Raw genomic sequence first — 72,089 nt, 5'->3', positions numbered from 1 at the left:
CTCATACTAGCTTCGTATAGATATATCTTTGTATGTCTGTTATGCTGATTGCTGAAAGAGTAGTTTCTTGGAAGCAGCAGACATCAGCATTAGAATTCAATACTTGGCTCAACTCCACCTCAGCAACAATATCTGAAAAGGCCAGGGCCAAAGAAAAAGGTAAACTGACACACATCATAAAAATGGTCTTTTGACTAGTCTTCGATATGCTTTGAGAGCAAGTGGGGCAGATTTTTGAAAGCACGATGGGCTGCTCCCTCTGAAGACAAGAGGCAGCTGTGTCTAAGGCCCCTCATGAGTGACACTTCAGTCCATGTCCAGCAGTTGGACTGTATCATGAACTTCAGCAGAGATAGTCCCAGCACCTTCTGAGCTGTCCTGTCCTGCTTCCCCACACCACCGTGCTGTGAAGCTGGGTGCTTGTGGCAGCATTGCTATCCATTCCCCCCACTCTTGCAGGTTTTAACTGCTGAAATGGCCACTGCCCACATCCCCATTGCTCCCTATAAGGGTGTAATAGAGTATCTAAACTGGTAGACCCATTTTGAGCTCTGAAACCTTCCCACTTTGCTCTGTGTTGATGGACGAAGCATAAAGGGGGAGACGTCCCACTTGGATTGTGGATTTTCACAGTAAAGTGATTTTTAAGGACAAAGATCTTTTTGTGACTGGGGAGCACAGAACAACAAGCTGTGCACCTGAAAGCCAGGCTATATATTAACCTGTCTCTTGTAGCCTGGTCACACAACTTACAATCCGGCAGAAACGATAATATCAGGGAAATGTTAGCAATAAAACTTACTTCTTTCTGTTCCCTAGCCAGGTTGCGGTTTGTGCTGGGGTATCTCCGTTCCTCCAGAGGGAATCCAGCACGTCAAAGTCCAAACTGGCTTTATTGTGCCAGTCTGCCAAACTCAGGTTCTGCTCCCTCAATAAACCTCTAAGATTTGATACTTTCTTTTCTGGGGTACATGAAGGAGACTCCTAAAGCTCACCTGAAACCTAAAACAAACATGGGGCATTTCTGACAGCTAAAGGCAAGCCCAGGGTTGCTGGGATTGATGCTCTCCCACCTCCTCAGCTCTGATGAGCCAAACACTTGGCTCTCCAGCCAGCTGAACTCATCCTGTTGCACAATGTTCATTTTTTTCTCAAGGTGAACAGCAGACGAAGAACTGCTAACTGTTGGTGGGAATTAGGACACCTGTCCTGGTTTCGGCTGGTATAGAGTTAATTTTCTTCCTAGCAGCAGGCATAGTGCTGTGTTTTGGATTTAGTAGGAGAAGAATGTTGATAACACGCTGATGTTTTTAGTTGTTGCTGAGTACTGCTTATACTAGTCAAGGACTTTTTCAGCTTCCCATGCTCTGCCAGGTACACAAGAAACTGGGAGGGGGCACAGCCAGGATAGTTGATCCAAACTGACCAAAGGGCTATTCCATACCATATGACGTCATGCTCAGTATATAAACTGCGGGGGGGTGGCCAGGGAGCAGCGATCGCTGCTCGGGAACTGCCTGGGTATCGGTCAGCGGGTGGTGAGTGATTGCATTGTGCATCACTTGCTTCGTGTATCATTATTATTATCATTATTATACTGTTACTATTAGCATTACTATTTTACTTTATTTCAATTATTAAACTGTTCTTATCTTGACCCAGGAGTGTTTCTCACTCTTACTCCTCCGATTCTCTCCCCCATCCCATCGGGGTAGGGGGAGTGAGCGAGCGGCTGCGTGGTGCTTAGTTGCTGGCTGGGGCTAAACCACGACAACACCCTAAACTCAAGCTGGGATAAAGAAGCTGCAGAAGAACTCCAGAAGCCTCCTGCCAGCTGTAGTGCTCACTCCTAGCATTTCCCCAAATAAGCCATTAACACTGTGTCTTGCTTTAGTCATCTCTGAAACACAACTAGAAGGTGCTGTGAGGCATAATGAAAAACATGTATCAAAATGCCTAAGGCTGTCTGATGCACAAGTTATCTAAGTACAAAACACCCCTAGTTTTCACAATGCTACATGCAACTCAGGGACTCTCAGAGAGAGGTTATTGCAAAACTCTTTTATCGCTGACTGCCTCAATGACTGTAGAGTCAATAAGTCATTCAAAGTTAAGCATGAAATATTCAAATTGAAATATCTTGAAACAGCAGTCTCCTTAAAACATCAACAGCAAAGCAGGTCATGATAAAGACCACAGGAAGATAAATTTTCATAGAAAGGGTTGTCCTATTTGAGCACCAGACTAGCAAAAAAACAGAGGTAAGAGGGCTGGCAGAGAGGTGGAAAGAAAGATCATGCCGTTTTCTGAAGGACAAGCATAAGATATAGAAAAAAGCTCTAGGACAGCCCATAAGACTACAGTCTGACTTCTGAAGGGACTTAGATTAGAGACAATAATAAATGCATTTGCCAGCCTATTATATTCCTCAGTGTGATGATGAAAAGAGTAATTCGATTTTGGAGCCTGAGAAAATGCTGTAGATGTTTATCAAACCTTAACCATAATTGCTACTGTCCATAACTGCGGTTATTCTAAGGAAGGGTGAATAAACTACCTTGCAGGAGGAAAAGAGCTCATCACCAGTCTTTTGCAGGTGGACCAACTCAGAGAAAGGGACATTGAAATGAGGATACACTTAGCAATTCCAGCCAGGCAATACCTGGAATCAGGTTAGAGTCAAGAGCCAGAAAACATACAGAAAGAAAACAAGTAGGTAAACATCTATCCTTCAAAAGTGCCACAGGGGCATTGCCAAGACAATGTTGCCATTCCACTGCCATGGGTTTGTCCATATCTCTTTGTCCATGGCAGCCCCATGTCCCAGCCAGAGTTTGCACCTTTTTGGGTCTGATTCTTTGCTGAAATAACTCAGTTGATCATATGTCTTTGAGTTGCTGCAGAAAATAAAGCTATCGTATAATTGTAATCAGTTAAAAAAAAAATTGTCAGGATTATTACTTGCCTCTGAAGGGATAATTGGAGATCTTAAAAATCAAGGCTTGACTGGCAGGTAAAATAATGTAGAAAACAGGACTCTTATTTCCATGTGTTGAAGGGAGAGCAGTGTCTTTAAGGCAGGCTTTTTAAGAGAGGTAGGTTCACTGATACATGTATGACTCACTGTTACTGTAGGTTGTGTATGGACAGTCTGAATATCAAGGGTAGAGATTTCATGTACACACCTAGCCTACTGCATAAAAGACTCCTTGGACAGCGCAAACAAAAGGGAAGAGACAGAGTGTATAAGTGACCGCTGATCTCTATTAATTCAAGATCATTCATCATGTTGGTTTTTTCTTTGAAGAAGTGCATATGTATTTTACATGCCCAAGTATGCTGTTTCTTCCTAGCATGTTGAATGCCTGCCATTCAATCGCTTTGAGGGATTCGCCATGAAAGACCCAGCAGACATTTCTGTAGTCCGAAGAGGAAGAATGTTGCGAGAAACTTGGGATTCCAGTCCCCATTTTATAGTGGTGCTTCTGCTGTGTTTTGGAGATGAGGAAGTGCTATATTATTTTCTAATAGACCTTGAGTCACAATATTACACAAGATGACCACAAGCAGAACTCTTCTCCAAGTTTTTGTGGAGTTCCTCTCCCTGTTCTTGCTGCAAAACCAGAACAGCCACTGCCATATTTTATATCCGTTGTATATCCTCTGATTGTTCAAGTGAATTAAGTGCCATTTTGGGCAAATGGCAAATACAGCAGTCAGGAAAAAAAAAAAAAAAAAACAGCATGCATCTTTATATAAAGCTTCATTTAATGTCCTTTGAAACCAACGTAAAGCCTTGCATTGACGTCAGTGAGCTTTCAGTCAGACTCATACCACTGCAAATGTAAATTCAAGCTTTACAGTGGTAGAACTCATGTAATAAAACACATTTTTGATGTATTGAACAGTGCAATCAGACTTTCCTTTGATCATCCACAGCAATCTTCTTCTGTGGGTTTTAAAGTGTGTTACAAAGGGAGGGAAGCATCATCAGCCTCAATTTACAAGTGAGAAAGCAAAGGCAGGAGGAGACGAAATGATTAGCAAGGCTGCCTAATACGTCAGTACAGAAATGAGAATAGAGCACACGCTTCCCAACACAAGACTGGGGTCTTATTTCATCTAGTAAGTCACACTGATAGAGGATCTAGTTTGTTACTGAGATATCAAAACAATCCTTCCTCTTTATCTTCCTAGGCAGAGCTTTCAGAAGGAGTGAGCTCCAAAAGCTTCAGACACAAATTCCAATTGATACGGAGGTTAAAAAAAAAAAAACCCAACGAACCAAGCAAAAGAAACACCCCCAAAAGTCATAAACAAAACTGAAATGGTACAAAGTCCCTGTAAAAACCTCATGTGGCCTCTGCACGATTCAAAATCAGGCTCAGGTCCACAGTGAAGTTTCACACACAAGCCTTACATTTTACTAGGCAAAAGTTCCTGGGAGCTATAATTTGGGTATCTCCTGGCTCCTTTCTCCTCCTGGGGATGGGCTCCCTGACCAGACGACACTTTCCATGACATAACCACCATGTCCCTTCTTGCTGAATGGGTCATCTCCCTACCTCATCGCACGTTCTCCTAAGAGGAGGCGGCCCCCCATTCCAGCCAGCTGGCATTGTGGGCAGCCACAGCTCCAATTTCCACCCAGAGGTTAACTAGAAGACAGATAGGGCAATTGCTCTGTGCACAGCCTTAGCCCTTCCTAGCTGTGGGGTCGCCCATCCCCACGTTCAGCTCCTGCAACAGTTAGTGACTCCTCTGCGGGATTACCTGCATGATGCAAGTACCAGAAACCTGCCATTGGGCTAGTCAGCTACGGCACTTTACAGCACCCCACCCTGGGGACCACCCACAGGCTGCATGCCCTCAAAGTGGTAAAAATATACAAATTACTAAATAAAAGTTAAAAAAAAAAAATTCCAGTTTCACAGTTGAAATTTGTCATATTGCTGTGGTCAGGTATAACACCACGTGCTGACCTTACCGGTGCACAGGTGGAAAAAGGAGGAAAGTCTGATCAGTTTGTGATAGGTCAAACAATCACATAACTATTCAGTTTAGAAAAAAAAAACACCCCAGATTTGTTCAAATAAAGCACCTATCTAATATTTTACACATCATTTCCCCTGCGCAAAAACAGTCTTGCACCACCGTTAGTCATTTGCAAGTAGTTTGCTTTCCCTAAATTTCAAGGGACAGCATGAAGATAGCAGTATCAGATTGCTTGCCAGAAATCCTCATCGTTTATGCAGAGAAAAGCCTGATTAATTAATCAGTCTTTATTTAAGCACAGAATTAAAGCACAGAAGAGGAAGGGAAAGCGGAGATACAGAGCCACTCCAAAAGAGACTCTGTAAGGAAATGCTATTTTTAATATAAAAGATTGGCTCGCAGTGCAGTGTTCAAAGTCAGAAGGACTTAAAAACTGTTTGCTATTTCTGTTAGCAGAGCAGCCACAGTTAGGAAAGCTGGAGCCCACTGCTGCTTGTGCATCAGCAGCAAGCCTATTTATGTAAGCTGCCAAGTATTAATATATACAAAATCGCCATGTGCAGAGTTTGTAAACAGGCAGACAATGCCAGAGAGCCAGGGACACAAACACGCACACACACTTCATCTCCTCTCCAAGAAGAGTGGGAAACACCGTGCACTGAACTACCTGAACCTTGCATTCAGAGATGCCTCCACAAGTCAAATCTGAAGCTGCCAGATAAATGTTCCCTTGGATGCATCCGTGCACATCGGTGTGACATCCTGTGGCAGGTTCACTTAGTCTCAAGTGCTTGCTATTACCTGTGCTTCCCCCACACAGCACTACAACTTTTGTCCTTCTCCCCAGCCCTGGGAGAATGGTGGATGCAGGCAGCTGCTTCATCACAGCCTGCTGTGCTCAAGGCTGGAATGAGCGAGAGGTCTTTGTTTTAATTAGCTCCTGGGTTAATTAATATCTTTCTATCTTATCTCACTTGGTGGTCAGTGTTTCACCCCTTTGATCATCTCCCTTGCTGTGGGATGGAGGCAGCACCCTGAGCCCTGTTGTTATTTTCTCCTGCTTCCCTGCGAGAGCACAGGTTCTGCTGGGGCACACGGGGCACTGCCACACTGTTCACTGCATATCATGTCACATTTTAATATTTCACGCACGGATCCAGAAACAGCAGTGCATTTTTTTTTGTGTCACAGGACATATACCACATGGCCAAGCTACTGTTACAGCCCCCATCTCCAGCAGTCTGTGTTTCTCTAGGGTGCTCTTACGTTTAATCTTAAAATCCAGTCCCTCTCCTTAGGTATTTCCCATTCATCTAGAAGGCCACAAGCAATAGCTTTTCTCTGTATCACAGGAAAACCTTTGGTTTAGGTTTCCGAGATGAGCCTTGCCCCAGAGGAGGTCTCAGATGGCTTGAAGACCTGGCTGGCAGCTTCACTGGCATGAAATACATGAAGATCCTTTATGCAGATGTCATATAGGATAAGCCAGACAGGTTGACAAGGTCTTTCCTAAGGAGGTCAAAATCTTAAACTATTTTAGAGTCTGTTGAGATGCAGCTAGCAGACTAACAAAGTCTGGGGAGCAAGACTGTGTCCCTTTCTTGCTGGGTGGTGGTGATGGTGGTGATAGAGCCTGTTCACACCTCACCAATGAACAGTTTTTCCATTAAAAAAAAAAAAGGCATCTGTATTTATTTGCAGCAGCACTTTCATAAGAGCTGCCTGAACCAATATTAGGACTCTGTCTCCATGGAATTTACTAGTCATACATAAAATACATACATTCTTCTCCTGGGACTCGTTAACAGGGCTGGGGGCAGATGGGGCTGAGACCGCACTTCTTGATGGCTAGGTGGGAAAGGGAGCTTTGCCTACTGGAATGGCTCAAGAATCACTGCTGTAACAGGCTGTGATTTAATACTAGGAAAAACTGTATCCCCTCAGTAAGTGTACTTGGACTAGATTGTACGTAAATGCAGAAAAACCTTACTCATTCTTATGTCAGTAATCCACACACCTCATAATTTGCACGGGGTGTGGGGAGGAGAGGAAAATCAGCACACTGCTGCTTGCCAGCCAAAACATAACACTGATTTCTCACTATGCAGATTTCATTACTTTTCTATAAGACAACAGCAGAGTATTTACTAATATACACAAAACAACACATGGACCCCTGGAGGTATTTATTGCCTTTGCTCTTCAATATCTACTATGTATAACCAGATGTCTACACACAGGCAGATGTAGAGGTACAGCTTTTTTTGGGGTGCTACATTTTAATGGTCACAATGAAATGAAATTATGCCAGTGGCTGTTATTTGGGGGCATCATCCCTCTTTTCCTGTACAGCTGAAGCTCAAATATTTTACAGATTAGCACATAGTGTCAGTCTTTCTGTACATCCTTGTACATTCTCTGCTCTTGGAAAGACAGCACAGGCATTATCTCCTCCGATTTTCCATCCTTCCCTCTACCCGCAAACACTTCGGAGGCATCGAGTAATTCAGTCACTGCTTTCTCATAGCTGCCTCCTTACCTACTGCAAGAGCATACTTTTAAATAAGAGCAAATAATGAAAGAGAGCTTTTGAGGAGGTAAGGGAGCCTGAATGCACAAAGTGTAGGGTCCCTTGATTAGTAGGAATACACATGTGCTGAGCCCCACGTACCCCAACACACATCAGATCAACTGAGTCATACGCAGGGACTTGGTAAGCTTCCACTTCGTGAAGCAATGGATGTGCTTTAATAACTCATCGGCAGTACCCAAAAGAGTGTCTGCATAAGCAGAAAAAGAAAATTAATTAGTTGCTAAACCTTTCCCAGGAACCACATTACCCTCAGACTTGATGATCTCATCTGCTGGTTGCTGGCTTTGGGGTTCTTCTTAACAACTCCTGATTCTCTTGGTCCTCTTTCCCAGGAACGCTGCTTCTTTCATACACAGTCACATAATTGTCAAGGCCGAATGGTAACATCCACTCTGTTCAAAGTTATTGCTCCACAAGTACACCATGATGTTACGAAGAAGTCTCTGCACCCACAAATCTGTCTTGTTCCTCCTTAATTGGGCACTACAAGACTTTAGGACTACAGATAGAAAGAAGGAACTGAAGAAATATATTGACTAAACAAGCCAAAACAGGAGTATTTACCAAAAAGTTTCTGAACTTTCTTGCCCTTGGAAGTTTTGCTACCAAATACCTTGTGGAAGAAAAAAGATAATGTCCTGACCTTACTGCCCCATCACTTTGTGCTTGGTAGGAGACCCTCCCTGCCTCTTCAGCAAAGAGCAGCCAACCACCCAAATTTTGGTCTAGTGATCTCCCACACATGGGCCTCCCTCCCAACAGCATCTGTCTCATCCTACCCAGCAGTGGGAAACAGCCTGTACCTGATGGGTCCTATTCAGAGCAGCACTTTCACACAATACTGACATCAGCGTTCTCGTGCTGTGGAGCCAGAGGCAACCATGGCATTTCAGTTGGCAACAGCACTGCTCTACTGCCACGAACAGCAAGACCTCCTCCCTCCAAGGAAAGGGGAAGAGGAAGACGAGGACTCCTCACTTTGTGGTCATACTCCGTTGTAACCCTTCAGGAAAACACAGGATAAGCTTAGGGGAGCTTCAGCCTGCATGTTTACCTGTTTGGTCTCCACAAAGCTGGGGAAAATGCAGATTTGGGATCATGAGAACTTTCAGGTACCTAACCAGTGCTCACAGCTCTGCCTAAACACAGCCAAAAACTCATGTTTTGAAAGAGAATGAGACATTTTGGAGACCCTCCTGAGGAAGCCAGCTCACTGTTTTCTGAAAACGGGGCACTGGTGTATAATCAAACCTCCAAAACCAGACAATTCTGAGTAGCCCCCACCTTTCTGTCACATAGCTCTAAGAAAACTGTGTTTCACCACAGCTGCTGCTTTAGCCACTTCTAGCAATGCATGCATGAAAATTGACACCAAGCTTCATGAGTTTTAGCCATGCTGTAATTCACACTCTCCTGCAATTATTGTCATTTTATGATTTTTAATTGTGATTATTTTGATCCTATTACATCTAATTAGATAAGACATGATTTTATGATGAGACTGCACTTCACACTAGTTGCTAGCTATTTAGTTTTATGTGACACCCAGCATTTTATGAATTTTAATTCCCTTTTAACTTCAGCTTTACCCCAAGTTCATGCCAGATTTAAAATGAAAGGCTAGATTCCATATACCCTTGGGGCTCCCAGCCTGTAGGCTTAGGGAATGCAGCCCCCTGAGATCAGAGGCAGCGCAGGAGCCACATCTCACCACCCTTGTGTCGCTGTGGTTCAAGTCAGAAGTCTCTGCAAACTTGCCACAGGGATAGGAGGCAAAGCACATGGCAACACAGGCTTTAGTAACTCAGCATTGACACTTCATACATGCATGAAACAGTATCTCACCCTCCCCGAGCACCTCCCTTTCTCAGGGAAAGCATCGGGAACATCAGGATCGCTTGGGAAAGCTCACTGTTACCTCAGAATGAACTAGAACAGTTATCACAGTTTTTGACACTGACATTTTTGGGCAAGGTGCAGATATCCCAGACTCAAGATCATTCCCAAGTCCTTTTTAATCACTGTGTAATGATTGCACCAACCCATCACTTCCTCTGATGGAAATTCTCATTCCCAACTGCCTATTTTCATCCTTTCCAGTCAGTTAGAAAATGCTATTTCTTGTGCAAGCCCAGTCCTAACCTATGTCCTCTTAACCAAGTCCCCTCTTTCATGGTCAAGCAGGGACTGATGTGGAGAGAGGACTGTGGTTCTGCTTATTATCCAGAAAGCCACTTATTTTTAAGATGTCTTAAATTTGCTTAATTGAAAGTATTTAATTCAACCCTTTCTCACCCCAAATTTTATGCCACTCAGAAACACTATTCAGCCCTGCCTGGAGGCAATTATTACAGCCTGAGTTTGTTTCAGGATTTATGAAAAGGCTTCTATAGATTCTGGCAGCGGATTTGTTTGTTATTTTTAAGTAACATTCATAGACTGCAAGTGATCACTGAAGGCGAGAGTGCTATTGCCAAAGAACTTCATCCAGGCTGGCAGTAGCACGGTATTACTTTAAAATAAATAAAAGGAAAGGCAGCTCAGTTTCCCTGCTCATGCACACAGACCAATAACAGCAATGCCTTTAAATGAATATTATGCAAACTGATCCACCACTCTAAGTTGCTTACATAGTAAAAAAAAACCCAAAAAACCAAAAAAAACCAGAACAGGTTTTAATGGAGGACTGCAGGTTCCAACCTGCAATTGGGTTTTACTGATGCTGAAATTATAACTGATGCATTTTGCATATACCACAGATATCTCTCAGCTTTTGGAAACTACCTGGGTTTGATAAGTGACCTGACAATGCAGATGGACTTACCCCATCACCCTTCTGCCGAGCCACCTGATCACCAGAAGCTACAGACTTAACACTCAAACTCAAAGCCAAATTAGTTTCTTAAGTAGAAACTTAAAGACCATGCTGTCCATTAGGAAGGGAGATCACAGGAACATGGTGCTTCAGAAATTGAATTTGTCATGTCAGAGTAGCTTAGAAGCAAGGAATGATGTTTACTTCTTTCTGACTTAGAAGTTAAGTTATTCATTGAAATTTCAAAATCCAGTGTTGCTATCAGGATTGTAATGCAGTAAGGATATAAAAACCTCAACATAATTAAGGTAAAAAAAATGATGTAAAGAACATAATAAAATAATTACAGTAAATAATTATCCCTTTATTTGCATTCAGAAAGAAATCCTTTAAAGGATTACTGAATAAGCTTGAAATAAAATTAGTCAATCAACCAGCTAGTATGTGGTTAGGATGACAGAAACCAGGCTAGCTAATTGTTTATGGAAGGTTATTTCTGTGGCATCCAACCTTAGGGTCAGTTAAGGAGAAGATGGTGAAGGAACAAAGCTGAGCAAGAGCAAAATAAACAGTGTGAACTACCAGTAGTGGGAAAAATATGCTGTCGGTGGATTGAGGTGGGTCAAATTGTAAGCATGACTGATTATCACCACAATCCCAAAAGCTGGTGCTAAACGTGACAAAGCTTGAAAATTCGGATTTTTAAGTAGCCACTTTCAAATAGGTACACAGATTTTGGCTTGAACTGCCAAAATTAGTGAGTAATTTTAAAAGCATGGGTACAGAGAGGCAGACTTATTTTGTAATTGCTCCAGCATTGTGGTTTTGATAACTAGACTGGAATTTGAACTTTCCCTGATTTATTTTCTGGGTTAGAGTGGAGCTGATAAGGAAAAAGAAAGGACCATAATTTCTGAGAAATACTGCATTCTGTCTGGAACAGGGTAACTGAGTGTTCAAAATATAACAAGAAGGGCGGGATCTGGGGGGGGAGGAGGGAATAGATAGATATTTTTCTTTACAAATTTTCTCTAAGTTTCCATTTACAAAACACAACCAGAACCTGGGGAGAGGAGCAACAGGAACCAGGTGTGTGGAAAGAGCATCAAAGCCTCCGACTCCGTAAGAACTTTGTCTTCAGGCAATGTTTGCAGGTGTTTCAAGTTCAGCTGTTTGAGAAGGTTTCACTTCACAGGAGCTTAGAAGCTTTGGGGACTTCAGCCAAGGCAGTAAAAAGGAAAATAAGATGCTTAAAAGGAGTTTTGCAAACTCGTCAGCCACCTGGACTTTGGTAGAGGACATGGAGGTGTAAGTGTAGAAGCACCAGACTGTCTCTCTAGCTACATCACTTCCCACCACTGAGTCTCGCTGGGGTGAGACATCATCTCTCTTGGAGAGCTGAGGATGCCTGTGCTCCCTTCACTGGGTCGCCAGCCCAACAGGGGGGACACATCAGCCATATCCTCCATTTTCCTGGTTTCTGAACTTAAGTTTGCTCTGCTATGCCAGGCTGAGTATTTGGACAAGTTCTAACTGGGGCCTTGCAAGAAGCCACACACATTTTTCCTGAGGCCACTGTTCAAAAACAAAAAATGCTGTGGCACAAAGACTGTGTATCTCTCACTTTCTTAAAAATTTACTCAAACTGCTACTTGCAAGGATGCTTTTGAGGAAATAAGATTGCTCATGCTGTGATCACAGGTCTGCAAAAATTTTGCTAGCAACTTTCAAAAAAATGCTATAAACTTCTATAAAATAATTCAGAGGAGGCAATCTTAGTTTCATCCACGCAAAACCAAAACTGTGCAAACAAGACAGGAAATTCTAAAATTTACATCTTAATAGAGAAATGTTACTGGAAAATTGTTTTAAATGGTACCTTTTACCTCATCTGTGGTATTATCTATAAAACAAATTCCCCTGGTAGCTGTCCTACAAAAAACATGCAGATGCTTTTTAAAGAAATGAGGTAAATTACCAACTAAAGAATATATATCTGAATTATGAAGATACTAAAATCCCTTTTTGGCATACTTTGCTTGTTTCCAACTCAACCTTAGATGGCAGCTTCTCCACAGGACTGGTTTCACCATAATTATGAACCATTTTGTTCTTTTCAGCACATTTTCAGCTAGTTTTCTTATATTGTATTGCAGGTCTTTGTACCAACTCTTACTGCTTGTTCTCTTTTATCACAGAGAAACCAACTTCAACACGTTGCTTTCTTCCTTTCACAATTTTCTTGACTGGGCTGAACATCAAGCCTCCTTTGATTTAGCATTAATCATCCCTAGTGAATACCTAAACCCTTCTGCTGCATTCTCTGAATGACCCAGGATAATTATGCACAAAGGCATGGGGATCATATAGCTGAAAAGGCAACAGGAATGTTTTTTCCCCCGATGAATTAAATACTCTGAGTTATAAAAGGCATGTGTTCCCTTTATCTCTAGCCTGGTATTAAGGCTTACCTTGGTTTCTTACCAACATCTTGCAGTAGGAAAAATATGCTTTCACTCAAGCTCAGAACAAGCGTGGCACTTCAGGCACAAGGCTGTTGGCATGGCTGAGCACTAGGACAGCAGAGCTGAACAAGTCAATCATGGGCAACATGAGGTCCTTGGCTTTCAAGCGTATGAACTTTGATACTCCCTAACTTCTTGAATTGCTCTTTGGCAATTCAAAGCATTGTATTGACTTCAATTGCATAATATTGTTTCACAAACATATTAATGTTCCTGCTCTTGTTAATAAGCATTCCTATCCCATTACCACATGCAGCATCAAGTGCTCTTCAAGTGCTTTCAGGGTGAATCCAGAGAAATGCACTAGCATTTGCTCCTTAGGCCACAGATCCTCTTTGAGGACCTCCAACCTGACTTCTTCCATCCACATTTTCTGTGAGGAGCACTGAGCCCCAAGACGTAAGCAATTCCCTCCCCTCATTTTACAAGTGAGAATGTTGAGGATGAGAATTAAGATCACAATACAGCATCTAAATGTCTGCAGGCCTGGAAAGAGGACCAGAAACAAGGAAGCCTCCCCTGACAGAGCTTTCAGGTGAGATCCCAGATCAGGGACATCAGCCTTTTCTGTAACCCCTGCACTGGCTGCTGGCCAACCTTGGGATGTGCTCCAGGAAAGGGCTGAAGGAGCTCACATCCCTCAGAGTGGGAACACGGGATTGCTACAGCCACAGCACCACCCTTGGCAGCATAGTTTGTTCTTGGTGTTGGCTTGGAGTTGACATTTTCCAGGGGTCCCAGCTGGGCTGGACCCTTGCATGGAGATCCAACACTGAACACCCAGCTCAAACACATGTCCAGATTCAATAGTAAAGGAGCAGTTGCACTTCCCAAGACTACAACTTAAAAATCCTGTAAGGCCTTCTCCTACTACTTTCAGAATATCAAGTGAAGCCTTTTCCCAGTAAACATAGCTGAATGCTTCTAGCCTGAGTGCTCCAAAGGGGATCAGGCAAACAAACATTAGGAAGGAAGAAAAGAAATACGGGCATAGAATATGTTGTTAGAAACTGTCATCTAGAAGGAAAGCTTCACTTCCCTCTAAGTATGGCAGGCTGAAGAGACTGAAGTAGTAGCTTGGGAAAGCTTGAAACTCTGTAAGTCAATATTTTTTAAGATCCCTCATGAATGTAAGAATATGTCGTTATTTTCTATAAAGACACTTTCACCTTCACATTAAGACCCAGTTCAGGGATACATGTCTATTTGGACCCCCTTTGCAACCACGTAGTCTTGGTAGACCAAACACATTGTCAGCACCTAACCTCCAGGCAAGATGCAGCAGTCTTGCAAGTGCTGTCAGCCATTGACACGGTCATTTTCCTTTCTCAACCATAGCCCCACAAAGTCTGGTTTAGCAGTAGCATGATGGAGTCCATGCTGCAGAACAAACTACCTGAAGACAACACAAACAGGACACAGGAGCCTCTTTGTTTTCTCTCTCCCGCCAAGGCCAGGCTGGACCCTTCTCCTACCTGGCTCCAACCACAAGTGAACTCTTGTGAATGCCTGGCAGAGCAGCAGCCACATTTCAGGATGTCAGCACACCGCTCTGACATCATTGACAGATCTGGGTCACACTCATGATGCAGGCAGTGGAGGCAGGCACTGTGCACCAGCAATCCCACCAGTGACCCACACAGACCCCGCACTGGCCCCTGGGGAGGCACCTCCACAGCCTCAGGGTGCTTCAAAGTCTGTAAAACAAACAAGGCAGTCAGGAAAAGACCCTCTCTCTGCTCACATTTACTATTTAGGATTATTAGACACTGGGAAATATTGACTTTCCTTATTAGAAGAAACACCATCATTTCAAAAACTGCCTGCAGCAAGCCATTTAAAAAATGGTTCATTTACAGATGACCGAAAAGTTTTGAGAAAAGTCAAAGCACTTCTTTCCAACAGCAACTTTATTTCATTTTAGATATGCATTCAGAAGATGAAGTAGTTTTTTGGGGTGATTGAACGGTTTCATCGCTAAAAAGGTCGAAATTACATACTCTGACCTTATCAAAAGGGTTTCTTTCCAATTATTTTCTAAACAAAAACCTTGTCATAATTATGGATTCCATGCAATGCCTTGCTGTTAATTAAATGAATAATTTTCCTATTGAAAACTAAATTATTTTCATTTTCCTAATGAATAAAATCAAAATATCTTATTCTAAAAATTCTCGTCAGTTCAAGTTGAAAGAGAATAACCTAAGAACACAATGGAAATAGAGTAAATCGGCTTCACGTGAGTGCGAAGGGGTGTTTAGCCTTGACACACACCCAGCATGGAAAATTTTAGCCCCAAATAGCTCAAGTTCAGCAAAGTTATAAGGAACTGAAACCCAAGCCTTCTCACAATAAGTGCAAGGAAACCACAACAAGACTAACAGAGCCAGCAGTGTGATGACAAAGTGCCCAAGAATTTAATCTTCACAGCAAAAGGGTTGCAGGGAAGCCAAGATGTTTCTCAGGTGGGCAAAGCTGCCAACAGGCTGGACATCCAGCCTTGTCTCCCAGCATTAGGGTGCCAGTTGGACCCCACTGGCTTTCAGTCACCAGGATGCAGCTAGCCCCAAGCCCTCCCTGGAAAGCTGAAGACTCCAGGAGGATCTCAAACCTTTGGATGGACACACAATGCCTCCATTGCATTCTGCAGTTATCCTGTCTCAACCCATCTCTCCCTGCTGCCCACAGTGGGGACTAAGGCAGACTTTTGGCCATGTAGAAATTCCCTTTCTATCTGGGTCACTGTTTCCATCTCTCTGAACCAGGCCAATGATATCATAAATGCATGATACAAAATTATTGTTTTGCTCCAGCCCAGCTCCCAGGACCCATTTCTTTCCCTGGTCAGCAGCTCATCTCAAAAGGTCCAGTACTGACTGCCAGAAGTGGTGTTCCTGATTCCCCACCACTCAGCAGAGAAACAGAATTGTCCCTCAAACCCAGGTGAGGAGGGACTCTCACTTCTGCACCCAGTTTTCCCTGTGTGTGCCATCCTCTGCTTCTTAGCATCTCCCACACATGGTACTTTTCAGCAAGGTGGTTATGCTTTTTCCACCCTCCAATCATTGAAAGCCTGAATTTTTTCCACTTTAAAGGTGAAAAAGGAAGCAAAGAGAAACACCATCTCCAACTGAAACAGAAAGGGGAATTTTAATAGGCAAAACATCATTATTCTCTGGGTGTAGACCATGTGCCTGGAGTGCTACTGAAGGCATCTGGCAGACAGAAACATAGACTAGGAGATACTAGAGAAGCAAAAATACTACAGTGTATTTCCTTGGGATCTTAGGAGGATCCAGAAATCCTTTTGCCCAGTTTCTCCATACATGACCCTTACTCTGACAGAGTGCACTAAGTCATGGTTCCTCTGCTTCCTCATGTACAATGTGCGGTCATCCTAGCAAAAGCAAGGCAAAGGTAGAAGGAGTTTATTTATTTAATTCCTCAGTGGTTTATCTAGCCATATCCAGCCCAGTGATCCCAGGAATTCAGCTGGGAGGGACATTAGATCCAGCATACCCTGGATCAAATGGCTCGCAAGAATCAGCTCTTTGGCAAAGTGGTGAGTGGGAAAGGGCTCAGCTCTGCAGAAGCCTATCTTGAACCAGGCTGGTACCAATCAAGTGGCTGCAGCTGGCTGCCAGCATTCAGCTGACACACTCCCACCACATCAGGGTGTGCTATAAGATGCTGCTGTCTAGCCGTTCAGTCTCCAAAGCCAACAGGATACACACAATTAAAATGAAAAAAATAGATGAGGAAAACATTCCTAGCTTTCAACAGGCATTAGCCTGTCCCAAACCCAAATCTCCTGCCTGCACAATACTTAGTGACCCGCATACCATATGGGTGCAGAAGACTAAATCCCCACTCAGCAGCCAAAACAGTGGTACTGTCGCACCTGTGCTTGCCCTGTTGCTATGGTCCCTGCCTTTGCACAACTTTCCTCCATCCTGTAACACCAGGTAGGCAGCACCCTGCATCTCATGATACGCTACACAGCCTCTGCCCTAAACAGGAACGTTTCCCAAGTTACCATCTGACCCCAGCCTCAGCTTTCTTGTCCATGTACTACCCAACTCCAGGCTCCTACTGCAAGGATTTCAGGGTGATTGCAACAGTATTGAGTGCTATTAATGACTCATGTTCAGTTTTCAAGAGTAGCTTGCACCATCTCTTGAGAGAAAATTTCTGTAAACACACCTTAGACTGAAGTCACCGAGGACAGCAAGGAAACACAGACCTGAGGACAGCAAGGAAACACAGACTTTGCTTGTTAAAAGCACTCATTATAGCCCCAGAAAAGCTTTATGCAGGTCTCCAAGAAGAAAGGGGAAAAAGAGAAGGGCAAAGGGTGCATGCTATTGTGCTTCTCCCAACAGCTCCCTCTGAATTACGTCTGCTGGTTTTAAAGCTGAGGCTGTAGCTGTGTAAAGCCATGCCATCCATGTCCAGGGCTGGTGGGGCCAGGGAGTTCCCACCACACAGGTGCTTGTGCTGTGCAGCTGATGGTCGCTGGCACAGGCAGCAGCCCCGCCACCCCCTGAGCGATGAGAGATGATGGTTCACCACTAACTGGCATGACCACCTACGCTGCGGGACCTGCCAAACCAGCACTCTTGCTCAGCCTAAAGTCAGTGTTGTACAGACATCCGCGTGCAACCCAGTCGTCTCCCAAAATGCCACAAAGCCCCTTGCACCCTGGGTCATCTGTACTGTGGAAAGGCAGCCCGGGCAAGTGGAAGTCCCTTTGGGGCTGTGCTGGAAGCTTGTCTTTTCCAAATACGTCGAAAAGAGAAGGCCAGGGCTGGATGCAGGTTTGCTGAGATCAGGGCTATTCTGGTGCAGACAGGCTATGTGCTGCTGATAGGGAGGATTAATGAGCCAGGCTGCTCATCCGTTGCAATTAGAAACAACACTACAACTATTTTGGTGCCATTTCTCTACAGAGTACTCGAACAGCTTATCAGCCCCTTCTATATCTCCACGTAATTGTGGCTTTGTTAAATATAGGACAGTAAACTGCCATACGTATGCATTGCTCTTCACTTAGAGCTAAGGTGCAGAGGACCATTTGCTAATGCTCATACAGCAGTAGAAAGGGGTTTAGTGAATGGCACTAATAAGACTTCAGCGTCACTTGGTTGAAGCTAAAATTGCTCTGGCATTTTCAGTGCATATAGGACAGCTGGACACAATGAGGACCTAATTTGCTCTGGCTTCACGAAGAAGGGCCTCAGCATCTGACGCTGTAGCTAATCACCACCTTGTTCAGCAACCAGATGAAGTTTTAAGAAATGGTTTTGTGACATTAGCAAAGCAAGAGTTCTACCTCCTGGGCTCTGTTCCTCACCCTGCTCTGTGACCATGGACATCCCTCTCATCAGCCCCAGCTGCAAAATGGGAGGGACAACATCCATCTGAGGTCTTGCCTCCTGCTTCCACAGTGCTATTTTCAAGCATGGGTGATACTTCAGGGCAGAGAGGACTCACAAAGAAACCCAATCCTGTCTTACAGCTAACATACTATGTTTCATAGAGATCCTATAGAGCTTTAAACATTTTATCTGCCTAGATTCCCTGGCAAAGGTTACATATTCATGACTGTGCACCAAATCCTCAATATACATCAAAAATTCAGACTAGGAACTGGGCTCTCATTTCAAGCTTTCTGAGATTTTTACTGACCCTACATGGGCAGGAGTTTAGCCAGGTCAGCTGGCAGCAAGAGCCCACCCAGCACGCTTGAGTTTCCCTTTCAGGCACTGTCACAGACCCCAGCCCAGAAAAGGCAAGCCCAGAGGAGTTTCTCCATAGGTTGCACTCCAGCAGGATCAACAGCTGAAGCACAGCTGGTCTCCACACCATGGCCTGATGGTCACCACAACCCTTGGCACTCGAGGAGCGCAGCTGAAAACCAAGGAGGGTTTGAAGAAGGAGCACAAACTGTCAGTTTGCTCCTCAGCACCCATTTGCCTTCTGCTGGAAACAAATCCCTAACAGCTACTATCAATAACTGCAAAAGTTTGGTCTCAGGTGTTGGAGTATTACAAGACAGAACAAAGCAACATGAGGCAGATGCACAGCACTGCATCAAAACTGGATGCCTTGAAAAGAGCTTTCAAATGGATGCTAGTAGGGCAAAGCTTTGTTCAGGACTGTCAGACCTTGTTCAGACCTCTGAAAACATAAACAGCTCCAGGCAAGCTCCTCAGCCCAGCTGCCAATATCTCACTGTTTTTCATGCCAGTACCCTCTTCCATCACCCCAATGGATTTTAACAGATGACCAGAACATGCCCTCAGGGAAGCCACTGCCCATGCTTCTGGCTAGACATTTTGTATCTCCATGCATCCTGGACCAGAGAGGGATCTCACAAATCCAGTGGTGCTCTATTCAGGATCCAGCATCACAAACCTCTGCCCATCCTTATAGCAACTTACTACTCTGCTCTACAATGTGATCTTCTTTAAATGCTCCACTGGCATCTGCCAGAAGTGCAACCTGATACAAAACCCCCAAGTGCCAGACAGCTCCATCTCTCCATGACAAATAAATCTTCATGATAAATCCATGCTCTCCAATGTCACCTCTTATATATAGACAATCAAAGAAGCTAAGGTACAGAAGTGTGAAGATGAGGCAAATGAGTCAAATTTCATTTAACCTCTGGTTTAGTGCTTTTATCTATCAGAAAGTTTGTTACATGTTTTAACTTTACTCCCTGATTCATGTTAGGGTTTTTTTTTTTTTTTTAAAGTGTTTCTGTACTGTTTTGCTGTTTCTGTACTCTCCCTCTCCCAGATACAGCAATTCTTATCCCTAGGAATACAACTTAGGTTATTTTCCCTCATCACTAAAATGAACCCAGCCCTGTGGCAGGAGGTCACAGGCTCTGTGCTCACTCTGACAAACTCATGCCACAGCCCGGGAACACGCCAAACAGATGGGCATCTCATGGTGGATGTTAAGCCAAACTGGATTCAGCCAAATTCAACAGGAGCTCAGACAGCTGCTGAGGCAAGGGACCGTATCTCTACATACTCCAGGATACTGGCTCTGTAAAGATGCAAAGAGCAGATCAATCACTGACTCACCAGCAGGATTTCTGGCTGTACACAGGGTAAGTCCAGCTATACCTCATTGCACACCTGACAGGCCTCCCCACCCTGGCCAGCACCAACTAGAGACTGGCTGTTACTCAGCAGGTGATTGCAATATGCAATTTCATCATCCCAACAGTGTCCCTTGTTTCTAGTAATGAGGCAGTTGCAATGTTGCAAGCAGTAATTGCTGCAGGAGAAAGTCTTGGGCTCTGGCCTCCCTAGGAGAGATACTGCCTGGATAACACCCAAATCAAACTAGGAGCCCATCAGGGTGGCTGAAAATGTTCATCCCACTGCAGTACACCTTGAAAATGACTGGTTTTAAATTGCTTTCCTCTAGTCTGAGGAATGACAGGGTTAGAAAAGATGCAGAAGACAGCTAAAGCAAGACAAGAAAGGAGCCTACTCCTCCATCTTATGCTCCACTGGGACAAGAGTCCAACAGAGGGAATGGAGATTACAGAAGAAAGAAACCCCTCAGCAAAATGAGCACCCAACTGAGCAGAGAGATTAATATTGCACCCAGCAGTGGGAGGACGCCAGGGGCTGGCAGCACCTAGGACCACTCCTGGGAGCACTGCATGGCTTGAACCACCTCCTTTTGCTACCAGCAGCAGCATGCTCAGGGGGAAAACCAGTGGCTCTAATTATCAGCTACTGATGTCAGGCTGTGCTCAAAGCTGGGTTCAAATAAACCTGCTCATCAGTAACCTCCTCTGAGGTACCCTACAGGAGCAGCAGGCATACGTGACACAGGAAAGCAGATACCTGCTAATGAGACAGCCATCAACCACTTGTTATCTCTCTTTGACTACCTCCTTTAACTCAGTCAAGAGATAGCATGCTTTATTTTTGTCCTCCCTACTGAATCTGCATCTTCAGTTTCCAGAGGCTTTCCTGCTCCTGGCAATGCACATGCCAGGAGCCAGCTCCACCACAGCTGACTGGGACCGGGGGCCAAAATGCTCCCAGTCTGCTCTGCACTTTCCCACACCCCTCGTGGCTCCTGTCTTGGTCTCCTGTCTGCTCCTGTGTGTGCTTTTGAACACACCTCCCTACAACGCGTTGTTGGCAGATTGTGTGACCATAAGGTAACAATGCATTTCCTACGCGATTGCTTCATCTTGAAACACTCCTAGCCTACATCTGTCAAGTGGGTAGGAGAGGGACCTTTGATTCAACTTTCCCCAAAGGACGTTAGGCCATTTGTGAAAGGTAAAGTCATAGAAAGCCTCAGAAAATCGACTGCCAAGACAAAAAGGGGGATTCGGTTCAGTCCACGGTGTGACCCAGAAGAATAAAGTGTATTAGATACTTAGCACAGAAAGTTAAACAATTTCTTGGCTGTGAAAGTCCAACCTTAAAATTGGGATAGCTTGCAAGATCAATGAATGGAACAGTTTTAGCTTTAATAGAGATTTACAGCAGGTCTTAACGCTCTCACACACTAATCATTCACCATCCAGTAGAGTTCACCATTTGTAAAGAGAAAGTAAATTCACAACCGGAAGCAGCACTTGCTCTGAACACCCTGCCTTGCTTTGCAAGTTGGATCTTAGGGACCCACTCACAAGGCCTGGGTCTCAAGGGCAATGCGCTTAGAAACAAGCACTCAGGGGTTTACCCCAAGCTCCCGAAGGGGAGAAATGGAAAATAAAGTTATGAGGTAATCAGTTTTCCAAGACCATACCTATTTTAGCATACCTCGCACACAAGTGTGCAATGCTGATGCTGAGCTGGTAAAAGCAGGTCCTGTCCTTGCTGACACCCACATGTAGAGCAAAGGCTATTGAATGATTTTCCCTACTTGCGTTTTGTTTTAATTGTGCCCCATCTCGGAGAGGCCAGGAGTGTGTTGCAGCCAGCAGTAAGAGCAGGGGATCGGTGATCAAGCCTCAATTCTGATGCTAAAGTCAGAAATTACTTTTCTGGAAGTTTCCATGGCAAAACAACACCGATGCCTGCTTAAACTCCTTCACAGCTGTAGCCCCCACCCCTTCAGCCTTGCTTCCTCCTAGAAATGAGGGCAATTTTTTTTTTTTTTTTCTTCTGGCTATGAGCCTGTGATGCTCAGATGGGGGCTTTCTACTGATACACAGGCAAATATTTGCAGTGCATCGTATCAGGTACCAGAAAAGGAGGCATCTCCAACACACAGGCACACATGCAGGGCTCCCAGGCGGTCTAACACTCATACAAACCCTAACTGAATTTCCCCTGCCCTCAGGCATAAAAACGTCAAGCGATCATTCACTAGCTTCAGTAAGTTCTGCCAGAAAAAAAAAAAAAAAAATCAGCATTTCTCCCCAGCCTGTCCTCCAGTGAAGTGATTCCCAGGCTGCCATTTCCCAGCATTGCCTCCAGTGGGACATAACCCTCCTGAGCTCCTCTCCCCCAGGCCAGCTCCAGCCACTCCAAGGGAACAGATCCACACAAAGGAAGGGTTTGATTCAGCCCATCTCTGCTACCAACAGACCCACAGCAAACTCCGCTCACTCACAACCTCACGTTGCCCTGCCCCATCATTTCCAAGTTCATCACACTGGAGAGCAAAATCAGGCACTGCTTCTCACCATGATGAGCACAAAGGCTGATGGGGTTTCTGCAGCAGGGAGCAAGCCCTCCAAACTCCACGTTCACGCATGCAGCAGTGCTACTCAGCCTTACCAGCGCAAGAGTATTAGATGCTCTGCTGCCAGTAACTTACTCAGGGCTGCAAGGGCTATTCTTTGACTTAAATAAGAATCAAGTGCAAGAACTTACATGGCTGCAAACTTGATCCTGATCCAAGGCAGCGTGTGGCAGCTGAGGCTGAACCAGAGAGGACACTGTGAGTCACGTTGGCATGGCAGGTCCTCCCACTGCAGACATTTGCATCAGGCCATTTAGCACAGGCACAAAAAAAGAGTAGCAACAGGAGGACCAATTTTGAACTTAGTCCTCCTTCCCCTCACGCTTAGGAGGGCTGCGTCCCGGGTAGGCAGCTCCCACGCTCCCCTTGCTGAATAACCCATCATCCCTCGCAGAGCATCAGCACCATCACACACTTACGGCCACAAACACAGGCTGCAAGGACCAACATATCAGCCAGCCCTCAGCCCTGCTGCTACTTTTGCTTCTCTGGCAAGAAACGAAGATGCTTTCTAACCCCCGCCCTGCTATCAAATGACCTGCACCTGCAGTTCATGGAGAACAGCTGGAAGAGGTTGAGTCCGAATGCAAGGAAAGGGGGGAGGGAAGGAGACCATCTCTGCTAAGGGACCTCCTTCCTGCTCGAGCATGAAGGCTCCCAACCAACAAACAGTGAATTCTCTGTCCAGCCACTCTCTCCTTAGCCCCAGGAGCAGTCACAGTCCATGAGGTTTTGCCATCTGGGCAACGCTCACTGCCAGGGGCACCTCAGGGAAAGGACCAATATTGATCACAGAAAAGAAAAAAAAATTTAAAAAATCAATTCCAGTAGAAAAATAATTTAATAAAGGGATAAGTTTCAAGAAAATATCTGTATAGTAACAACATTTTAAGTAAAATGTCCACAAAAATATACATGTCTAATGTGATTATACATAAGTTTTTCAACAGGTCCTGTTTTAAACTTGGTTCAATCCATCTAAGTTTTCATCTAGGAAAAACCTTTGCTGCTACCAGACTTCCTGGGATATATCAGTTTGCACAACAGAATCATACGAGAAATATTTTCTACCTCATTTTAGGCTCATACAAATAAACTTTAGAGTTGGTAACAGTCCAGAAGAGATAAGGTTATACCATACCATTTAAAAAAAAAAAAAAGTAAATACAAACAAAGAAAGCAAAAGTCAGCCACCTAAGGGACACTGTCAGACAGAAACATCAGCCCTACAATACACACCACACTTAACACTGACACAGCTGGAAAAGGAGGGGGATGAAGGAAAGATGGACAAGAGAGAGAGGAAAATCCCAGGAGGAGGATTCCCAGGAATCATAGAACTGCTAAAGGAGCAGGCTATAGAGAGGCCAGGGAAAAGCACACAAGACCAACATATTTCTAGAAACCGGACAATTTTATAACATAGAAGATAAGCTAATTGCAGGAAGATGAAAAGGAATCAGTGGAGAATGTTTATTTCTTTTTTTTCCAAATGGCTACTGAGCTGTAGAACAACAGGTCCGACCCAAAGAGCCCTCACCAAAAGTGCTAATTTAGCTGAACAGCTCCAAAACTGATGTACTTCCAGGAGAGAAAATCCGGTTACAGAAATTGAAGGATGCAAGAGCACAGTAGAAAATAAAGAAAACATGTTCCACCAGCAGAGGACAGGAACAAAACACTGAAGAGGAGATGCCAAACAAGAGATACCAGTTTTTGTCAAAGGGAAATGTGCACTGCAACAAAAAAAAAACCCAAAACAAAAAGAACAGAACAAAACCCCAACCCATAGAAAGAAAATGGAAAATTGCTAAAGAATAAAAGGACACACATTTTCCAAAAGATTTTTTGTTTTATAATCAGATTTTTTTTACATAGACAACTGAAACACACCAGTATTTTGTGCGAAAAATATTTTTAAATAAACTTTGCTCATTCTCGATTTTTGTACATTCTGATATACATATGTAACAAGGTTTATGGCACTGTAACCAGGATCAAAATCATATAAAGGAACGAAATAATTGCTCTCACTTATCCCTTCTGAACCAAGCTGGCTGCCGTTGCACTATTAGACTTTAAAAATTATTATCTCATTATTAGTGGGCAGCCAACTCTAATTGGTTTGAACACTCAAAACAAACCCCAAATTATTATTGCACAAGAAGCCAGTGAAGGCATATGGCATAGAATGATCAAAGTCCTTTGCTGTTAAAACCTTACACCCCAAAATAGAAAAATAGAACTGGAACATGAAACACGCCAAATAAACTTTTTTTTTTTCCTTCTTTAGTTTGAGTCAGGAGTGTGAAAAGTGCCTTGCAGCCTTTTTAAGCTGCTCCGATTTCCTTTGCATCGGTGAGCATTTAGCTAGGTTATCTGTAGCAAAGCCTTTGCAGAACGAAGGCCCTTATATTTCAGGGAAGGTTTTTTTCCTGCTTTGTTTTGGCTGTTTGTGTTTCATCTTCAACTTAGGTTTCTTCAGTCTATGAACCTGCACAGACTACTTAGCCATAAACTCTACAAATAGCTGGAAAGGAGGGAAAAATAAAAAGAAAAAAAAAGCTCAGTATTTCTTCTTGTTTTGATTTTAAAAAGTATTCCTTTTGCTCCGAAGCCTCCCTGCTCTGCCGGCATCTGGGAAGGAAATCACAACACGGCAAAGTTCTTGGATCTCTTTTAAAAACCTTTCCTTACAAAAAAGGTTTTTATTCACAAAAAGTTTGCCACAAAACCCCCCTTGAAAGCTAAAAAGAAAAACCCACAACCCACCCATTACTGCCCCAAATCAGGTGAAGAATAGGTTAACCCCTTCATTGACCGCCTCCTTGCAGCTTCGCCGTCACACAACAGTCTCTACGCCGATCAACTTTGGTGTGAGGATTCGTGGTGTAACACCGTTGTTTAGATCTTCTTCGAACTCCAGTAACTGCCCCATAAAGTTAAGGTTAGGGGAAATGATTGGTCGTTTGCCTTTTACAAATTTATAGGCATCTGTCATGGTCATGCGCGTGTGCTTCATTAAGTACGCAATAACTATGGTGGCAGATCGGGAGACACCAGCCTGGCAGTGGATGAGGAGACCTTTTCCACACTGATGAGCTTCCTCTGGAAACAAGACAGACAGAAGAAAGTAAGATTTTTGCCAGTTTGTAAATTAGAAACAGCTTAGTGCAATTAAAAGTAACTTAATGTGAAAAGTCCCTTTATTCGATTACAAGCACAGCAGTGTCTCCTCCCCTTCCCCTCCAGTCCAGTCCTCCTTCCTTTTGGGTTTCAGTTACTGAACGCAAAGCACACAGGCCAGTCTAACACTGAAAATCCTGACATTCACTTTTATCTCTTTATTAAATGCACATTGAGAGACACTGCTGCGCTGCTCATGTGTGCTGCCAGGGAGCATTTATTTAGGAGGTCAAGGCCCATGACGAGGCAGCTCAGGCTCCACCTCTGTTGCAATGCTGCTGTGTTATATTAGCATCTCAACCTCCCTGTCTTTCAAAGCAGGACACCACCTTTCCAAAAAACACGTATTTTCAGATTCAATTCATAACAATACATCCATTTCAAAGCCCTATTCTTTGAGGCTTTGTCCTGGTTTCAGCTGGGATAGAGTTAATTTTCTTCCTAGTAGCAGGCACAGTGCTGTGTTTTGGATTTAGTAGAAGAATGTTGATATTTTTACAGAATGCTGATGTTTTTAGTTGTTGCTAAGTACTGCTTATGCTAGTCAAGGACTTTTCAGCTTCCCATGCTCTGCCAGGTGCACAAGAAACTGGGAGGGGGCACAGCCAGGATAGTTGATCCAAACTGGCCAAAGGGCTATTCCATATCATATGACATCATGCTCAGTATAGAAACTGGGGGGGGGGGGGTGTGGCCAGGGAGCAGCGATCGCTGCTCAGGAACCATCTGGGTATCGGTTGGCAGGTGGTGAGCAATTGCATTGTGCATCACTTGCTTTGTATATTGTTATTATCATCATTACCATTTTACTTTATTTCAATTATTAAACTGTTCTTATCTCAACCCAGGAGTGTTTCTCACTCTTATTCCTCCGATTCCCTCCCCCATCCCATCAGGGTAGGGGGAGGTGAGCGAGCAGCTCCGTGGTGCTGAGTTGCTGGCTGGGGCTAAACCATGACAGGCTTTTACAAAGCTACTCTTGAAACGAGCTTCAACGGGGCACTCTGCTGTGGTGTCTCTGCAAAAGCAGGAGCTGGATCCAGTTTATACTTCAGCGGTAAGAGACCTCAAATTCTGACTCCTCACTTCCTGCATATCAAGCTCTGTGTGTTTTGACTTGGTCACCTTCATCAGTGTCAAAAAGGGATTTGCCATCCCTGTCTCTTCATGATTTGAGCACAGCATCATGTTCTGCTGAATGCTACCCCTCCAGAGCTTCTCACTGGGAACAGTGGGGAAATGATGAGGTGGGGAGGGAAGGAAACAACAATCGGTCACACACACACTCTCCATCAAGATACATCACTTAGAGGGATGCAACCTGGGCAGGGTTTAGGGAGGACAGAGCCCCTGCAACCACATGCTAATAGGACACAAAAAAGAGGACTGTGACTACCATATCATCCTCATCTCCCACAGCTTGCTTTTAAAACAGGAGATAGAACTTTCAAGATGTGACAATTCAATCTATTTCTTCCATTTTAATCTGCAGGAGGAGCATGAATTTAGTTTACAAGTTTTGGCATGAATCCAACCCCACCAAGAGTATGGTTCATCCTACCCCACATGTTCAACTTGTATTGTGAAAGCATAAATGAAGCCAACTTCCCTCTAGTCATTTTTGCCAGTTAGTGTTTCAGAAAGCTGAAACTTTAACGCATTTTGGCACACTTTCCCAGAAAGTTTTTGATGACTTCACTTCCTATGGCTTTAGTCTTACCTAAACCTGCATTTGGTTTTGGTTTTTTCAAGACTAAATATTTAAAGAATCATAGGCCAATGATCTCCTGTTTAAACACTTCCAAATCTTCTCAAATGCAATTTAAAGTTTACCCTGAGGAAGGGAAAGCTTTGACTAGTCACTTCCCCAGCTGGCTGAATTTGCTATGGAGGAAAACTGTCAGTGGAGAAATGTTTGTTTATTAAAGACAAAGACAGACCCTCAAGCTGTAATTATTAAAAAGGAAAGTAAAATGGGTTTTGAAACACTTTCTAAACCTTTTCGGAGCAAGGCTGCTTTCTCCACCCTTGGTAAGGTTGCAAGCCAAACACTATCTTTTAGTGGTTTCGAGAGCTCTAAGCCTGCAGTTCATAGGGATGCTGGGTGCAGAAATCTCCCTCCCACCCCTAAAGGGCATCAACAGAGCTTAGCAGTTTCTTTATGTAGGCTTAGCCTATTGAATTAAGCAAGATGGGGAGATGCAAAGTTTAAGGTTTTACTGGATTTCTTGACCCAGCTTTTCTTCCCAAAGGATCAAAGCGAGGTCCCCTCTCCCCTGCCCTCAGAGAGCGCTTCCCTTCACCCAAAAAGGCATGTTCACCTTCCCATGCACATGGTAATCAGCAGTTTGGGGAGCCAACAACACTACTGGTAAAGCCAGGGTTGGGTTAGGAACAATAGGGAAGATTTGGTTTTAAGTAGAGATCCTTTGGCCCTCTACACTGTAGAGGACAAGGCCAAGGGCTCCCGGTAGAAGCTCTCAGTGGTAAGACTCCAGCTTTAATGCCACACTCCATCTGAACTGCAGTATAAGCAGCGATTCGCCTATTCAACCTTCACTGTAGCATGGCTACAGACTGCATGCATCAGCGCACAATGACCCCCTGCAACCGAAACACAACCGGACTGGGTTGATGAGCTGTCTGCTTCAGAACAGCGAGCCCTTGCCCAGGCATATGGCAGGGCAGATGGGCTCAGAAGAACATGCTGAGTTTGGACCTCCTGGCCTGGGACCCAGTCCCACAACTGGGGCCCAATGCTTGCTGAGCCCCAGGGCACCTCCACAGACCAAGTACAAGCAGGCCTCAGTTTCAGGAGCCGTGTATCCACACCCTGACTCAAGAGCCATAAACATTGATGGTTTGGGGGCAGGGAGGAAGACAGCTCTGCACCCACTTCAGCACAGGGTCAGCTAAGGACCTAAGTGTGACGCTGCACAGAAGCACAGTTCCTTTGTCTAGTCCTCCACCATCAAGCCTGAAGTATCAGTAAAGAGATTAGCCCAGCCTTAACACAAGAAAATAAAATTACCTATCAGGGTCCCCCCAGCATATTTCAGAAAACCTCTCAGGACACATACCTGTGCTGGGGAAGCACAAGTGGACATTCACTATGCTGCAAAAGCTGTGCCCACAAAGACATATAGAGGGGCAAGGGAAGGTCCTCAAAAGCTTTCCGTATCACATGCTGATGTCCTCACTGACCAGCCTTGCTTAAAGAGGCCATCTGACTTTAGCCTAGATGACCAACCAGAGCTGAACACACCCCTAAACTTGGCTGAGGGTTGTGCTGTGTGGATCATAGCAAGGTTCAGAGCAACATGGGTAAGATTGCTGGGTCATTTCTTCAGCAACCTCCCCAACAAGCTGCATGTCTGTGATTAATGCTATCACACAGCCTACAGGGTTTGGAGGCTTATTAATACAAGTTTTCATCACAATCCACTCACCAATACATACATTCTGAAGTTATAAATCTAATGGTAGAACAAGTGAAGTGTGAAAGTTTGTCAGCTGTCTCATGAAATTAAGTTAGGAAAGACTCAGCCATCATTAAGAACGGTTACTATGAAAAATTGGCTGGAAGCCACCGTGGAAACTAGGAATGCAAAGGAATCAAGAAGAAGGGATGACAAAAAGTCTGTTTTCTGGGGTTTCCTAAATTTGGAAGCCTGAAAGTAGGCATCACCATCAATGGATAAAAATTGTAGCCCTGAGCTACTTAACTGGATATGCCAGAGATGAGAATGAGTAGAAACACGAGGTGCTCAGCATTTCTGACAACCTAAACAAAAGTAAATATGGCCTTATGCAGCCTTCAGGGTAGTTAGCGAAGCATAAAATGCGCTCTAGATTCTTACAACAGGTAAAAAACCCAGGAGTATTTCCAGCCAAGGGTAATTACCAATGAACTCAAAAGCTTCTTCAAAATACTGCCTGAGATTCTGCTTGTTGCTGTCAGTGGCTGGGAGCCGCTTGTAGTTGAACATGCCTTTCTCATAATGGTACAGGGGCAGGTGGGTGGTCACATTGATTACATAGCCTATGTTCATCCTCTGCATTTTCTCCAAGTCCTGAGCATCGTGCTCGTTTCCGAGAAAGAGGAAGGGCAGGATGGGGGTTAGCTCAGCATTCTCGATGTCCGGCGTGGTGGGGATGGACTGAGGTAGCGTGGGGGGCACGGCAGACGCACCACCCCCTCCTCCCCCCTCCGGGCACTCTTGCAGCTGGAGGGAGTTATCGCAGAGGTTTTCATGATTCTGCTTGAAACCGCTGAGTCCTCCTGGGAAGAGAGACCAAGCAGATACTTTGGTTAGACACCCCAAGATTGGCAATGCTTTGGACCCACCTTTCTTCAGAGCACATGCTGGGGCCACCGGGACTGGAGCTGGCTCTGTTGTCCCCACCACCACTGTCACGGTGACTGATGCTGGGCATGGCCGCCAGCGGCAAGGGTGGCATGAATCAGTGGCACATGTTGTCCTCCCCTCCACGAGGCTGACTGTGCCAAGGAACAAGGTCACAGACAAACACACCTGTGTGCAACATCAGTGCTCTGGGGCTGCCTCACCTATGAGCCCATGGGAGGAGGCAAAAGGGGGTGGGGGAAGAGACAAGAGGTATTTTTCCAAGAAGGAAAACATCACCAAAATGACAAGCAAATGGGCTAGCAGCATGTCAAAGCAGAGCAGCAAGCCAGCTGGGACAGTCTTTTAGCTTTACCTGTCCACAACAGATTTACCTGCCAGGAGCAGCCCTACAGGGCATCCCCCCATCCAATGCCCCTGAGGAGGGGCGGGTGCAGCTCATGTATGCATTTGTGCAGCAGAACAAAAGAAAACTGCTCCTCATAACCTAACAGCAACTGAGGTGCTCACTTAACATGTGGCAAACAGTTCTCCTTTTTCTGCCCTGGTTGCCTGAAAATATCTAGCAAGAGTTATTTTTAGGACATTAATATGGATTGGGAAATGGATCCGAGGGGGGAGGGAGAAATAATTTTTTTTTTTTTTTGGCTTGCGCCTCCCCTGGCTCTACTGCACATTTTGCTGGCTTTTTCAAGCAGCTTCCCCCCCCCCCCCCCCCTTTTTTTTTTCCTCAGGAAGGCAGCTCCGCAAAACTGGAGCAAGAAAAGCAGACCTTCTTTCTACACCTCATTCGGCAATTACATCAGCCCCAGGCTCCCCACCTGCCTGGTTTCCATAGTGATTACACAAAGCACACAATGACATCAGCTGGCATGACATCAGCTCTTTGAGCGCAAACAATACAAGAAGAACTACTTTGTGTAAGGCCTTTGGTAGGAGGCGCGTTCCTGGGAGCCACTGATGTAATGCTAACAGGTGGCTCCTCCAAAAGAAAAAGGCAGAAATAGGAGAAATGCAATGATATATCCCCCCCGCCTCGCCCACAAAAGCACACGTTTATGTTGTACCAGGATACTTGGAGTCATGCACCACATTGAGACAGGCCAAGTGTTCAGACTCAATTGCACTTTGTTAAATACAAGCCAAAAAAAAAAAAACCCAGGAGGGGGGAGAGCTACGCTGAAGTTACTAGAAAGAGCTACACTAGCCAAAATAAATGCTGAATGTCACCATGCTGCTAATGTTTTTTTGTTTTTTTAAAAAGAGGTTCTTTGTCTTTTCCATGCCCTTTGACAGTGATCTGGCAAAGGAAAATTTTAAAACAGAGCAAAACACAGTCACACCGCCTCTGGATGAGATACAGCAAAGGGCTTCCATCCTGTATCTCACATGGTGCAACTCCAAATGTCCATGTGCCTGCCCATAGGGTGGGACCCACCCAGGGCCCATCTTGGTGCCCTACACAATGTGTGATGGGCATGAGGTACCCAGACCAGGTCACAACAATTTGAGCCCCTCTAATAGAAGTGCCCTTTTTAACATCTGGACTTCTGTTCTTCACATGCTGCTAGTAACTCACTTTCCCAGAAATCCTTGAATTGCCCACGAAACACAGAGCATTTCCCCTGCCTCAAAAGCATGCTTGTCTTCAGTTCCTTCTGCTGTTTACAGCAGGCTGAGCAAATAGATCTGCCTTAAAGATCTCTACTCACAAAGTTGTGATAACAGGGGAACAGGACAGAAGGAAGAGCAAGGACAAAAATCTGAGCTTGACTGCCAATTGTACCACCTGGCCTTGACAGGGTCTGAAAAGTCTTCTCAGTCTGCTCAAGAAAACAAACAAGACTATGGTCCACAAGCTGAAGGTGTCTGAAGTCTCATCGAAACAGACATCCTCAGCCTAGAGTCTGGGCCAAAGGCTAAGCCCTCACCCACATTCCCATCCCTTCTGCATAGGCAAGCAATTCATTCAGCTTAAATACTGCTGTTTAAACAACAACCAGAGCATGCTGGGATTCCCAAGAAAACTCCTGAAGAACAAGCTGCTTTAGTGACTCAAGAGTCAATGCTCATTTTCTACCTCTCCTACAGGCTTCTGGGAGTAAGCAGCCATAGGCAGAGGTAGGATCCCATTGTTTCATCACTCGGATACACTGATGGTGTGGCAGACACCATCCTGCTTCACCAGTCACCTTGTGAAACACAGGAGAGCTGAAGAGTCTAGAGCAAGCTCTTTCCTCATCACCTACATCCTCCTTTTGGGGCCTCTGCCTGCCCTGTTGGCCAGAAGACACTACTACTGCTGTTACCAACTCTTCCTCAGTGTGAGGTTTGGTCCAGCAGATGAAAACAGGGAGGAGAGGACAAGGGACCATTACATTGTGCAGAGCTCCTCTATTATCACTGGATCCAGAAGAGATCAAGAGGTGCATGGCAATCCCCACCACTCTAGCAGGAGCGTCAGGCCTAAGGATGGTAAGGCAATCCCAAATACACCATGTAGAAGATGCCCAAACAAGTGGAGTAGCCAAACATACGATAGCAGCTTCACCCACAATTTCCTTCCTGACATCCAGCAGTGAAGAGGTCACCTTTCCTAATGTCAGTCCATGTCCCCCCTCTCCTTGTTCTCCTCCCTCATGTGGGTAGGGAGTTAAAAAGTCAGTTCAAGCAATATTTAAAGTACCATACCTAAGCAACTCTCAGAGCAAATGTCCCTGAAACATGCTACTGGGGAGAAGATTACTAACCTGAACTGGCTCAGACACATGGGCAAGGGAGGATTGGACAAGAACACTGGTACCCAGAAAGGATGCAGCAAGATGCAGTCATGGAGGGAAGCTGAACTCTAAAGCCAACAGTAGGAGTTTAGCTTGGATCTGCACTGCCATATGAGTCATGCAGGTCTCAAAACAGGATCCAGACACCTCGTAAGTGCTGTTCCCTTAATCCACTCCCTGCACGCTCACCGCACATGATCCTTGCTCCTAGCTAATTTATGAAGCACTAGTGTAATTTAAGTGGGGCTCATGCATGCATAATGCTTAGGTTTTTCTGAAGTTTGAGACCACTTCCCAAAAAAGGTCCAAGCAAAGTTCATTATGACCAGTCAGAAAGAGTCAGAGATGGGCTCTCCACATGAAGGTAAATACAACGTTCAGGGTATTCAGGTACATCTGTATTCCTTTGTCAAACAGCTGCTATTTTTGCAATTAAACAGTGGGGAGAGGAGCTGGGAGAGAAGAGGCTGTACCCAGAGAGGAGGCCAACACATAGCTACTGCGAGCCTGGTCTAAGAGTTGACTTATTAAACTCAGCAAGGACCAAACATATCACTACTACTGACAGCAACTCCAGATCTCACGCAAGCTCAAGGCATGGATGCAGACACTCCATCTGTCGTTGTAATAGAAGCTGTTTTGTGGTTGAAGCTGCTCAAACCTTCCCAAACCTGGGGCATGAAGGAAGTGTTAGTGAGGGCAGTAACAGGGAGCGTGGAGGAGAAGCACAACCTGAGAGAAGCCTCTCACTAACACAAAAGTAAGCTGCATTTTAAAAGCAGCTTTTCAGCTGCTATTTGCAATATACAAAAAGCCTTCATCGTATACAGGCAGCCTAAGCAGAGAGGCAATATCCACCAGGAAAGACCATTAGCATGCAGAGCAGTGCAGTCTGAGTAGCCATGAAGCCTAGACTCAGCTGTGTAGCCACCCTCAGTGACAAACCAAAATGCCAGCAGCTAGATAAGCCACCAATGTTCACTCCTACAGAATGTTATGCATGTAACCTGTTTCTTCTAGCTTTAAACATACCACATAGCTTTAATAACCAAAGTATGGCAAAAAGCCTGAGCCACCCAGCCAGTTTGATGCAGCCCATGCATGGATGTGGAGAACATACCAAGTGCTTTTTGTGCACACTCTGCTCCAAAACAGCTGCCAGGCAGCCTTTCAGTGGGGACAGAACCTACCCAAACCTAAATGAAGATGGACATGCAAGGATGCCCAGCACACTGGGGAACCCAAGCCATTTCTTCCATAAGGAAATGAATCAATGAAGCAGGACCCTTCACAGCAGATGGCCTTGCCTGCTATCCAGTGGAACACAACAGAAGACAGAGCGCTCTTGCTTGCCACTGATGCAAGAGCCAGATATTTTTGCAGTTATCACTGTACGACATCTTCCAGCACCCTGCCCTGCCAGAACAGTTAGTGAGCAACAGACTTTGGATTGTCCATGGACTCAAAACTTTTAGTTTGAACTCAACTCAACTCCGCACTGTACATGCTCCAGCTATTCATACTTGTTTGTTCTTTGCAGCCATCTGCCCATAAACATCTCGCTTAATGCTCCTCAAAATCCCCTGCCGAGCAATGCCTGGGCAGCAGCTGCACACAGATTTCCCAGCTCCAAAGCCACCCAGAAGCCCAGGGCTTGCACCAGTGCTACGAGGCCAGGTGAGCAGCTGGACAGGAGCCAGAGCAGCTCTGAACAAATAAAAAAAAAAAAAGACAAGCAGCATGGTGCTTGCATAAAAATCATGCCAAACGTGGTGTATGTCATTTGCTGTCAGAAGAGGGCAAATACGATGCAAAACAGGCACAAAAAGGTATGGCAGGAACTAGGCAACCAGCTTTTACAAGGGACCATGACCTTGCAATAAAAACAGTCATCTTCAAAGAAAGCAAGAAAAACAAACCTTATCTGCACACATTTTATACAAGTGATTTTTTTCTTTTAAAAGAGAAGGTTGAGAATTACAGTACAAACAGTACAGTAACACCTGCCCTCCTTTCCTGTGTCGTCTTTCACACCTCTTTCAACCATCGCTGCTGTTCTATGGCTGTGTGACTACATACAAACTAGGATGTGGGTTTATAATATGTTTTGTTAGATTTGCAATACGTTTCGGATCTGGAAACAGGCTCTTACCTCCCCCTATAGTGAGAGAGCTTATAGAGAGGCAGTAACGATGAAATACTCTCACCATAAAGCAATACCTTTGCATTACCTCATCAGCACGGCCATACTTTGTTCTGAGCGTGGCAGGTACTGGGTGTTCCCGCTACAATTACAAACAGGAACATATTTTTATACATGACAGACTGCAGATGCAGGATCCACATTTAGACAGAACACGTGGTCCCGGGAGACAAACAGACCTTTTATACAGCTTTCAAAGCTGTCCAGGCAGATTTCTGGATCCGCTCATCCTCGATTACAATACCACAAAGCCATCTCAAAAAAATAAAACCACCACACACATGCACATGTGCAACAAGAGCAGAAATACCAGGACACTCTGAAACATCAGCAGAAGAGATGTTCAGTCTGTAACTTCCCCTACTCTTGAGTTGCTGGGCTCTCATGAGGGGAGCAGCAGAAAATTCAGTGATACTGGGGTTCTGGCCACCAAAAGCTCCACTCATACAGGAACGAAGCCAAGTTTTAAAACACCCACTCAGCATGAGCCACTCACATCAGCACCAACACAGCAAACCCAGCCCCTGTGGCTGCATTTGAGTGTGTTTAAGGTGGAAATGTTACAGCTATTATTTGGGCCATAGGATAGAGCTATTCGGACAATTGGTGTATATCTGTTCAAGATGATACTTGGAATTTGTGCAAGTACAGCCTGTTCCTTTAAACCTGTGACCTCATTTATTTACATTACTGCAGAAAAGCACTGCCAGAAGCAACAGCTGATGACAGTCTCGTGTATTTTTCCACTAAGACAACAATTAAACTGCTCCTGTGTTATTAATGAACAGATGACTTTGTGTCAAGTCAATTCAAACTGTAGGATGCCTCAAGGTTAAGCAAATGTGACTCCAACGTGTAAAAATAGAGGCCAGGTACTGCCAGCTGCTTCACCCACCTGGTGCTGTACCCCTTCCCCACCCAGGCAGGAAGGTCAGGGCCCCCGGACCACCCCTGTGCCCTGCTGCCAGTGGTGCCCAGAGGTCCTGCTGCAGGGCAGCCTGCTGGTACTGAGCCACCACCACTTTACTACCAGTCTTTAGGCTGCTCCTGTACCACAGCAGGTCATGTTGTGGACTGTAGCACCTTGCTCAAGCAAGATGCGCTTACCTTTGAGCACTATGCTTGCTTATCTTTCTTCCTTACTGTCACATATTCCTCCCCTTTGGCTCAGGCTACAGTCCCCACTGGCTTCAGCAGGTAGGTAGCATCACTTTCCTTGTGCTGACCTTCACATGACAGGTTTACAGAGGGCTAAAGCTGTCTGAGCTTATTTGGAGGCAGTGGCTTGTCCCCAGGTCACAGGTCTATGGTAGGAGTACTTTCCCATGCAAGGGGAACCAGTGAGCTCCAGCACAGAGGCACTCCAAGGGACACCGTTCCCCATCCAACACAGGTTCGCTTTTAGCAGCAAATCCATCACTGCTTGCTTGCTTCCATGTAGGAAAAAAGGAACTATACAGGTTGAAGCAGAATTCAGCCAGTGTAGGCCAAATTCAATCCCAGGATATGGACAACCACCCAGACCATCTCTTCATATCACCGACCAACACAGCCATGTCTCCAGAATTTTATGGCTGTGCACAAAGGATCTTGTACCTGGGCCATAACCAAATCAAAGACCCACTACCTTATCTCCAACCATATGACATGAAAAGAGTAAAAGAAGGAAAAAAGCACCTAACTCTCCATATTTCTTCTGCAGTGCTCCCTCAGCCTCAAGCAGGGCTGGGTCTAGTGGGTACCAAAGACACTAGCAGGGAGGGCATGGAGGCACTGGGGGTGCACCCAGAGAGCACCAGAGCTAAAACCACCTTGCAGTGCAAGACCTAGCCATCACACTTTCCCACAACTGTTGCTGGCACCATTTTAGCCATAACAAAGATGGTTCACAGTGCATACTGGGGATCATTCTCTGTTCATTCTGAGGTACTGAAAGAAGGGATGCCCAGATTTCCTGAACAATGTAAGACAGCCACTTTCCTTGTCCAAGCAGGGCTCAGTGGCAAAGAACTGTGCTTCCCACACCTCTTCTAGAGCAATGGGCCTAATTCAAGCAGGTCATTGTAGGAGTGTTCCTACTCTCCAAGACAGATGTCCTTCTCCTCACTACAGCTGCTGCTGAGCAGTGCTGAGGGCTTGCCCTCACTGCTGTAGAAAGCTTGCATGGTTGAAAATATTGTATTTGGCCCACACAGCAGGAAGATGAGAAGAGAAGGGCAACTCCCTTCTGTCAAAAGGGGTGGGGACCTATCAGACCACACTCACCCAGGTGACATTAGGAGTTGCTCCTTTGATTTCAAGGAAATTGTGGTTTGGGGGTTTTTTGGGGTTTTTTTTTGTAAAAAACACTGGTTGGAGATTTATGTGAGGTCAAGCCCACAACAGAGGGGAGCCCATCCTTCTGCAGTACAAGGAGACCACAGCGACACCAGAAATGCTTTACACATTACCATTCCTGCTGTTAAAGAAAGGGAGGGAAATAAAAATAAAATCCATCCTTCTACAACATGACTATCCACATTTACCCCAACAACCCATGCTGCCCCCTTGTTTTCCAAAAATCAAAGGCATAACTGAAGGTTTTTCTACTTCTATTGCTACTACCAAGTAGGATAGGTCTGACTTTCTGGTCCTGCAAGCATTTCTCACCTGTCCACAGGAGGTTCAAAAGACCCATTGCAGGCCGCCTTTCCCTGTCACCCACATGGCATTCAGTATCAGCCTCGCCACAAAAGATTAAGCTTTAAACAAACATAAAAAAGTAAAAGTAAACATAGTTCACAAAGAACAGCTTCCACCTCGATACACTCAATCTAATCTAGTCTCTCCCTCTAATCGAGCTGCCAACGGCACTTCAAAAAAGGCAAAACCCTGCATTCCAGAGAACTTGCAAGGTCAGGTTTTTTCCATGTGGGAAGTGTCCCAAGAGGTCGGTTTGTACACAAATTCTGGCCTAGAGGAGTCACAAGCACATCCTTGACACGACCGCTTTGAGGTCCCTTTAGAAGTCAAGAGCATGACGCTGAATAAAGAGGAAAGGTTTCCCCTCCGCATCGAGGCGCGCGCACATTTGCATGTTGTTTCTAATTTCATCTCGCTACAGCTCACACCCCTTGCCACAGCACATCCTCTCCCACTGGCCTTTGCAGTCCCTGGTCTCATCTACTTTTATTTTGTACTTTGACACCAGGCACAGCGTAGCTGGCTGCCCTAGGGACACGTCCCAGGGAGGCAGGAGAGAGGTCACTGGAAGCCCCTTCCCCTGCCAGGCTGTGCCAGAGATGCGGGCTCTGCCCAGCTCCACTCCCAGCTCCTCCTGCCTTGCCACCACCTGCTCCCAAACACATTGTCACCCCCAATGCCTACCACACCTCAACGCATGACTTGCTTCTTTCCACCATCAGCTCTAACCCCTTTGCTTTTCTTCTTCCGAGGACCACTAGATCATCCAAAGTAGTTTCAATTAGAAACAAACAATAGTTTTGGGGTTTGGTTTGTTTTTTAACCTGCTACTAGGGAACCTTTTTTTTCTTTTTTGTCTTAAACTTAGTTTTAACCTCAGTCCCTAAGTTTTGGGGCCAGGTCACCCATGCAAATTGCACATGACCCTTCCCTACCTTACTTGCCAGCTTTTCCAAGAGGTGCCACTGACTTCTGGACTACTCACCAGCCTGTCCGGAAGCCACTGTGAATACTTCTGGACCATTCCCTTCCTACCCAAACCATTCTATATCTCTGACTTCAAGACAGTGGTTCCAGCTTGTGACTGGAAATCCCCCTATGCTGAGCGAGTGCAGAGTCTGCCCATTTGAAAGAAAAAAACAATATCCACAGGGAAATAAGCCACATGACAGCATCCTTCAAAGCACTGTTATCCTTGGGGAGCAGTCAGGAAGGTGAGAGAGGAGAAGGCCTGCTCTCAATTTTGGTACAAGGATTAATGTATACAATAATGTAATTAGGAACAAGACAAGAAACTCCACATCCCAAACACACTACGGTGACGATTCTGCAGCAACAGACAAGGATTGGACTTACCCTCCCTGGAGGGCAAGCATTTATAGCAGAAACTCAAAATTAGACACATTACAACTTCTCATAGCAAAAGTATGCATTCCCGTGGGGATGTAGGCTAACATGAAGTCCAATTAAATAACCACTGGAAATGTCAGTGTAAACCCTGAAGGAATACATACTTCTACTGTGAAATGCTCCCACTGGAAATCATATTAACAAAAAGGTCATCAAGAAATGCTAAAGCTATGTACAAAGGAGGCAGGGGAAGCAAGGGGGGAGGGAACAGAAACTATTTTAATGCAATAAAGATACCACAAATGGTTTTATATTGACAAAAAGCTACCAATCTGTTTTCACACACAGAGGTAGAGCAGACCAGATTTGCCCAAAACACCAGGTTTGTTTTGGTTTTTTAACCTATTACCAATTCTCTCCCTCCCCATCACCATGTGCATCCCTCAAGCAACTGGCCCACTTGGCCTGAAGACAGCCAGCAGCCGGTGTGACCACACACGAGTGCGATGCAGAGGGCTTTGGCTCAGCATGTCTGAAGAGGGAGAAGGGTCTCGGCACTGTGTCAGACATCTGTAATCCTGGATGCGTAGGAGTGGACATTTCTGTTTAATTCGCATGTTTTAGAGAACACTGACATTTTCATGGTTCAGCCATCCAGTTATTCACTTTACCCTTTTAAGGGCAACCTCTTCAAGACAGCTTCTTTCTAATGACAGAGCAGGCTGCTTTGTTTCTCCCAAGGATGAACACAGGCTCTTTTCCAGTCCAAACGACTGCTCCTCCACATCAGAAACACCAGCAACATTTGCATTAAGATTAAATGAAAACAGCGTGCTGATATACCACACCAGCATTTGTGAGTACCATCTATTTCTGCTGGATCTATGCTCTTTAAGTTGAAGAGATTCTATCCTTTTGGCTAGAAATAATAACAACTTGCTGGAAAGTGTCAAATCAGAGCCAGATATTTCAAAGCACATGAAGAAAACCCAGAGAAGATGAAGGGTGCCGTCTTGACATATCCCAGTGCCATACTGTCCAAAAATAAAAGCAGCAAACTACTGCAACTAGCACGATGCAAGCCAGCCCCCACACTAACACAAACTTCAGGACCAGCCCTGCCAGCACTTAAATCCCAATCCTAATGGTCAGAGAGGCAAGGCTAGACCCTAAAAACCCCAAAAGGCAAGAGAAAGTTGACCTAGTTTATACCCATATACTACAGAGTTAAGGGAAGAAGAAGGGGTGGGTGGGAGGCAGACATATTTATAGAATCCAGAGCTGAACAGCAATCAAAGAAAGAATCTCTTCAGCCAAACCAAAACCAACCCAGGTCTCCTTGTCTCCACAGGTAAGTTAACACTAATGTTTCCCAGGAAGTATAAGCACTGTGTTACCCCTCAGAGTTGTCATGCTGCCTTACAGGACTAACACAAACACCTATGAACCTAAGATTAACCTCATGTTAAACAATGACATTAAGTGGTTTAGTACCTAAAATACACCCACAAATTCTAAGCAGCAGCAAAAGGCTTATTCTTAGTTTCCATCAACTGAGCAGACAGACTCCCATTATCTTAGCAGAGACCAGGAAGAATCAGAGCCCATCACCAACAACAGTACAGGTCAACTACTCTAACAACAGCTTTTGCTTTAGAATGTTATTGGTCAACTGCTTACATACAGCTTAGTATCACACTTTGGCATAATAAACCGGAGACAACCAATTAACCTGATATGACAGAAGCTTGCAAGTTACTTTTTTTTTTCCAAATCTCTAAGCCATTGTAAAAAAACCCACATATATATGATAATTAATGTGTGGACAAGGAGTAACATTTGTTCTTCTTTTTATTACCTTTAATTAGAAGCGGTTCTGCTCTGTTGCGGGGAATCAAGTAGAAATTAACCCAGTTGTGCTGTAGGCTTTTTAAAGCTAGAGCATAGTAAAAGAGTTGGAACCAACATGTTCACATCACTTAATTATTTTTTAATTTATTTTTTCCAATTTCGTCCTTCAAAGCCATTATCTTAGAAACAGAGTGATGCATATGTGCAAAGCAGCGTCCAACCCTAGTGGGAGGAGTGGCTCCCAAGCCCTCCCAACAAGTGCATTCATGTCCCCCGCAGCAGAAGGTAACGACAGATTTATAGTCACCCTGACTGTGCTAACCCCAGACCCTTCAGGTGGGGACAACCCAGTGCAGGGACACAAGAGCTGGCTGGATCCCAGCCGAGGGAGCTGTGGGTATAGCCAAGCTGGACATGGCTAGCATTGCCCCAAGCAGCAACAGTCAAGAGGCTCACTCCTTCAGGACAAGAGGGACTAGGTAGCACCCAGATCTACAGCGTCCCAGTTGCTCCCCACAGACTTGCTGGCTCAGGTCTCTCTGCACACACTCCCCTGGGACATGCTCTTAGGGGCACCACTGAAAACAAGTGCCGGAAGATAAGCTCGTGCCCCCTCTGGATCTTGTTCTCTTCACTGGGAGTGGAGCCTTCCTTTAGAAAGGAGGTAACCTGCTCACCCAAGCAGAGAAAGACATGAAAACAAACCTTGAATTTTTAGAAAAACAAAAACCCCCTAGAGGCAAATCAGAGCCTACAGAGCTTACAGCTTGTGAGCCCCTCTCCAACAGGCAGCTGCGTTGTTCAAGGGCACCACTGTGACAGTGGATGAACCTGGGTTAGCCACACTTAACACTGATGGCAACAAGAGTGATGAGCTCAGTGTTACAAAAGGTGCACAGAATAGAAAAAGAAAACCCAGGCAGATTAAAATTACTTGTCCAAGGCCTCAAAGCAAGTCTGTTGTGTGTGTGCTTAGTCACAGAGCAGAATGACCATTGCATGGCCTTGGCCAGAGCTTCACTGGCTCCGAGACTGCCCTGCTATCCAGGCACAGTTATCCCTCTAGCCAGATTACTCCCTTTCTGCACCACATGGAAGAGACACTTCCTTCTCCCCCCTCCTCTTGTTCAAGCCCTAAAATGCTGCTGTACCAGTCCAGAACCAAGTCAGAGACCACCTTCTGGAGAGACACGTGCTCTTGGGGAACCAAGATCTTTCAGAGCAGGAGAGGACACACCAAAACTAACCTCCATCAGCTGAGACGCTTCCAGACATGAGGTTGCCTTAATCATAGATATTAACTGAAGCAAAGAGTTTCTCATACTAAAGAGTCACAAGGCATTAAAAAATCCCCACAGCTTCACTACTCAAGCTACTGGAGCATGGAGCATCAATCGGCCACCCTGCACAGAAACCACAAGCACCCCAGGACTTTCTGGCTGCAGAAACAAGCCCGCTGAACCCCTCCATGCCTCCTGTTTACAGCAGCCCCCTGTTCTGCCTCCACACAGGATGCATTGAGAGGCACAGCCAGGACCAGTGGCCAAACCCAAAGGCACTGGTGCATGTGTGAGCTTCACCACCATAACCATCAACACTCATTGGATCAAGACCAGGTGAAAGGCAGCCACCTCAAAGACCTGCCAGCTGAAGCAAATGCAATGCTCAAGACAGCACCTTCCTCCAGCCTCCTCTCAACAGGACTCTTTGCCAGCTCTAATTTTTAGGGGAGGAAGGAAAAAGTGACATCCACAATATCCACCACTTTTCTTTAAGCCCCGGCTTACCAAACACCTTTGTGATAAAAAGAACCTCAAAAAAAGTTTAGCTTTTACAGTACGGAGGTGTTTAAAAAACACTGAAGACAGATTCAGTTAAGTACCTAGAAACAAAGCCCCAGGCAAACAACTGCTTGCGATAATTCAGGTCAGCCTTGTGATTTCTGTAGCCAGTCATCTCCCAGACCCACCAGAGACTTCCCAACAAGGCCAAGGATCCACACATAATCTTATCTTATACACAAAGGGACAACACATTAGGTCATCTTCGTAGATTACCATAATCTATTTCTTTAAACAGCATGACTTCTATAGCCCTACAAGCCCATCCTGAATATTTGATAAATATTTCCCTCCTGGTTGGCTGGTAAACATGCAAAACAGACAAATGTTAAGACTCTGTGCATGCTGCTCCTATTTATGGCATTTTTTCACTTCAGAGTTCCTTGCATAAATTAAAAAACTAATTATAATGTGGCTTTTCACAGAGTAAAGAAAGAGTCATAGCCTAAAGACAAGCGGCTGATCCCCCACTTCAAATGCATCATAAAGCCAAGGTAATCTCACTAAATACTTTTGTGCTCCCAAGTGTAGTAAAAACATCACCTACTGCTTTGGAAGGAAAACCACCCACATATGGGTCCTTAAAAAAAAAAAAGTCTATCTGTACTATTTAACATCCAGACACCACTCAAACCTCAAATACAGCTACTCTTCCACCCTGAGCCTCTCAAAAAGGCTGTGCTCACCTTAAGAATAAAAAGCCAGAAGACACACCAGCAAGCAACTCTATAAAGATTTTACTAGTAGAGCGTCTCACCTCCAACAGGGTAAGGGCAAGTGCAGCACATGAGGCATTCAGCTAATTATAACCCAATGTCTACCTACCAGGAACATTGCAGGGGACGTGTGTATGTGTGTGTCCCCCCCCCCCCCCAGTTTAAACAGAGCTGGAGCCAGATTTTTCTCTACAAGCATCAGAGATATTTGCTTATTGTAACAGTTTGCTTCTTGACTCTTAAGTTTGGTTTCCAAGGGTACGAGAAGCTGGAGAGCTTAAAAAAAAAAATCTTCCTGTTCCTCTCTTTCCAAGGCAGTGTCACCGCTCTCTTCCCCCCAAGGACAGTTAAAACGTGACAGGCACTGTGCAAGCCAGTACTCTGAACTCTCAGATGCCATCATCTGGGAGGAAATGCTACACTTTCCATGACTGCTGAATAGACAAAGTTTAGAGGTACACTCCTCTGCAGAAGCATCCCCTCGAAGTACAGAAAAGACTGTGGTCTCCAACCACACTATTGCCCCAGTTTAGCTCTGTGCAAAAGGTACAGACACACACAATGGATTTTCAAGTGTTTTGGCCAGTAAGATTACCTATTCCAGTGTAGAAAGACATACTTTAAGCTCCAGCAATCAGAGTCTGAAAACTGAAGGCAAAATCTCAGCCCTAACAGAGCCAGAAGAAGTTTTTTTTTTTCCACCACTGACTGATGGGGCCAGATTTCCTCTGCAGCCCAGAGGGAACACACTTTAGTTTTAAACACATTGGACACTTCACACACATTACTTAACACTTAAAAATACACATTTCCCTATTACAACCATGACCTAATAATTATTCAGTGGAGATCTCTGGTGGAAATAAGTGCCAGGCATGTGTTTTGTTGGTCAGCTGGATTTGTTGACCATTGCGTCCTTTTACTCTCAAATACACTTGTGCAGTATAATCCAGTTAGGGTTTAAAGTAACACCGGCACTGGTACATTATTAATTACATAATTTGTTTGCAACAGATTATAACCAGGTCAAGTATTCCAAACGCAGTTGATCGTAGTATTTTACACTAACATGGGACAACATAAACCAGGTACTTATTCCTTTTATAGGTGTCTCTGTCCCTCTGTAGTTGTTTCAGCTTCGCTGATACGCAAGTGAAGTTTGGTGTGGTAAGAGATCTGAAGCTATTCTTAGACCGTGGCAGAAAGCATGAAGTAGTTTGCTGGCAGGTCTTATACTCCCCACTATAATGAGAGCAAGTCACTTCATTTATTTCCCCTGTTAGATGAGCAATGAGAAGACTGAAAGCCAGAGCATAAATAAGCTCCTCAGACCAGGAAAAGAACAGAGAAGCAACCAGTTGTTATCACCACCACCCAGTTCCTCCCCATCCCCCTTGCAGCAGTCCAGACATCAGTTTAGGGCACGCAGGGGGGGGGGGGGGGGGGAGGGATTAATTCGCCAAATTACATTTTGCATCTCTGCTTTTGAATTTGGTGTTTCCCTGCAGTCAAACACAGAAGCCTTTAAAAACTAAACACAAGACTTCAGTGCATTCACAAGGCTCCCACTGCTGGGGCTTGAAGGCAGAGGAGGAAGGGCAGGATGAAGACAATACCACCAGCCACTGGCCAGGGAGACAAAGGCAACTCCTGATGTGTTAAAGGCTGTTGAAATGCATTGGCACAGATACTTCAATTTTTCATGTTTGTTTCATTTGTAATTTTAACTCAACTTGGAAAAGAAACACTCAACTCTAAACCTAAACATTTCATTCTGGGTAAAATAATACTTTTCATCTGAATGCAACCGAATTTCCCACTTCCTATTTTTAGGTCCCAGTAGCAAACTCAAGCAGACAAACCCCCAAGACTCCAGGCCACTTTTGCTATGAGCTGAGGTGCTCAGGGAAGGCAGAGATGCCTTGCTGTTGGGTTTGCAGGAGAGAAAGGGGCACAACCCCACCAAGGAGGGCCAGGGCTGCTGAGACAGCCTGGGGCTGCAGCACCATGCTCTCCCTCCCCAAATTTAGCCACAGCTTTGCCATTGGCCTCAAGCAGAAGGGGCACTGGGCTCACATCACTGGTTTAGGTTTGGGGTTTTTTTTTGGGGGGGGGGGGGGCAGGCAGCCTAATGCATCCACAAAAATGCATCCACTTAGGTTTTAGTAAGCATGAAATACCATGGTCTAGTACAAAGGTGTGTGGGTACATGGGGGAACCATGACTTCTTCCTATCTTGTACACAAACAGACTGAGCAGCAGCTTCAGCCCTGACAGCTTAGGCTGCTAGAGCCCATGTAGCAGCACTGAAGTACATGATTTCCCCCCCCCCCTTCTTTTTGTAAAAATAGGTGGTTTATGCCTGTCTCAAGTACTGTTGTGCCTTGTGAATAAGGAAATAAGCAAATCTTTGCTTCTAAAGAGCTTAAATCAAAATTATGCATATGTTGTAACAAAAAATTGCTCCATGTTAAAGGAAGCAGCAAAAAGAGGCATGAATAGGAAGGGAGGAACAGAGGTCTTAAAATCCCCCCATACCACAGCATACATAGAACCCCAACACTGTCATCACAGTGCTACTTTATATATTGGTCTGCTACATTAAAAATAAATCAGGCTACCTCTTTTTAACTTGAGCCTGATCAGGTGCCCCATACATATATTTATCTATAGATCACAGCCCAGCCTTTGGAAACAACAGTTTCTCTGCTGCTTAAAAAGACTCCGGCACCTAAAACCGAAATACAGGCAGGGCCGCTTTGCTACCCCAGCGTGCTGTAAGCCAAAGCTGTAACTCAACGCTCAGCTTTGCTGATCAGATTCGCCCCACAACGCGACACCACACCACGAAAATGGCAACGGGGCCGCAGGCTGACAGGCAGCACCAAACATGGAGAAGGTGGCACCGGATCAGGGGGACAAACTTGGATGGCCAGGCTAGCAACCACTGTTTGCAAACACAACACAGGGGATCAGATGGGCCAGCAATAAATTAGGACTGGACTGCAGCGAGCAAGAGAAATCGCTCTAAGTAACAAACAGAAGCAAAGAGGGCTCCCCAGCTACCCCTGGTTTCATTTCGGTGCCTGAACCCAGGGGTGTGCATGTGCCAGCTCCTGGGCTGCCTGAAGCACGATGGAAAAAATGCTATCTGACAAGTGAAACTAAATAACAAGCACTTCCAGCACCACTCCTCTGGCTCGAAAGCTTAACCACAGCCTTCCTAAATGCTGCTTTATTGTATGCTCAATGCCATTAGAACCCAGTTTGAGCCCACCTCAAAGGAGGGGAGGGGAGTTAAAGTGATGGGGGGAGCTCCTCACTACACACTTCCCAGGTGAGGTCCACTCTGGCCCAGCCGATCAATACATCCAAAAACCAAAGGATTTGGGCTTCCTCTGTCTTGTAGCACGCTTCCAGATCTGCTGGCAGAACAGTTTGGGGAGGGGATTTCTGCTAAGCAGGTCGTTGAGGCAGATAGTAACACTTCTTAGTGGCTGAAAACCAAAAATTGCCCAAGCAATCCCACAAGCACTCAGTTAAACCCAGTGCAGCACCCAGTGTTGAAAGGCAGGAGAAGGGGCTGCCTGTCTACAGCTCTGTGTAGAGCTCATCTACAGAAGAGCCCATCTCAGCCAGGGCCTCTTACTTCAGGTACTGAAAAACTGCTAGTTTGAGGTCCACAGGAGCTTCTGTGTTTCTCTGAAAACACAGGAAAGATGCCTTCAGCATCCCACTTTCCTAATGATAGGAAGGCTTGCAGACTACAACCATATATCTGGTTGTAAGGGCTGTACAACAGAACGACTACTGTCAGAAACACAGGACTTCGGCAGTAACCTCACCCTTCAAAGCACCTCCTCTCCCTTTTTCACAGATGAAGGGCACCATCATGACCTGAAAGACTCAATAAAAGCATTACTGGGAACCTGCAGCAAGCGTCAAAGTAAACCCAGCATGACCATACACTTGCTGGGAGCAAGAAGAAAGTTCAGTGCAAATTTAAGCTTCCACAAGATACACCCACAGAGCAATATCTCACAGGACCCTTAGCTCCTGTAAAGCTCTGAAACTAAACAGAAGAAAGGGGATAAACTATCAGCCCAATCCATTTTCCTGCCACATTGTGCAGGTTAGAAGTAGGAAGCTGTACAGAAAAATTAAGTGAATTAAATACATACAGTATGAGCTAAGCAACAAATCCTTCCACAGTTTCTCAATGCCATAGCCAGTCTCTGCCAACCCTGCCTCTGAATGGCATAAATACCCAGGGGAAAGGAGATTCAATCTAGAGGGCAGCATTGTTATAAATAGGAGCTACAGAATCAAGTGAAGAAAGAGAAGTGTCCTTGGATGCTGCCTTAATTGGTGGGGCTCATTAAAACAAGAGCCTTTACAGGAAAACCATATACATATATAAGCATGCATACATGTAAACACAACACTTTCAGACCACTTTATAGACAAAGTATCTCCCTCTGTCCATTATTCTGACCCCACACCACCAAAACAAGGCTTGACAGCTCCTCAAGTTTTGCTGACTGGTCCATGACGCGATGCCTCAGACCAACTGGCCTCCCTCATCTCTCCTCCCTTCCTCTACTCTCCCACTGCCCATCTCCAGCACTTACGAGTTCAGTTTTATACAGACTAAAATAAGGCTGCTAAGTAAAGGTCAGTCTGATGAGCTAAAAGAGAAGTATACCCTCCTGGACCTCTGCCCCTTGGGCTATAAATACCCAGAGCAAGTACTGGGGGAAATTCTTTGTCTGCACAGACAGACACCAGGAAGCACATTTCCTCCTCCTTCCAGTTCCCACCCTCTCCACTACTCAAGGACAACAGTCAGAGAAAAGCAAGCATCTCCCTGCTATGTTCATGGAAGACATTTGCTTTGCCATCAGTGACTCAAGGCACACAGGCCTTCCTAGAAATAAACAAACGCTTTGGAAGTTCAACCATCGGCAAGGCCGATGGCAGAACACACGCACTGCAAAGCGAACCATGAGGTTACGCATGGGCAAAGAGGAGGATTACCTTTTAGGACTAGGGGTTCCTTGCCTTCTCGCTTGAGTGACTCCAGCACTATGTGGAGTGGCTGGGAAGGCATTACTCTGCTTGGCTCATTGGTATTCTCATCATAAACTATGATTTCTTTGGAAAAGATCCTCTTGAAGGAGTCCTTGCCTTCCCGGCAGGAGATCAAGTCCAAGACAGTGATCTTGCCCTGCTGGAGCCTTCTCCGGCTGATCTTGTCAGAACAGTTAATGTGGACAGCCCCTTGAATGTGGCTTTTATTATACTCCATGAATGGCCTGCAGTCAATGATGACAGGCCCTTGGTTCTGTTGGTGGCTCTTGCTGCATTTGGTCATCTTCTTTGCCAGATCGTTGGGGTAAATGATTTTGATGCTAGCGAGCTGCTTGGTGGTGCCCGAGACCGGGCTCCCCACTCCGCCCAGGGGGCTCAAGCTGCCGGCGTTCTCATTGCTGTTGACCATTTGGTTGGCAGGGCAGGTGGTGGAGGCTCCGGCGTTGGTGCTGCTGGTGCTCGCTTGAGCTTGGGCCTGAGTGTCCTTGTCGTACGTTGCCACAGTGCAGCAACTGGCACTGCTGCATCCACAACTCAGGGAGCGTGCAGAGCCGTTAGATGAGGGCATATACGTGAGATTAGCAGTCTTTAGGGACACGACAGCTGTGCCGAGCAGACTGCAGTGGCTCTCACCAGCAGAAGAGGCAGATTCAAGATAGCTAGAGTCTAAATCGAGGTTGAGATCCTGAGGTCTCACTGGCCTCGAAAGTGCCACTACTACCCTGTCGTCTAAAGGAGATGGAGGCATGAGGAGGCTGAGCGCTAGCAAGTTAAGAAGAACTCAAGATCACCCTGTAAAAGAAAAAAGGGAGGGGGAATGGGAAGAAGCAAGAGGTGATGAAAACAGGTCATGAAATCACATAAGCCCACAGATATGACAACTCACTTTGCTAACACCCATTACCCACAGGTAACAACCCCTTCTGACAGTTACCAGCTCACGGTAGTTGCTAAAGAACCTTTTGCAATCCTGCAGCAAGTACTTCAGCTATCTGCATGGGTGCACATGGCACACAGAATACACGCGACTAGCCCGGACTGTGCAGCTACACCCAGGAGGAGCCATTTGTCTACATGCAGATGGTGCTGAGCTATTCTGAAACCCTAGGCTGCAAGGCATGCAACTGATAATGACGGAGAGGCACGTTCTCTTGTTCCCGTTGCTTACTGCAAGGGAAGCAACTACTGGGCTGACTCTACTACTGGGAGGAACGCACAGGAGCCGAATGTGTCAGCAGCGATATGCAACTTTTCCAGCAAGCTGGAATAAAATTAGCTTGTGAGTAAATTCTCCGAGACAGTTACAAACTTGAACACATAAAGCTAAACAAAAAACACCCAGGAGAAGACAGAAAAATCAGGTTCTGGAGATATTTACAAAAAGTAAGCGTGCGCCTTGCACTTCCACCCCCCCGTTAGAGAGGTTAATTCAGCCCCAGTTAAGCCCCCAGCTCCAGGCCCGGGAAGGCTGCTGTTCTCCAGCAGTCCCGGAGCAGTAGTTCCCTCCTCCCCAGCACGTTTCACAGCTTCTAGAAAGAGGGGTCCCCTCCACCCCAGCCAAGGTCACAGCCTGCCCAACCTTTGGCTTGCCATTTGCTAAGAGATAGCACGCAGGATTAGAAACTCTCCTCCTTCCACTCGGGAGGGAAGGAGAACAAAAGCAAAACAACTTAAGAAAGCCCAGACAGTGCCTCCCCTTCCCCAACAACTTTCAGAGGAGCTACGGCTCTCGCTGGAAAACCATCCTGGCAGCAACTTCACGAACTCCACCAAATCCCCCGAAACGGAGCGAGCGCTTGCAGCTCCGCTTCACCTCCCCAGCCAGCTTTGCACCGGCCCCGTTGGTAAGTAGCACTGAGATGCCCCATCCCGAATAGCGAGACCTCCTCCCGGGGCGGCCCGCAAGACGCTCCCCCCCCCCCCAAAAAAAAAAAAACCCCAAAACAAGCCAAACCAGCCACCGGAGCAAACCCGCGGGCACCTCCGGAGCAAGGAAAGGTGCCGCGACCCACCCGCCCGGTGACGGTGACGGTCCCGGGGCCGGGCGGAGCGGCCCCGGCACACCCGGGAGGTTTTCCAGCCCACTCTTGTTTTCCCCAACCTCCCCTCGGGCTTTTCGCTGTTTAGAAGAAGGATAAACAAGCCCTCAGCGCCTTCGCCGATGCAATTTAAAAAAAAAAAAAAAGATAAATAAGCGAGGGAGATAACCCAGCTCCGGCAGCCAGGCACCGGGGGAAACGAGAAAGAAGCGCAAGAGAAGCGGGAAACTGAAGTTTTACCGCCGAGCGCAGGGACCCGGGGCCGCCGCCACCCGCCCGGCGGGCCGGACGGAGCCGGGCCGGCGCTCCCCGCCGCGGCAGCCGTGCCCGGGCTCCCGCAGCCCCCGGCCCCCGCGCCCCGTGGAGGGGAGGGTGGGGGGGGGGGGGAGGGAGCGGCCCCGCACCCCCCGCTCACTCACCGGCGCGGCGCGCTCCGGCCCGGTGCGTCGCGGCCCCGCGCGGCCGCCGTTGCGTCTTGCGCCCGCTGCCCCGCGCGCCGCCCGCCCCGCACCCCGCGCGCCGCCCGCACCATCCTCGTTACTTTCTCTTTTGCTACCGCGTAAATGTACGGCCGGGCGGGGGCGGGGCGGGCGGCGACGGGCGGCCTCGCTGGCCAATGGCGGCGCGGCGGCGGGCGGCGGGGCGGGGACGGAGGCGTGGCCGGGCGGGCGGGCGGCGGGGCGGTGATGTCATCGGCAGCCAATCGGGAGGGCGCGGCGCCGGCCCGCGCCCCGGGGCAGCAGCTGCTCCCCGCTGACAGGCGGAGGCGGCCGGGCCGCGCGCCCCCCGCGGCAGCGCCCCCCGCCGGACGGGGCGTGCGCCCGCAGCAGCGAGGCGGCGGCGGTAGCGGCGCTGCCGGAGGGGCGGGAGGCGGCTCCGCCGGCCTTGCCGGTGCTCCCCAGCTGCGCACCCGCTCTGGGAAGCTGTTTGCAGGAAGAAGAAGAAGAATTAAACGTCCCGGATCAGCCCTTTCATCAGGAAAAGCCACAAACACCCCAGTAACCCCTGGCCTGCCGCCCCCCCCCGGGCCAGGCCGCCGCGTCAGGGAGCTGCACCTCCGAGCGATGTGCCACCTCCCCGTCCCCACCGCCCCCCGAAACTGCCTGTCGAAGGAAGCAAGCTGACAGAGAGCGACTGCAGGCGCCCGTAGCCCATACGCATCGTTTCCATAGGCTCCTATTTACACAACCTACAGGAAAGGGCCAGCGAGACCACCGACCGCCTTCGAAGCAGGGCAGGGAGAGCAAAGCCCCCTGCTTTTGGAGTTCCGGGGCAGTACTGCGTGTCGTCCCCAGCCCCCACAACAAGCCATTCGATGATGTCTAAGCGCTGTCAAATCAAGGAGGCTTCTTTTTAGATGCTTTTCCAAACAATCCTTCTTCTAACACAAATAAGCCCGCAGAAGATACTTCGAGTAGGAAAACAATAGCTTCCCTGAACGGCAGCTATAAATCACAGGGAGAGCAGAAGATGTCCCCCACACACAGCTCGGAGCCAGCTAGGCTTGTAGGTCTCCGCCTGCCTGACCTCCGTGTGAAAGATGGATCCACTTGCTCCCTGTTGTGCAAATTCAGATCAAATCCAGCTTCTGGCGTACTGCCAGTCCATCCTTGTCCAGCAAAGATCATGAGTGTTTGGATTAGACTGGACTCTCCCAGTGTAAAAAGGAAAGCCATACAGGCTTGAGGACGAGATTTGAGGGACCAGTTAGGAGGACAAGTATAAATCCCTTTCATCCTTTCTCTCAGACCTTGATATCGGTGAAATAACGAGCTCTCACCCTCGCTAGAGGTGCACTACCAGGCAAAAGGTGAAAATTGATTTTCGAGCCATATGGATCAACTCATCAAACACTAGGAGGGTACCTGGCAGCAGCAATAGGTTTTTGCACCCCTTCCTTCCCCACTGTGCAATCCATTTTAGCATTTCCTGGTTCAGCGACCACATCTCATCACTTATCAATCTGCCATGTATCAATCAGTCACGTATCAATCCATCACGTCAGAGACAGCGAAAGTGGCATCGCCAGAACGATGCATCCCACCATGTCCTCCCTGACAGAGGGAGTGCTGGAGTGTTTCACCTACAACCAGGAATGCAAACCCTTTGAGCTAGAGGAGGAAGGGTGAAGCTAGAGCAGATGAGATGTTGTCAGTATGATAATATTGAACCTAAATTAGCCCCCAAAGATTTTGGTTCTGGGGTGAATGTGGAGAATTCATTTTTCAAGTAGGATTTTCAAGCTGTGACTACCAATCCAACCAGGACTACTACCAAAAGAGTGTGAAATGCAGTAATGTCAGCATTCAGCAATTCGGTGTTAAAAAATCTCACGAAAACAGATAACTAGATTTTAGAAGCACTGAATACTTTATTTTTTTGATTAATAGTTCTAACTTAAACAGCAAGACGAGTCATTCTCCTCACAGCCATCCCTTAAACAATCATTTGCTTTCCCGTAAACGTTCCTCAGAGGACAGCGACTCATCCAGCAGAAACTCAAGCTTTTGGTTTCCAGTCTTGCGGTTTCCAGTCTTGCAATGCCACAGTAGGGCACCAGTTCTCCTGCGTGCTGGAGAGGAAAGGGAAGCCAGGGCGAGGCTCTTGCATGCAACAGCTTCACCTCCAGCAATCTGCTCCCACTGAGAGCAAACATGTGGGCAAAGACTTTGAGCAAGTCAGTCATGGGGTGGCTTCATCCTCACACTGGCAATGACTGAAGTCTGGAGGTATTACCTTCTGAAGGCTTATAAAATGTAAGTCACCATGATACCCAGCATTAAAGGCAAATTGGGCTTCTAATACTGGCATGTAATTACTGCATTAGCAGTTGCTCTCCCCAATGAGACAGCGAACAGATCGATGGAGAAATGCACCGGTCTCAGACTTTCTCCACAAAGACGGTTCAGTTCCCGCAGGTGCCAGCATGAGACACCACTGTATCTTTTTCACGCTCTCTATTCCTCTTTGTCCGTGGCTTGCTGCGCTTGGCACCGGGCTCACCGCAGAGAGCAGGGTTAGCTCATGCTTCCCTCAAAACTGTCCTTTCAAGCCGTGCTCAGGCTTAGGGAAGGAGCTCTCCATGGGCTTGTGCTCCATTCACCGCCTGAAATGGTCCTTCCAACCAGGGGAGCTGGAAATGGTGTTTCTGTGTTTGGGAATCCTCCCAAAACTAGACATGCCCTAAAGCAAACATTTGCTAGGAAACACTTGGAATCAGTGATTTAGCTATCTTTTACTTCTGACCAAATTTCTCAGTACTAACAGCGTGAACCGAGGAAATGTTTTGTGTCTTGTTTATGGAGGAGCTCACCTCTCAGAAGAGCCATGAAGAGCTTACCCGTGGCAAGCACTGCTCCCTTCTGAAGGATACTCAGCCTTTGCCAAGTTTTCTTACAATACAAAGGGAGGCCAAATGTAATTTTGTCTCATATTTGACTTAACTTTATATTTTTCTGAGAATGTTTACTATAAGTTGCTATTCGTCCCTGGTTTCAGAGGATTTCCTACAGAACTTTTACTGACTTCATCCTTAATATATTTTATTAGCCTATGACATAAGATTGGCCTTTTTCCTGCTCTCAGAAACCACAACCCACTGTGATTTTTTTTTCTGAGCATATTCAATGAACAGCTTTCTAAATGCTTTTGCTTTCTGTAATTCCACACCCATAAGAGACACGACTTATCTATCCCATAACAACTAAATTTCTATTTTCTGAAAAGCATACAAGAATTCTTATTTATGAAAGCTGGCAGATCTGAGTTAAATTCCCACTTCCAGCAGTAGCAACACACGGGATTTTGACATTCATTTTCCTCAAATGCTTTTGCCATCATGGTGCACTTGCTCAGATATTTGTAGAAAACCACAAGCAGACAAAGAGAAATCATCTCAGAATTGAAGCAAATCCTCACAGACTCTCACAGTATACTAATTGCATAAAATCCAATCAAACCCGTTCAACCTCACAAAAAGGGTAAGGATTGCTAAAAACACACACTGAATATTGAGCAGATGTAAAAAAGAAGCCATCAAAATTCTCGCCAATAACACAGACATCCCTTAAGTGCTCTCAAACTAAAGAGTCCCTTGTTATTGAAAGATTTTTTCCATGTCAAACCATTCTTATCTTCCGCTCTATAATCAGGGACCTTTTCTCTTGTTTGGGATTAAAAAAAATGAACTACCTTCACTGACACAGCCATGTAGAGCACCCACCCTGCATTTAAGTGGAGAGGACAGTTGGCTGTGCCGTCCCCCTCTTAACATTCAGATCTCCCCTGAAATCATGTGTGAGGAAAGGATTTGACCTGATGTACAAGACGGTATGTCCCTCCGCTGCAACCACCGCATGCTCTGTGCTCTGTACGATGGCAGGACCAGGCGCTCCAGTGTCTGCTGCTGTCAGCACCACCCTCTCAGTGACAGCATTATTTTGGTTTTAGGAGCAGAGTAACAACCAAAATGAGGCATTCAGCGTAACAGGCTGAGTAAAGACAATAAAGGACAGTCACCTGTCCCTTCTGAGACTGGAATTTGAATAGAGCAAAGAAAGTTATCAATTTTACCAGCAGAAATGGGAAGGAAGAGGTTGAATGACTTGCCCAAAGCTACACAACAGCTTACACAGTGGAGCAGAAAATAGGGAAACTTGGGGAAACCAAAGGTGCTAACCAGCACAGTATTTAAATTGCAAACCAGTATCTTGCACTTCAGCAGGTATCGCTAATGGCTAAAAGCAGATCTCCCTGGGGCCAGACTGAACTTCTATGTGTCCACTACTTAAGTTTGCTCACTTAGTTTTTTAAGCACTCTTTGATTCTTGATAGGTTTTAATGCACCGCATCACGCCTGCATTTGTCCTCATTAGGAATATCAGTTCACTACACAGACAAAGCTGAGAAACCACTTGATTTAGTTTCTGTTAGCCTTTTGCAAGAAAAGGATACTGCCTTTTTCTTTTTTTTTTTTTTTGAAGTCTGTTTTCAATGCACCTTCCTCAGTAAAATACAAACGTCCCTCTTAACTGATCCTCTAGTATGAGAGAAAACATAACCCCTTTTAGACAAACAGTTCATCTTCTAAGGAAGGGAGAGGGGTTTAAAACTGTGCTCAAAATGAGTTTGTAAGGAAAATGAGATCCAGTAGTAAGCATAAAGATGTATCCTTGTACTTCTGCTTGCTTTTTATGGCTTATCCCCAATGGGGAAGCCACTATAAAATGACCTAGGTGATAAATTAAAATGCAATAGCTATGGCACCGTAATTCCACGCGGATGCTTTTGCTGCACAGTAAGCAGCCTGTGTGGGTTTGGTAAGCCACGGGCGATGCCAGGTGCCCCTTCCCCGGGGCACGCCACGGGACATTCGGGCAAGGCGGTCACGGCGGTGAGTAGCATCACTTAAACAAAGCAACAATGCAGGCAGTCAGACAGGTGAAGTCAACCCTTATCTGCTGACCTCCATGCCTGCTCCAGTTTAGCTCTCGGCCACTGCCATGTGGCTGTGGTCGGACACTCACCCTGCAGCCCTTGCAGACATCCTTGCCTTCCTGGTGCTTGGTGACAGATCTCAGCTCAAGACCACCCTGCAAGCACCCTGAGCTGCTGCAGGTGGGATGGGTTAGGATGAACAGCAGCTGAAGTAGGGGACAAGCTAACCTGGGGGAACTTGCCTCCAGCAGCCCCGTGAGCAGCCCCATGACCCTTCTGCCAGCAGAGCGTGGGGATGGCTGCACGCTGGGAGGAGCGGGAAGTGGTTTGACACCTTTAAGATGTGATGCTTGAATGAGAAGATGATCTGTGCTCACAGCCTTGTTTATACAATTTCATTAAACAAATGCAGCTACAGATTGACATTTTAATTCCCCTACAGGACATTTACCCAGGGCTTCAAAACAAACATATTTCCACTTATCTGGCAGTATATGCCACCTTTAAAGCAACAGAGGAATGATTAAATGGGAGTTTGCTTCAGTAGTCGGCTAGTTTTTCAAACCTGCCTGGGTCCAACTTGCTTATTTGTATTTAAGCTTCTCCAACCATCTCTGGCTGCAGCCTGGCCGGGAACCTCAGCAGGACAGACACAGATTTTTTTTTTTTTTTAATAGTCCTTTTATGATTATGATTTCCCTGTTTAGCAGCGGCTGTTTGGGTGAGCACACAGTGCCTGACCTCCCCAGGGTACGTGTACCATAGGGAGCAGAGCAGACTCTGGTTACAAGAAGTCTTCAGGTGTGCTCCTGGAGCCCCCACATCACTAGCACGAAGCAACGCCAGGAGAACGTCAACAGGAAGGGACACGCGGCACATCTGTGCCGTGCAGGAAGGGACATGAGGTCCAGGGAGGGAAGGAGTAAGAGAGTGTGAAAAGAAAAAGGGAACTGCTTTCTGAAGGTCCTTATTTATAAATTGCGTTCAGGCCAGACACAGTCTTACTTCCTTTTCTTAGAGATTGGGTGAGATCCCTTGCTCTGTCTCTCCTTTAGGAGAGCCAAAGGGGAAGACAGCCGTGATGGGGAGCAGAGCTAGGAAGCAAGAAGACTGGAGAAAGTCCAGCTGGAGTCACTCCTACAGCTCTGTTCAGCAGCTTGGGGTCATAAAGGCTAGTCCCTCCTGGCTTCAAAAAGAGATCAGGGAAGGTGAATTATTCAGATCAGCTCCATCGGAAAATAAGTGCATGAACAGTTGCTGCCCTGACAATAACTGTGAGCTGAGAAAGTTGAAGCGCTATTGACAGCCAGCTGGGCCAAATCCCACTCTCCATCGCACCCAAACCACCCTATTGATTCAGTGAGAGCAAACTCTGCCTTTAGGTGCACTGGCACAAGGTCTCCTTCCCAGAGGCAAATATCCGATTGTCATGTCCCAGCAGCCTGGGCACTGCAGACGGATGTGCACGGGGTAGGCGAGGGCACACCACAGCTGACACCACGGGACAGGGGGCTTCTGAGGATCATTCCAGGCCCCTGGCTGAGAGATGCTGTAGGTGTGCTCCCAGCCAAACCTGAGCCCTGGTGCCCCTTTGCAAAGCCAGGTAAGGTCAAGCCCTTTCCTCCTTGTACTGGGGAGGATGGCTGCCTGCCTGCCAGAAGTGACAGCTGTTGCCTTTTTTACAGTCTCCCTCCTGGTTTTTCTTTCATGGGCCAATGTGGCTCCTCCCTCCTGAGCCACAAGAGTGAGAATACTCTGTCTTGCATATTTCTCCCTCCACCCCCATAAACAAAAGGGGAAGCAGGACAGGAATATGACCTTTATGGCTTATCCGCACTTGGAAGCATACCAGAAAAGATCTTCGGAGATGCTTGTTTCAACTGCTGCTGTAGCTGCTTCAGCAGTGGCCCCCATATGGCTCCTCTTTGGGAAGGGCAGCTCCTGTCTTACACGAGGAGGCTCTTGTCTTACGGAACAAGCTTCTACATCAGACCTTCCACCCAGACCGCAGTTTTGGTTCTGCTCAGCTGCAAACACTGGCCAGGCTCTGAAGGCCAGGGGTGTGAAAAAGCACAATGCTGCACTGCCAGGTGAAGCCCCGCTAGACAGCAGATGTGCCTTTATAACACAGCTGAGATCCTACCAGCCCCCCTGGCTGCCATGAGCAACCTTCCTACCAGGGGGCAAACTGCAGCCCAGATAATCGGCGCTAGCAGTCCTGGTTTGCAAGCAACTTTTTAACCCAGCATTTTGTGCCTGCATGACCTCCGGCTGCTGCTCCTGCCTCACTGCCTGCTTGCTCTGCGCTGGTCCATCCACGCACGCAGGCACATGGCGTGGGGACATCATCCCACAGAGACAGGAACCAGCAGAAGAGGCACGGATCCCCCTTCCTCTACCTATTCTCACACCAGATCAGTTCTTGAATTTGCACCAGTACTTGTGCCAAAACAGCAGAGGGGCAGCAGGGTGGGCACCCACCAGGGTGGGCAGCTCTGCCCCTGCCCAGGGGCACAGAGCAGAAGAGCTTCACTGGCAAAGCATCACCCATGTGGGGAAACCACCAGCTCTGCTCCTTTGGCTAGAAGACCACCTAAGCCTGCATCAGCCTTTCTCAGGGGTGTCAATGATGTGGCTCACTCACCCACTTAACCAGGGAGAAGGACCCCGGGCTCCCAGCCCTCCCTCCTGCCCAGGGGAGACGAGGGGATGGAGGACATGCACAGGCAGGCTGCAAGGTGAAGTTACCCATCAGCAGCGCTGCGCTCTGGCTTTCGCAGGTGTTTCGGAGGAAACTAATTGAACTATCATAAAACCACTCCAAATGTTTGTCGTAAGAGAACATCTTAACTAATTTGTTTATGGCGGAGGCTTTGTATTGTAAGTTGCTGCTCATTTAGATTAACACTCAGTGCCAGTTTCCACTCCACCCCATTTCCATCTGTATTAGATGAAGCTGTCAGCATCTCGCCTCCAACAAAAAGAGCATCAACATTCCTCGGCAGCAGGCAGGGGAGGCTCTGCTCAAAGTCAGAGTTTTAACAGTTTAATGGATATGCAGACTTGCGAACCTTTTGCTCAGCCAGACTAGACGGTTCAGCCCAACCACCTCTCTCCTTTGGTGCGGCCGCCACCAAAAGGGAAGGAGAACAGGTCCTCTTCTGACCCGTGTACCTTCTGCATGGCCACACCAATGACTGGACAGGAACAAATCCTGAACCACACAGACCCTTTCTGTGGGCCAGAGACTCTTTTCTTAAAGTACATTTTCAAGCGACTCCTCTCCTTCTTCCTGGGCTTCAAGCAACTTCCCCTCCATGGGATAAATGGCCTCTTCCTCAGCTTGATTACAGCAATCCTAAAATTGGAACTGAGAAGTTAACAGGAAGAAAGAGCTGGGATCTTATTGAGATCAACTCTATTTCTGTCATGTTGACTGAAATAGGCAGTTGACCTTGTTCTACTTATGACCACCACAGCACAAGCCACAGCTTGCTTTGTCACCAGTGCAGGGCGAGCAGGTACAGCAGAGGCTCCTCAGCACCCTCCGCCCAGGGCTCTCACCCTGCTTCACAAAACCTATGCTTCCCACAATGGTTGAGCAACCAGCAGTCACCCCCATGCAGCCAAAGCCAAGCAATGAGGAAAGTGGAATTCGTATTAATGGGCTCCAAATTTTCATCTTGCTAGTCAACGAGCAAAGTGCTCTGGGTTACAGGATGAGCTTGTTTCTCCTCCTCCTCTTCTTCCCTGAGGTGGTGAGCAATAATTATGCTCACCATCTTCCTTACACTAATATGACAAACCAGTCTAACTACAGAGGGTGCTTCCCTTGCCAGTCTATTGTACCGAAGACCAATGAGCCCCATGCGGGTTTATGCAGCTTTCACTGAAAGAGATTTTCCCTTTGAAAGGGCTCAAAAGCATCTCCTGCCTCCACAGAGCCTCCCTCCCACCAGAAAACCACTCCTTGCTTCCTTCTGCTCTCACGGCTGCCAGCTGGGTCCCACAACACACCTGTGATCCCCCTTAATTTTGGCCCATCGACTGCAATGCAGGGTGCTGCCGGGACTTCCTGGAGGGGGTGCAGGAGGCCAAGCCCCCACTCATCCCTGCAGGTGAGGCAAGGCAATGGGGGACACCAGCTCACAGGTTGCTGATACCAAGTTCTTTCCTTGGGAGGTCACCACCACTTTTAGCTTAGCACGATACACTGGCCTTGCCGAGCCTCTAAAAAGGACATTACTTGAAGGGGAACAGCACGTTCTCTTGCCATGGTTCAGGTGTCCCCCTCTTCCTTTGCGAGGTGAATATATTAAAGGCACTAGGAGATGAGGGAAGGACATTGAGAGTTAAAGATGGTAGGAGAAAACTACAGATCAATTTTGCTCTTACCGGGTGAGCCTGTGTCTGTGGTTCATGCTTGTGCCCAAACTTGAAGCAGGCAGACTGTGCTCTTACTATATAAATCAGTGCGGGTCATTCAGGAAACAGAGCAGTGGGGCAGTATAATCAGCTGATCAGTATAATCAATGCTTGCAACTGATAAAAATTTTAAGGCAAATCCTGCTCAGTTGACTCATGGGATTGAGGGACTTCCTAAGGGACTTCTTGGTAGAAGAAAAACAACATGATGTAATTGAGGGAGAAGAGGAAGCTGGCTCCCTCATGCCTGCTCGTGAGAGTACAGCAAGCAGTATTTGGCCATAAATATAGATCTTGTGCAAAATGCGTATTCTTGCTTAGAAGGTAGATTACCAATGCTTGGGTTAGGCTGGCTGCTTGTAATAGGAAATCACAGTGCCCTTCTCTTATATAGCAAGGCACAAAAAATAAAACCAAGTTTATTTAGGGTTAATATTAATGTCCCAGGCATTTATTATGACTTGTGTTTTCCCACGCTAATGATCCTGCAGCTGATGGCTTGTGAAACCACAGTGCAGGGACTCACACAACAGATGTCAGCAGTGGAGATTACACACTAAGGGCTTGCTTCCCCAGCCCACTGAGGATTATCACCACACCTACCATCTACTTAGATACCTCCTTGAGAGATTAATCGGTTGGACCAATAATAATTTTTCTCCCTGCTACCCGCTGAAAGCAATTTGGCATGCAGCCAACAGCTGACCAGTCCTTTTACTTACTCCAGTCCAGTTCCTGTACTTCTCCTGACCTCTAATGTGCTCCTTCGGTCTTTGTAAGTATCCCGTTCTCACTAGGCAGCCACATGGCTGCTCCTGAGCTGGCTATAAAGTCCCTACCAGCAAGCAGTGGCCCTGGCTCCAGATCCCAGCAGCACTCTGCCCTGCAGCAGGTGCAATGTATTGGAAAGACGTCTCTTAGTGAGACGTTCATGCCACAGTTTTGGGTTACGCCGCTCCACTCTGCCTGTGGTAGTCTCTCAAGGAGCACAGCTGTAGCTCACTTCAGCATCTGCTGGTGGTTTTGGTCACTTCAGCCTTTGTTTCTCTGTTCAGCAGCAAACTGCAAATATTAGGAACTGGATGGGCAAGCTTTAATCACAGCCCCCTTCATTTTATCAAAGCAGCACCTGAAATAGCACATGTGATATTCAGAGAGGTGTGGGACAGGCTGTCACTACAGTAAGGGTCATTAGCATGCAACACCACATTGCTCCATCACTTCACCACAGTGGCCTTTTGCAGGCGATCTCTGTAACTCATGGGTCATCCTTTGAGCTCTGTCTGGAAAGAGTCACGACAGATGAAAACAGTGGTAGTGCCAGTTGTCCACAGCTGAGTCAGTGTTGCCCATGCCGCCCACATGGCAGCAACCTCACCAGCCCCCAGGCTGGCCTCCTTCCTCACCACTGAAGAACAGTTTAGAGCGAGCTCGTAGTCATGGACCTTGTGCATCCTCAGAGCATTGTCAGCACGTTGACCGGTCCTCCATGCCACCTGCATGAGATGAGGAAAAGAGGACCTGGCACTTTGCAAGCCACTCAGATGGTGCCATACCCAGAAGTGGCCCTACAAGCACAAAGTGACCATCTGAGTAATAAGATCCTGTCCAAGGAGGCGGGGGGGCATGGTGGCTTAGAAATCCCAGGAGACGTAAAACCAGACCATTTAGGACATAAAAGGGTGAGGAGCAGACACAGAAGGAAGAATCCAGGGCAGATGTCTCTCAGCCCCAAGATCAAACCAGAAAGAGCACGCCAGGACACGCATCAGAATTTCAGTTCTATGTGAATCCCGCATCAGCAGCAACACACTGAGACTGGCTGATGGCATAAACAACGCCTCAGTGTTTTTCACCATTGTTTCCAAATTCTGCTCTTTTCCCTAAAGCCCTGCTCAATTTTGCTTTTATAAACATGCTCAAAGAACACTGCTTCCCCTCCTTCTTCTCCAAAATAAGGCCATTAATTACAGAGATCTAATAATAAAGATACAGTAAACTTGCAGGACTCTGTATGTTATTTATGAGGTGGTGACTCAGCCTTGAAATGCTGTGGAAGCCGGTGTAAGTGGCCGTAACCTAGCAGAAGAGAAAGGTTTTGATAGCAAAGCCAAGTAAAACAATCACCTGTACACCAGGACAGAGCATTATGCAAATATTTCCAAGCTGTGCCAATCATTCATGCTGCATCAGGCAAATCAAGTGGATTTCCTCAAAAAGGAAAAGGATTTTTCCTAGCCCAGCGAATGCATTTACTATTAGTCTGATTAAAGTAGTTTTCAAATATGACTAATCCCTTCTGGCCGGCAAGAAAGTAAATAACAGGGTTTTTTTTCCCGTCAGACTATGGCAAACACCGTCACTCCAGGTATCACGTGGGTCTGCTCTGAGTCCTGTGAAGGGACTTTCATTCAGGATTTCAGTCCCCTTCCTTTCTAGGCAGCCATACCATCTGAATGAGGCACGCAAACCACCCGGATGAGGCACCCGACCATCACTGCCTAAATTAGACACCGCCCCTGGATCACTCCAGTGTTCTGAGTCACCCCCCTGTCCACGGCTTATCACAGGAGATGTAAGAGGAGATACCAAAGTCAACAGTGCGAGTAATTACTCATGGTTTTAATCGAAGGAGTGTAAAAATAAAAAGTGATGATATAATGAAGTGAAAGATTCTTTCTTGATGAGCGTCAGTTAAGACATGGTCACACAGCCCCTGTGGGAGCTGTGAGTAGATTATGGTCTTCAGGTGGGGCAACAGATGTGGCTCTGCTGAGCCCTATGGCCATCGTGGGATTAATGTTCAGCAGGGGCAATTACTATCCCTGCACTCATCCTGCGAGAGAAAACTCTCTCTCACCATCTCCCTGATCCCTTTTGGCTCTTCCCCTTCCCAAAGAGGGGATTAAACCCTTCATCTGGTTTAACATATCCCGGTTCCCCTCCACATCCTGGCCCCATTCTGCTTCACTGCTTGGCTAGGGAAAATCCACCCAATAAGCAGCGGTCAGGCACGTGTGGTGTTTCAGGAACATCACAGAAAATCACTAAGGAAAAACAATTTTTCCAAGAGGCATTTCCAGAGGCATTGCAGTAGACATACGCATTGACAATAGTGGCTACCAGATCCCTGCATGTCTGTACAGGCACAACACATGTTCAGGAAGATTTATCTTCTCTATTTCTTTACTTCCTACAGTGCAGAATGACCTCTTCAGAAATAAGCACTCTAAAGGGATTTTTCCCGTTATATTACTGAAGATGTACTTCCCTGCCCTCATGGCCAGCCTTACATCACAATTCAGCAACTATTAGCAGTAGCAGCACTGCCCAGGGGCAGTTGGAAGATAGAAAGGGATGGGAACTGGAGTGCCCTTTTTAAGGGCACAGATCATCAACTAAAGAGGTTCCAAAACCAAAAATGTAAAAGACTGAAACTTATGGTTTGCATTATCTTTAAAAAAAAAAAAATTTCTGGCATCATGGCCAAACAGGGGCCAGCAAATGTCACAACTCAGCCCAGCCGTGTGTCCAGAACCACCAGTAAGCACAGCTGAGTACTCCAGCGCTGTGTGCTTGTGTGTTGTTCTCAATGGCATACATGGATAAGCTCTGGGGTATGTTATACGTTCAGCCATGTGTTAACCTGCCCATTTTGAGGACGGATAACAAGCTCTGGGTTCACATCTAGATAATTTCCCTTGTAGCTCTGTGCCCCGAAACTGCAAATGGTGTGTGTAAGTCTGTGCCTGCAGCTAATGGATGGGGGCAAATCTATTTACTATAAATTTTGCCAAGAATAGGGAACCTATGCTATGAAAAATGTACCTTGTGTGTGTTCAGTGTTAGAGATGAGCAACTCAGTGTCAGTTTTTAGCTCCAAACTAATTTTAATGGCTGAACTGTAAGCATTCAAACAACAGGGCAATGGAAATCGTCACAAGCCCTTATCTGCAGCAGCTCTGTTGCTCACTTCTAACATTTTTTTTTTCTCAAAAGAGTCTTTGCCTGTCGCGCAGTTATCTGCAGGACGAGCAGAACAGGGATTGAGAAATATGCAGCAAAATTGTTTCAGACCCATGGAGGCTCTGATAATGAATCACCAAAGCTTTCTCTGCCAGGGAACACATTTCTAATCCCAAGCACAGCCCGAGCACTGCTTCTCCTCTGCCCTCGTCCTCTCACCGCTCTCTTGTCAGGGCATCAAGACCAGAAGAGAAGAGGGGTCCAGCAGTTCCCGGGCATCCTGGTTTTTGTCCTGTCCACTGACTGACCCCCTCTGGACTCTTGAATCACACCTTCATTCCCAGGAGGGGCTGGGATAGCACAGGGCGCCTGTGGCAGGAATAAACTGCTCCTGGTGAAGGAAATAGTGACTTTCCCGCCTATAGGTTTAACAAAATCAGCACCCCTTTGGCTTTTGATTTAGGTACCACCTAAGTCTGAGTACACTGCCTGTGATTAGCACTAAGTGTAAATGCCACAGGAGTGAGCAATGTCCTCTGTGTTAAACACAGCACACACAACCAATTAGTGCTCAACACACAAATAAGGAATTGCTTCATCAGGCGAAGGATGTATGCAACTGCCATGATGTACAATAAACAACAGGTCTCTTCATCTGTTCCATTCGTCACTGCAAATATAAGTCATGTCTCATCCACAGCATTTCTTAAAAGACTGCATTGTATGATAAAATTATACATCCTTTCAAAATAGATTAAATAAAAGCTTAGGGGGAGAGTGGTGTGATCTTATGGATATTTCATTCATGACTAACATTTTTCTGGCAAACTTTACATAAATAAAACTGCAGCTTGGGCTCAGGAGAGCGATGGGGCCTTCCAAGCATTCTGTCATCCCAGCTGGATCGATGTCCCACAGCCTGGCCCACCGGGGAACAGCAGGGACCACGAGTCACCACTTAGAGGCCTGGGACATACACATTCCACTAAGGCATTCCAAAGAAATCTGGATATCAGGAAAAGCTCAGAAATTTTAGCTTAAACTGCAAAATTTGGTGTGAGGATCTTACACAGTGCAGATTTGGAGAGGGAACAGGGAGAGGAAGGCAAAAGGAGGTTGTTTTAACCTTATTGCTTGTTCAGCCCATTATAAAGGAAAGGATTTGCAAAATTCAAACCCATCTCAGTGTAGGATTTGGGAACATGCATGGGTAAGCAGCTGGAAGGCTTTGTTTTGATTTTTTCCTTGATACTGCTGTCTTCATTGCTACATTTGCTGAGGTCAGTATACAAAATGGAGCCTGCAAGCAAAAAGGTGATAAACGCAACTTTTCTCCTTGACAATGTCATGCCTTCAGACTTTTCAGCCATAAAACTTAGTGAGGTCTGAACCACTATGCATATTAAATAGTTTCAGTTTACATAGTGTGCATAGGTATAGTTACACAGACACACACAAAAAGCTTTTGGTGATTCCTTCCACGCTACAGAAACAAATTGGCATTATGGGCAATCCCAGTGACCCACCTACTCTGATACTGAGCCTCTGAGAGCAAACAGTTTCAGCAAAAAATTGAATGAACACCTCAGTGGACAACCAAGGAACAGCTACAATATCCAAGCCTTGGCAAATGCTCCTGAAGGTGAGACTCGTTAGTACTTTTGATTCCTTCTAACAAAGTTGTTAGAAGCAGTCTCATAGCATAGTCTCATAGAAGTGTTTCATTCACTCTCTTAATCCCACTTGCCTTCTGACCTCGAGACTCTGAAAGGAATTTCCATGTGTTACTTTTGCCTTGAGTAAAACAGAGTGTTATTAGTCCTCACACATTTGCTGCCTCCTAATTTTTCTGGGATACTCCTACACTGTGAGAAGCACCATAAAAATTTGGTGACCTAACTTCCCCAATTCACATGCTAGTTAGTGGAGCGAAGAGGGCTGTGATAATCTCAGGCAGTTTCAGTGAGCCATTCCCTAATCTTTTGGTTTGATCTTTCCCATTACAGGAGCCTTCCTGCTCCCCTGTGACTTTATTCCCCTGCTAATGAAAAAAATGCCTGGGAGAAGAGTCACCTTCGGGTCCCAACAATGAGCTCACTTGTCTTCATCAAGGGACAATGTTGCACAATTTGCAGTCATTCACTACAGTGATGACTGGAGTTGATCAGTCATGGTCAAACGTTCGCAGTACAGGAAACACTTTAAGGGAAAAACATTCATTATCAAGCTATGGAAAAGGGAAACAAAAGATTATTCATGAGCTTTAACCATTTAGAATTCAAAACTGACACAGAGGTGGTAATTACACTGGAAAGGTGGCACAGCATATAAAAAAAGAAGCGAAAACTTTCAGCGACTACCCTCCAACCTGCATGCAGCTCACACCCTGCCAGGTCGCACAGAGAGGATTTTCTTTTCCAAATGAATTATACATAACCCTTGCAGGGTGGAGGAAGAGAGGTTTTGCTGAAATGCCACCACCAATAGAGAGTATAACATGTACACAAGGGTTTCACAGTACCACAGTTCAACAGCAGTCGGGTGGGTGTGCTATAAAACATGGCCTTACCCTACAGATGCTGCAGTCCCCCCTGGGACTCAAGAGATTTCAAGAACAAGACTCCTTGGGCTGCAAAATACCTTCCTGGTGGTGCAGTGCTGCAGCTCCATAACCCCTTGAGCCCGCTGCTTAGAGAAAAGATCTGAGCACACACTTATACATAAATATAAATTCACAGGTAGGATATGGGTCTTTCAACTTTTCAGCTCAGATCTACTTGACCAAATCAGCCAGTTTATTTTTTTTTTCCTCTGAAGATACCTCTTTGTTGGCAGAAAAACAAAGGACTCATACACTTCTGCACCTACAGACTTTTTTCCAGGCTTGCAGGTGCTCAGAGTCGAAGGTATACCAAAAAGCAGTTACCACCGAGGGTGTAAAGCCAGGCACTGGTATTCCAGGTCCTGCAGAGTCAGAGGAGCACAACAACCCATCAGTAACACAGTACCACACGCCCACTGTACAGTAGGAAGACCAGGGATGGTATTTTTTGGGACAGCTCTGGGCAAGTGTTGCTAAATGTCTCAGACTGCTCCTTTCTGCACAGACATTGGGAGCTAAATATTGCAGTGCATTTAAAAGCCTTTTTGCCTCCCAGTTCCCTTGGCGCATCATTTTGCATAGCCCCATGGAGCATTAAATCCAATTCTATATAGCTGCATGCAAAATAGTAAGCATCATCGGCTGCCTGAAAGTTGATGTGATAGTACAAGAGAGATCTCCATATATAGCAAAATACTTATCTTCCCCCAATATATATACTTTTCATAAATCAGTACATTAAAAATAACAACAACTCATGTTAGCATAAGATATAATGAACTATGTTAGAATCATCCAACCCAGTTTAGTCACTGCACATATCCCATTTGTAAAACTGGTATGAGTAATTCTGAGTGGAAACCTGAAAAAATGAGTAACCGAGTCCAACGGCAACAATGAGGCCAATGTCCCCTGTTGTGCTGGTCAGCATAGCCCCAATGACAGCAAGGAAGTTTTGACTTTTTATACCACTTGAGGCTTATGACATTAATTACCAAGGGATAGTGGAAGCTATCAAGAAATCCGTTTACTAATCCAAAGAAAGGCAGGTATTTTTCTACCAGACCCAGGAGTAACAACCTACTGATTGAAGGCTTTGCTCCACATAAGCACATGCCTCGAGCATTTCTGATGGACCAAATGTTTAACATTTTGTTGCCTCAGAGAAGCAAGTGACCAGCTCTGATATTGTTCAACTCTCCTGCTACTCTCAGGGCGCTGATACTTGCTGGGTGACCCTGACCCCAGGGAAGAGTTTGCCCCTCCCCAGCTATGTTCACTGCCACAGATGGGCCAGATCTGCAGCTGGCAGTGATGGGCACAACAGCACCGGTCTATCCAGCTGCTGATCCAGGCTTGCCTGCTGAAGCTGACAGCAGAGCCATTGCCTCCAGCTTACATGCGCTGTTAATATACATGCTCAGGATACATGTATCCTGAGAAGAAAAGACCTGGAAATAATTACAAGGATTATTCAATGGTGCATTAGTGTCCTGGTTTCGGGGCTAAACCACGACAATTAGTGGTGCACAGCATTCAGGAATCTGTATTCCAGGTCTGGCAGTGAAATAAACATCCTGGCCCTACTGAAGATACCACAGATTTGCCACTGGCCTCCAGCTGAATGGAAGAACTAAACATCATGCAGGAGCAAGGCAAAAAGAAAATCTTACCAAGTGTGATGCTGGGAGATCACTTTGTCAAAAGCCTGGCTATAATCCTGACTTTCAAGTGACACTTTTGTTAGCCCTAAGGCGTGGCCTGCATTACCATTCTCCTACTTACTGCTATACCAGGAGAAGCAGAACCCTACCGAATGAATGAGAGATGGAGGATCGAGAGGACTGAACAGCTTTCTGAAATAACTCTTTATATATAGATAAACACGCATGAATGCACAGAAACTAACGGGGTGGAAGGCTGAGGTTTTTGTTCTTTTTTTTAATTGCAAAGTTTCCTTGAGTACTTAAAGCTCAAAATGGACAAACATTCATTTCACACACTCCTCCAAATCTCCCTCCATCTCCCACATGCAGCTGGCCAACACGGACTTTTCAGAATCACAGAGCTCCCCCATTGTGCAGAGACCCAGTGCAAGATCCATCTGGCACCTCTGTCCCACCTAAGCTTTCAGCTACAGCTAACATTAATCAGAAAGTGTGACAAGGGCTCCCAGTCACGTGGAGGAGTGAACTTTACCTGCAACCACCACCACAGTCCATCCTTATCTTGGAGATATGAATAAAGCTGTCTACAAAGCTCAAGAATTTTCGCCACGCTTCCACCACCACCACAGTCCATCCTTATCTTGGAGATATGAATAAAGCTGTCTACAAAGCTCAAGAATTTTCCCCACGCTTCCTCATAGCTCATGCACCGGACGTGCAGAAGATGTGTGGCACTTGCATCACATCATCCCCCTTCTATTCAGAGCCCCAGTTGCAGTAAAACCCCTGTCACCCCCACAACACCTCCCCAGTGCACTCATGGGACATCACGTGCCTGAGCTGCCCTGGCCTGAATGGTTGCCTCGGGGAAGGTTCACCTTTGGAGGGGAACAACCTCCCTGTCCATCACATATCCTCCACCCCAGAGAAGGAGTCCAGTTAGTCAAGAAAGCAAAGCAGGAGGTGGCAGGGACATGTGGACACATCTCTCATCATACTTTCCCTAGCAAGTATGTTAGCTCCCTAGTTCAGCTGACTTTCTCTAAGGTAGGTCTTTAGAGCAGCATAAACAGGGATGGCTGCATTTGTAGGCAGAGGCTCTGCAACCATTTATCTTCTGACAAGGATTTGACCCCTTTCTATTTATCCATATCAAGGTCTCTGTTTTCACACATGGCATTTCTACACCACCGGTTCAGTCACCCTCTTCACACCAGCATCCATCAATCACGAGCAAGCACATCAAAATAAGAGGGCAATAAAAGGAAGAAATCCATCACAGAAGAGAAAAAAAGAAAAAACATTCCCCATATACTCTAGTCATGTCCTTATGCAATTATACATGTCTGAATCCAAACCACTAACTTTTGTCTGCAACGCTTCATGATACACAGGCCATGCAATGTCACCTAACCAAATAGATGGCGTGAGGTCTACACAAGGCTTCCGCTTTGGAAAATCCCCAGTAGCTGCAGATGAAGCCTGCCTCTGGAAATCCCCCACTCATTGCAGTTCAGTCCCTTTTGTCTATGGACGAAACCCCAGGTGTGTGCTTTACTCTCCTACACAGGTACCGCGAGGCCAATCTTGCATGAATAACGTTTGGAAAGGAGTGGAGGCAGAGGTTATTTTTGACCACTCAGATGAGGAAAGTACAGGCTGAGGAAGATAGAGGAGAATTAGACGTGCCTCAGTGGGCATTTATTGTCTTACCAGGGGCAGGGGGAAGATCAGATCGAAGAGGCAGCAAGCAGGAGAATCACATGTATCAGACCCAGCTCTTCCCCATGCTCCCAGCCCTTCTGCAGCCTAAGCCAGGCAAAGGGGACGTATCCTGACCACGGGGACCCCACTAAGTGCTCTGCTACGGAGAGGTGGCCTTAACGAGCACGGAGCTGGGAGGATCCTTCCCTCATCCCACTAGGCTGGCTGGAAGGAGCAGCCCAGCAGCCCTCCAAGGCCTGGGGTGATCAACTCCCTCCTGGGTGACCTGGTAGCTGCGGCCATCAAGTGAATGCCGTGGCCATTCACAGACTGTGGCAGCTTTAAAAACTACCAGCAAACCTCAGGGATAGCTGCAGTCCCTGACAAATGCCCCTCTCCTCTGTGCCAAGCAGATCTTGCACAAAAAAGAGCTTGGCCTGATAAACTGAGGGCTTCCCTTCAACAAAATCAATGCTGGTAGCCACACTGAGTGTGTTTGAGGGCAGACACGTGGCTGGCACCATGCAGCACTAATGAGTTGGCCTTCAGCAGCGAGGAGATGTGCCTCCTCCCCTCACAAAGGGTTAAAGCGATGTCATCTCATGCATGGAAGGGGGGCCCAGCATGGTACCAAAAACCAGGTCCCTGCTGCCAGCCTGAAGCTGCCCCATGCAAGCGACTAGACTCCTCCTTGGCCAAGCTGCTACAGAAGCGTATCTGCAGGAAACTTTCCATCGCAGCTCCTAATGGGACATAAGGAGAAAAATTTTCACTTAGGACAACATCAGTCATGACTTATTTGCTAAAACTGGAGGAGCAGTGATGTTTGTATGCTTAACTACAAGGAGCCACACCACCATCCCTTCTCTTGCTACCTCATCAGAAAAGGAAACTGAAAAAAACTGAAATATCCCAACAATTGCTGCCCCACAGCTGTCTGCAGTCAGGCAGGCCCAAGGGCTTGCAAACTGCTGAGGTCAGGCTGAGAGTCTCCTTCCAAACCCTGGGGAGGAGGGCTGAGCAAGAACCCAAATTGCCATGACCTTCCCAGTGGCCTTGTGTGATGGAGCAAATGCAATCTCCTCGTGGACTACACAATGCTGCCACATTTTGTACTTTGTCTGCCACTCTCCAAGCTCTTTCTAAGCCTCAAATCCTTGAGCTATTTAATACTTTGATAAGATAGGCCAGTACAATCATTCCCACTTTCTAGAGGGAAAAAGGGGACAAAAATGGGAACCATAAGTCCATGACAGTGCAAATGAGTCTCAGCAGGCCTGAGTTAGACTTGCCTTAGCAGCAAGTCCAGCCTTCCTCTTTTCTCTGGTGCTTCCTACAGGTCTGAGCATGGATCTCTGAAGGTAAGCAAAAATGAAAGGAGGTTGTGGTCCTGTAACTTGAGCAGAAAGAGGAAGCTAACACTTGACAGACAAAGCTTGTATTGAATAAGCTCTAGGTCAGACCAAGTTCTGCATCATGTGGGTCCTTGAATAGCACCATTTCCTTTAACAGGCATA

At 46.3% G+C, this 72,089-nt stretch overlaps 1 protein-coding gene across 1 annotated transcript; it reads right to left on the bottom strand.

Moving 5' to 3' along the window:
* Window positions 1–23,531: 23,531 nt before the first annotated feature.
* On the bottom strand, window positions 23,532–49,568 carry DUSP10 (dual specificity phosphatase 10). Its single transcript, XM_075707101.1, has 3 exons — window positions 48,680–49,568; window positions 29,757–30,134; window positions 23,532–25,774 (listed from the first exon to the last, which is right to left on the bottom strand). The coding sequence occupies exons 1-3, from the start codon at window positions 49,479–49,481 to the stop codon at window positions 25,509–25,511; spliced, it is 1,446 nt and encodes a 481-aa protein (XP_075563216.1). The 5' UTR covers window positions 49,482–49,568; the 3' UTR covers window positions 23,532–25,508.
* Between the last annotated feature and the right edge of the window lie 22,521 nt (window positions 49,569–72,089).

The sequence above is a fragment of the Pelecanus crispus genome, chromosome 3 (assembly GCF_030463565.1).
Source record: "Pelecanus crispus isolate bPelCri1 chromosome 3, bPelCri1.pri, whole genome shotgun sequence".
NCBI lineage: Eukaryota > Metazoa > Chordata > Aves > Pelecaniformes > Pelecanidae > Pelecanus > Pelecanus crispus.
The sequence above is the reverse complement of the archived record's forward strand: the minus strand, read 5'-3'. Positions and strand labels throughout refer to the sequence as shown.

Bases quoted from the DNA above. Each gene is read 5' to 3' on its own strand.
- DUSP10 (XM_075707101.1), bottom strand. From the start codon at position 49,481: ATGCCTCCATCTCCTTTAGACGACAGGGTAGTAGTGGCACTTTCGAGG. The intron at 30,135-48,679 runs GTAATCCTCCTC...CTCTCTTCCCAG, and splicing joins GGAACCCCTAGTCCTAAAAG to GAGGACTCAGCGGTTTCAAG. The intron at 25,775-29,756 runs GTAATTACCCTT...TCTTGTTTCCAG, and splicing joins AGAAGCTTTTGAGTTCATTG to AGGAAGCTCATCAGTGTGGA.